At 35.6% G+C, this 69959-nt stretch overlaps 4 protein-coding genes, 2 long non-coding RNA genes and 1 pseudogene across 15 annotated transcripts; 4 read left to right on the top strand and 3 right to left on the bottom strand.

Annotated features, from left to right (window-relative positions):
* Positions 1-14114: 14114 nt before the first annotated feature.
* LOC143304973 (uncharacterized) lies at positions 14115-16394 on the bottom strand. 4 transcript variants are annotated; one of them, XR_013061647.1, is made up of 7 exons: positions 16279-16394; positions 15659-16202; positions 15351-15446; positions 14996-15274; positions 14652-14920; positions 14472-14568; positions 14115-14309 (listed from the first exon to the last, which is right to left on the bottom strand). It is a non-coding gene; the product is annotated as an uncharacterized LOC143304973 (long non-coding RNA). The 4 variants fall into 4 exon arrangements; XR_013061645.1 differs by lacking the exon at positions 16279-16394 and having other exon boundaries at positions 15659-16258; XR_013061644.1 differs by lacking the exons at positions 15659-16202; positions 16279-16394 and having other exon boundaries at positions 15351-15652.
* LOC143304971 (omega-amidase NIT2-A-like) lies at positions 16275-22780 on the top strand. Of its 2 annotated transcripts, XR_013061643.1 has the most exons (5): positions 16275-16405; positions 21020-21204; positions 21597-21765; positions 22040-22273; positions 22425-22780. XR_013061643.1 is itself a non-coding variant. In XM_076627520.1 (4 exons), exons 2-4 carry the CDS (start codon positions 21121-21123, stop codon positions 22171-22173), a joined length of 387 nt encoding a protein of 128 aa, XP_076483635.1. In that variant the 5' UTR covers positions 16275-16405; positions 21020-21120; the 3' UTR covers positions 22174-22780. The 2 variants fall into 2 exon arrangements, 1 of the variants encoding a protein (XP_076483635.1); XM_076627520.1 differs by having other exon boundaries at positions 22040-22780.
* Positions 22781-34013: 11233 nt separating this feature from the next.
* Positions 34014-35891, top strand: LOC143304972 (uncharacterized). The gene is made up of 3 exons (XM_076627521.1): positions 34014-35130; positions 35239-35527; positions 35750-35891. Exons 1-3 carry the CDS (start codon positions 35048-35050, stop codon positions 35753-35755), a joined length of 378 nt encoding a protein of 125 aa, XP_076483636.1. The 5' UTR covers positions 34014-35047; the 3' UTR covers positions 35756-35891.
* Positions 35892-35938: 47 nt separating this feature from the next.
* Positions 35939-38445, top strand: LOC143304974 (katanin p60 ATPase-containing subunit A-like 1 pseudogene; annotated as a pseudogene). The gene is made up of 3 exons (XR_013061648.1): positions 35939-36043; positions 36257-36456; positions 36607-38445. The product of XR_013061648.1 is annotated as a katanin p60 ATPase-containing subunit A-like 1 pseudogene (transcript).
* Positions 38445-43862, bottom strand: LOC117162958 (survival motor neuron protein-like). 4 transcript variants are annotated; one of them, XM_076627514.1, is made up of 7 exons: positions 43781-43862; positions 41507-41587; positions 39747-39929; positions 39507-39621; positions 38820-39117; positions 38620-38699; positions 38445-38551 (listed from the first exon to the last, which is right to left on the bottom strand). In XM_076627514.1, exons 2-7 carry the CDS (start codon positions 41585-41587, stop codon positions 38493-38495), a joined length of 816 nt encoding a protein of 271 aa, XP_076483629.1. In that variant the 5' UTR covers positions 43781-43862; the 3' UTR covers positions 38445-38492. The 4 variants fall into 4 exon arrangements, with proteins under 4 accessions (XP_076483629.1, XP_076483632.1, XP_076483630.1 ...); XM_076627517.1 differs by lacking the exons at positions 41507-41587; positions 43781-43862 and adding an exon at positions 40099-40574; XM_076627515.1 differs by lacking the exons at positions 41507-41587; positions 43781-43862 and adding an exon at positions 40110-40574.
* Positions 41309-42969, top strand: LOC143304975 (uncharacterized). The gene is made up of 4 exons (XR_013061649.1): positions 41309-41446; positions 41577-41767; positions 41862-41974; positions 42639-42969. It is a non-coding gene; the product is annotated as an uncharacterized LOC143304975 (long non-coding RNA).
* Positions 43818-49023, bottom strand: LOC143304970 (uncharacterized). 2 transcript variants are annotated; one of them, XM_076627519.1, is made up of 3 exons: positions 48700-49023; positions 47360-47845; positions 43818-46296 (listed from the first exon to the last, which is right to left on the bottom strand). In XM_076627519.1, the coding sequence occupies exons 2-3, from the start codon at positions 47387-47389 to the stop codon at positions 45760-45762; spliced, it is 567 nt and encodes a 188-aa protein (XP_076483634.1). In that variant the 5' UTR covers positions 47390-47845; positions 48700-49023; the 3' UTR covers positions 43818-45759. The 2 variants fall into 2 exon arrangements, with proteins under 2 accessions (XP_076483634.1, XP_076483633.1); XM_076627518.1 differs by lacking the exons at positions 47360-47845; positions 48700-49023 and adding an exon at positions 46438-46531.
* Positions 49024-69959: the final 20936 nt, after the last annotated feature.

Raw genomic sequence — 69959 nt, 5'->3', positions numbered from 1 at the left:
TATTAGGCTATTAGCGAAAGACTTATTGATTCCTCCAAGATGTATCTTAACTTAAATCTTAAAGATTAACTAAATGATTATATTTGATTAGTATTCGACAGTGTCTATCATATTCAGCCATCTTCTTTTATAATTGATACTGCTCGGATCAATTATTTTATAATAAATTGCAGATTATGCCACGGTATATTATAAGATATTTGTCTATAGCTCTTTTTTTCCAATTCGTTGATTTTATTATTAGTCTCGTTGGTTTTTCCTGTGAGTATCTGCTGTACGTACATTGGAAATACATAATGGATACGTACATTATATATATATTTTAAAATATAAAAATAAAAAATTAACAATACTATTATAAATATTGCTATTATAATTAATTAATAATAATTTAATTAGATAATTAAATTAAAATAATTTATAAATATTTAACGTAATAAAATAAAATTTTTTAATAAAATTGATAAAAATTGAATTATCTTGTATATAAGTATATATTAATATATAATTATTAATTTTAAATATATTAATTTTAAAATCTTTATACATATATTTAATTTTATAAAAAAATTAAAATATAAATATAAATATTTTAACTTTAAATTGAAAAAAATGCATTATATATAATTAAATATTTATATATAAAAATTAATATAAATTATAAATGTTTTATTATCTTGAGATATATAATTAAATTATTATTAATAATAGGTAATATTAATTTATAATTATTTATTTATTTATATATATATATATACGTCGGGTTTACATTAGAATTAGGGTTAGGGGCGTGAAACGAATCTTCGTTTGGGTTACACGTTGTCGCTATGCAATAGAGAAGACATTGACTAGTGCAAATACGATTACCATAGAACCGGACAAGTAACCGTGGTTATTAGATATTCGAGAGACTAATGACAATGATCCTAGGTTCAATAACGAATCCGCGGACAACGGGACGGTAGTCGTACGCACTCGCAAAAAATCTAAGTCGGATTCTGTGTTAATATTCGCTGACCGTAAGGAGTTAATCCTTTTTTGTCGATGAGACCGCAAGAGAGAGAGACTTTCCGACCCAGTGATACCCCAGAGGAAAAATATGACGGGGTGTGTCTAAGGACACGAGATCATCGGATTCGTCGGGGACATCCTACGTTCGGAAAGTAAGGGAAATTGACGTTGCTGCTAATTGGCCAATCTCCATATCGGTAGTTAGAAAAGGATGCTAGCCGCCCTTGAGGGAGGGTTGCTAGTGGGAGACGTCGTTCGTGGAAAAATAGGTCTCTCCTGTCTTCCCGTAACTGGGACAAAGACTGTGTATCTGTTGAAGGATTTTAGGTAACTAGATATTAGTGTTTATGACGGTCCTCGGGCTAGCCGATCACGTACTGTGGAGATGCGTCGACATCTGGTAAACATCCTGCCCGGAGAATAGGATCTGCGTGTGGCGAGCTACGGGACAGAAACCGTTGGAATGTTTACTGCCATGTGCCGCTACAAATCTTTCTTTTAAGGAGAGCTATAGGATTACTTAATGCCTTTGTTAGATGGAGAGTTCGTTCCATTGACCGTGTGACACCAATTACCTCTCAGAGAAAAGACATCGACTCCCGACTGTCGGACGCCAACGCCGCGACGCATCTTAGTCCCCATCAGAGATAAGGCCCCAACCCCGACTTTCGGACTCCTTAGAATCCACACCAAACCCCCCAACATCCCCAAGCCAGGGTGTATATAAGCCGAGACTTCACCCAGCCCGGGGAGTTCTCGTTCTAGTTGCTGTTCTTGTACAACACCCCTTTCTCTGTTCAACGTTATTCTACTGTAAGTGCCAAAATCATAATAAAGTTCGATAAAAGAGAATTAATAGTTGGGCTACGACTCAGCTTTCTTTTCTCTCGCAACCCAAGTATCCATTTTACGTGACATTTTGGCGATCCGTGCCAGGATCCATCAACTTCAAGAAAACGAAATTACGCATTTCGGATGCGATCGACTGCAGATCAGCTCACTTTGCGTGAAAACGACTTCTACGGAAAGCGGACTACGGTCATCACCAAAACTGAAACTGGTCACGAAAAGAAGAGTATTCAGGTAAAGAACTGGATTCTTTTAAATATTATCGTACTCGTCACAATAGTTTCGCTAGTACAGACTCCAACAACAGTACAATAACCACTATGAGCAAAAAATCAGAAGACACATCTTCTGTTAGCCCTATGGCTACTGGTGTGGATCAAGTATTCGGGCCATACTAGACGCTATGCAGAAGCAGAACGAAATCAAGTTAAGAAAACTGTTAAAGGAGACTATTAAAGCAGCGACTAGTCGGAGTTATCAGGGTAGTTTAGTTTCTAATAATTTGAACAAAAGCTTGGAGAAAACAGACGTTACTGTAGGAAATGAAGAAATGGTTTTGAAAGAATTTTCAAAAGAATTGCAGTCTAATGTAGAAAATTCTTATGAAAAGAAAGTATCAATTGACGCCGCTTCACAGGATTATATTTTCATTAAAACAGACTTAATGTTTGATGTCAATAGCTCGACAGAATACCAGAAAGAGTCTGTGAAACGAAGGAAAGAAGATATTGCAGTATTGTATAATGATTTGTCACCATCTTCGTCACAAGATACTCAAAATTTACAAGAATGGTTTGACAAAAAAAGTAAAAGTTTAGGAGAAGCAGAAAAAGATCATAACAAGAAGGATAATATTTCAATGAGAAATATTTTGGACGGCGATACAAATAAAGAAAACCAAATTGAAACGAAGGAATTAGAAGCAGTTAGTAAATCAACTGCTGAAAATGATACAAAATCAATAGACAACGTTGAACAAAATATATCGTTAGAATCCATACAAAAAGCAAGAGATAATGCTTACAATAATGAACATTTGCTTATAGAAGAATACCAAATGATGACAGCGAAAAATGCGTGTGACACTACAGAATCAAAAACTTCAGCAGATCTTATGTCGAGAAATTTAGATGCTAATACACAAGAGAAGTCTTTAGAGAATAAAGATGACAAGAATCCATCTCCATCTATGTTAGATAGTAGTAAACGGAGCAGTCGTTATAATGTTGCTGCAAAGCCTGCTACTTCGCCAAAATTTGAAGAAATTGTTTATAATCAAACCAGACAATCAAACACAAATAAAATTTTGCGAAGCGCTTTAAAGACGAAATTAATCGAAGACAAGTCTGAAATAATTAATAAACAAAAGGCATCGGAAAATGTAGAAAATAAATTTGCCAAAGAAGAAAAGAGAGGTGTTAAACAAAAATCAATTTCAGATAATGAAAACGAAACAACTGATACTCGTCAACGAAGGGAAGTTCTTTTAACGAACACAGCTAGTGATAGCGATAGGTATAAATCTGTAGAAAATGATAATGCAGTAACGGGTGTAATAGCAACTGATGAAGCGAAACATAGAGGCAGACCTAGGAGACCGGATAAAGTCGAAGTTAAAAAAGATGAAGATACAAGGAAGATCCTAGAAAATGAGAAGGGTGGATTAGAAGAACAAAGAAAACTCGAAGAAGATACAAAAGAAGAAACTGCAGAGACAGAAGTCAATTCAAAAGGTATATTAAATAATAAGTGCGATTTACTTGATACCGAAAGAGCTATTGAAATTAATGATACGGTTCAAGATATTAAATTTACTGAAGGTAGAAGCCGCACTCAAAATGATATGGAAGATGTAGTAGAAGATTCACAAGAATTATCTAATAAAACTAAGTTATCAGAAATAAGGATTGCACTTAACAAAATTGAATATACAAAAACTATTTTACGGAATAAAAAGAATTCATTAGAGAGAGAAAGAGGAGTAAGGAAAAAGAAGAAAATGTACAGACAGAAATTATTTCAAAAAATATATCAGATGATAAATGTGATTTGCTTTAGAAAAAAAAAAAGAATATTATCCACAAACTACATTAGGAATTTATCTATTTTAGTGAGGAGAAAGAGAAAGGATAGAGTTGATCAATAGACTGTGGATTTTGAAGCGTTTATGAAAAACTTACAATTTTAATAAAATATTCAATGTAAAGTCTTTGTTATAATATTCAGATAGATAGATGAAAAAAAACTGAATTTGCATAATTACTCATGGCTTATTGATCAATCATGCGACTCGTTCAGAGGTAACTCGAGTTGTAAAGGCGACAATTTATTAAAAATGGTATATCTGACGTACGATGCATTTGCTCATGTTAAACTATTTAAATAAGTATAAAAATCACGCGAAAAAAAATCTACTGAGAATAATGTTGAACTAGTTAATAATAATAAATCATATAGTGAAACACAAACCTTAAATCAAGATTTTAAGTTCAAAAAAAAAAAAAAAAAAGAAAAAAAAGAAGAAAGAAGTTGATAAAATGACAGCAACATGTAGCAGCAGGCGAGAGAAAATAAGCCAAATTTCTAAAAGAAGAAACGATGCTCAAGAACTCGAAATTTCTCGAGTGGATATGCTAAACAACGAATTTAATGAACAGTTGAAAGAACGTGAAACAGCAATAGAAGACTTACATCAAATGTTAAAGCATCAATCGGAAATTCATAAAGTTACCTTAAATGAAGCAAGTTTGAAAATAGGAGAACTCTCTGATAAAATTAAATGTTTTAAAGGAAAAGATAGCCAGATACCGAAACGTAATGAATTACTCGAAGAAGAACAGAATAAATGGAGAAGTTTAGAAAAAATGATTACAGAAAAACTTGAAGAAGAAAAATCCCGTTAGGAAACAGCTGAAGACGAAGTGAGAAAGCTTTCCAAATATAACGAGCAACTTCTAAAAGATTATCAAGAAATCCATAAAAAAAAAAAAGAGAGAAAGGAAATACGCTGAGGTTGTTCATCATAATCACAGGTAAAGAATTAAACATGTACCTCAACTGAAAGATAAAATCAATCGACAGGATTTATATGCGAAGAACATAAGAACACAATATATAGAACAGCACAAGATGATCGAAAAGTTGAGAGCAAAAGGAAAACGTGTGCATAATAAAGGTAAAGAGAACACATAATGTATCTTCACCAGGGGCGCATGATCCAAAATTAAATAATAAAATAAAAGGTTTTGTTACTGAAAAGTTAGAGAGATTTCATGACAACAAAAGCATTGCCTGTGCAGAGTGCAGTGTATCAATGTGCACTAAAAATGCAAGCAACGTGACGATTACTTTTAGAACACCACAAGCACCACGAAAACACAATCAAGACCAAACAAGGTCAAGTTCAAAAGTGAAGTTACGTGAGCTTATTACTGCTAACGACCAAAAATTGAATTACGATCCCGAGCATCAACTCGCTGATCTTCAAGTAGAATGTTCCGACAAAGACAGGACGACACAAGAGTTCGAGAAGCACATAGAGGACATGAAGGAGGAAGTGCAAAAATTAGAATTGCAACTCGACGAGTTACAAAAAAAAAACACACACACACACGCACGTAAAAAGAGTTCAATCTTTTGGAATACAAATTGAAGAACTAACAATAAAATCAGAAGAAATAACATAAGTCACAAATATGAAGTTGACTTGCTGGAACAAAAAAAAAAGGCCAAACTTAATTCATGTGTTAGTAATTCAATGGAGGAACGTGAAGCTGGAGCTAAAGATGCAAAAGAGATAAAATGTAGTTCTTGAACCACAAGGACAAATAATCTGCCCTTCAATGTGAACTAAACGAACTAAAGGGTGAATATGAAAAAGTGGGTGATTTTGGATATAAATATGAAGAAGAAACTAATAAATTGAAACTGGATTTTGAAAAATAAGAAAAATGATCCTTGTCAATGAAAATAAATTTGAAATATTGCGTAGGGTAGAAATTGAAGGTAAAGTAAAAGATATGAACGAACAAAATAATTTTCTTAGAAAAGAACTGGAAAACGTCCGAAAACTTTCCAAAGATGTTAATAATCGCTTACTTGAGGCGAACCAAGAATTAAAAGATTCACATAGAAAACACACTCTTATTTGAAAATTGAAAAAAAAAGAAAAAAAAACATCAGGAAGAATTAGGTGATATAATAAAACTTCATGATGAAGAAAAATATAAACTGATACAGCATTGGTGTTCTGTAGAATGTCAAACTGCCATAAAGGGTTACATTGATGGAAAAGTGCAGTAAATATTTAAATAACAATCCATGACTTCTTAAGTAATTGTAACAATCTTGATGTTTTACTATGGAACAACTAGATGAAGTGCACAGTGACATTAATAAAGTAGAATCATCGATAAAAGTAGATGTATCTTCTTCATTAATATCAGAATCAACGACTGATATTATAAAGAATGTGCATGATATTCCAGAAAATCAAAAAAAAAAAAAAAATAAGTCACAGGAATGTACAGATAATACAATTCAAGATGGTTTAGTAGTAAATAAATGTTATGTAACAGATTTAAATAAAAACAAAAAAAAATTTTTAAAGTAAGGAAAGTAGTGAGACAGAGAGCATAAAGAACGCTGCGATTAATGAAGTAGAACAAAAAATAATAAATAAGGACCCACAAATTGATGATCAATATAAAAAAAAAAAAAGATGAGAAATTTCAAGAAGAGCAAGCAGAGAATACAACTGAGATTGGAGATCATTCAAGATATGCAGGTGACACATCTTTAGATAAAGAAAGTACGAACGATGTTGAAATATTTAATACAAATGAGGGTGAACAAAACATTGAGAAACACAACGTTTGTACAGTGTTAAATATAGATACAGTTAGTGTTACTAATGCTCAGTGTCAAGCATTAATTAAAACACTTGGTGAAAATTTTGATGATAAAGCCCAAACATTGCATGTCACGGATACAGACACAGATTTGTCTAAACTAGTTGATAGTAGTTCAGAAGTAATGGTACTGACTGTAGAAACTATTATATATTAATGATATGAATGAAAGTACAGAAGAAAATATTGTTTTAACTGTACGTGAAAAGGATGCTGTTGTAAATTCCAGTGAAGAAAAAAAAATGTTTCTGCAGAACAAAAAGGAATGAAGAACGCTGAAATTGTAAATGAAGAATTTAATTCGATAGGTTAAGCACGAGAAAGTGATGGAACAATTATAGAAGTAATTTCAACAGAAATTGTGGCCCAAGAAGTTTCTGAAAATTGTAGCCAGAAATACAATTATGACATATTAAATCATACAAAGACAAGAAACGATTCTATAACTCCTATTACCTCAGGAGTAATTAGTGATCTAGAAACTGCAGATGACATTGATATTAAAGAAAAGAATAACAAGAAACAACAAATGGAAATGGCAAGATTGATCTTGTGATAGTTCACATAAAATTAATGTAGAAAAGAAAATTATTCATAATAAAATTGTCGTACTTATACATGTTGCTAATACAGAAGGAAGGAACAAATCTATAAGTGAAGCAGATAAAGTGCGCATAACTAACAAAAGAAGTGTCATTCAGGATATCTTTGATGATTGGGGCATTGAAAATGCAGAAGATGACAGTCAGTTGGTATCCAAAGCTCCAGATACTGTGGAAATTGAATTGAAAAGTTTACTAAATGACACAAAAACACGAACTATAGAGGAAAGCACAGTTGTACTGGTTGAAGAAGAAATTACATGCATGGAAAAAGAACCAGTTGTAGATGCTGAAAAGGCTTTAGAAGTTGCTAAACAAAACAAAGAAATGCAAGTATCAAAGGAACAACTGGATAACAATCAAACTATAAAGAAACAACAAGATAGTATAAAACCATTACTCAAAGACCACTAACTCATTCTATATCACAGGCTGTTAGAAAGTCTACAAAAGATTCAACACGTGATACTGCGGCATTTCGTCAAACTTAGCAAATTATCCCTATTAATCGTAGTCGAAATTTAGCCAGCCAACAACCTTCACAGGTTGAAATAGCAAAAGCATATACCACGACGAAGAAGAACAAGTACAAGTCGAGCCAGTCAGAGTCCAATTCCATCGCTCCATACTGAGGAAACACTAAGATTTTGGAGGACCAAAATCAATCTAAAGAGGGGGGTATGTGACATCAATCACATCTCAACCTACATCAGTGATAATACATCGACGGTCGACTTTCGAACACTTTTGGACACATCACCACCTTATCATCATAGCATACACCAAGACTGTGACGCACCTTAGTCCACATCAGAGATAGGATATGGACCCCCGACCTTTGGACACTTTTGGATACATCACCACCTTATCATCATAGCATACACCAAGGCTGTGATGCACCAAAGTCCACATCAGAGATAGGATATGGACCCCCGACCTTCGGACACTTTTCTACATCATAACCTATACCTATCCCCTCAACATCCTAAAACCAAAACGTATATAAACCGAGACTTCACCCAGCTCGGGCAGTTCTTGTTCCTCTTCTAGTTGCTGTACTCATACAACCCCTATTCTCCGGTTCGGTGTTATTTTGTAAGTGTTTATAATAAAGTTTTATAAAGGAAAATAAGTAGTTGGGTTACGACTCAGCCTTCTTACTACCACCCAAGTACCAACTTTACGTGACAGGAGCCGCCTCGGACCTAAGACTGATAATATAGGACTTGGGTTAAGTAGTAGAAAGGTAGTCGCGATACACTGTGTGGTTTTTAATAGTTCTTACACACGGTGTGTACGCGAACCTTTCCCACCAAACTAGATTAAGAGTGGGGCCGCTCCACTGGGATACGTCGCAAGAGAGGGTAGGAGATCCGACCGGCCTTGGATACAGTGTCCGGCCGTGGGAGGGAGGAATCCGTCTTCAATGTCTCTGCCATGTACATAGCTTTGTTTCCCCCTCCTTCCATTGTGTCTAAGGCATGAGCCTGCTAGGTAAGCCTTACTGATGAGTCCACTAGCAGGCTCTGGACGAAACACACTTTTTTTCTTCTTTTTCTCCGTCTTCCTTCATATATCCGTGATTATTGTAGCCTGCTGGCTGTAGATGTCGCTTGCCGGGGTAGTACTGCTGTATTTCCTTCTTATTTAGATGTCGTGGAAGAAAAATCGGACTTTGGAAAAGTACGAGGCGCCAGGATTTGAACCCGGGATCCGAACGTTTGTACTCTATGGCGCTAACCACTGCGCTGCCGTCGTCCGACACTAGTTGGTTTCGAGTGGTGAGATTTGCGTTCTCGTGTGCCGCCACGAGAGGAAATCTCAGTGTGGGTGTGCTTTCTGAACGAAGAACGCGGATTCGTTGTCCACACTTTTCGTTAGGAAAGTGAGGGTGCCCATTGATTATAGCCAACGTTAATGAATGAAGATAGGAGGAGGAAGCCTCCTACCAACATGGCTCGTGGGTGACATTGTTTATTGGAAAAATAACTACCCGCTTTCTCCGTTATTTGTAAGAGTGTGCAATAAACCTAAGCATTGTTCTAAGGACCATCCATAAACCGAAAACACTTACAGGGTTAGAGATTCCTTCAAGCTATTAAGATTACGTCAAAGGATTCAGTTTATAGGATATAGTATGTAGTAGATCAGTATATAGTATAAAGTTTCAGACGGCGCACGGACCATCGTACGCGCCGTAACAGAGAGAGTTATAAGAATATACATAAAATGTAATTAAACATCGCAAAAGTAACTTAATTAGAAATGACTAGAATATATGATGTATAATATAATGAATTCAAATTGTCTAAAAAATATTACAAATTTATAGAGATTTTACTATAACATGTTTCTAACAGAAGCTGATACAGTTATATAGCATTTTCAAGCATTTACGAACATTAATGTACGAATTTGAAATTAGCAATATTGAAGCGCGGTACTCGGAAAGACGAATGTACATGGATAATTGTATGCACTAATCAACGATACGGTTATAATTGCATGCTTGATAGAAAAATATCATCGTAAAATTGATATGATTTCATGGAAACGCGTCTAACTTGATATCTCGAAAGTATCTTAAGCAAACTAATTAGCGTGCCTGTTATGTCTTTTAAAATGTAAATTAACATGTAACAAAGAAACCTTCATCAATTTGATTCGCTTCAAACTGCGCAAATAAGTAGTATAAATAATATTTGTGATAGATTTGGCATCAATTCCATGTTTCCTTTAATATTTGCCTTTAGAAAGTCCAATTCGTTTCACGAATATACAAATTACTAAAAAAATGTCTATATTAGTAATTTATTTATTTTGCATTAATCGTGACATGTTAGTTGCATTATGTTATATGTAAACTACCACAGAGGAAAAATGATAATCTTTCAGTTATTAGTTTTCTGATTTTAATGTCATTTTATGAGTACTTTAACACGAGGTACTTGTGAATGAAAACAACCAATTAGGTCTAAAAACATAAGCCTGTTACCAAGACTCTTATTAAATTGAACAAGCTTTTCAAAAATCGAACGTGTATATTAACGCGAACTCATTATTTGACTGATTTAACTGATTTGACTGACATCCGAAATTGGTGAGATCATATGAAATTTTGCTTTTCGCGGTTCGGTGTATAAGAACGCGTCACCGATTGCTCAACTTTCGATATAAAAAGCGGATCAAGTCTACCGGATCATCCTACAGACACGCATTAATTCGTAAGAGTTAGTCATCATCTGGATAATAATTATCTGAAGAAACTTTCAACGTGAAAATATAAAATTTTCATTGATTACATATTGCGTTCGCCATAATTGAAAAAATGGTAAACCTTCGATCTCATCTTTCTAATACACATTTTCTTTACCTTGTGATAAATAAATACTTGGAAATTTAGGAAAATTTTCAGTGATCATTTTAAGGAATTTGACAAATTTCCAACGAGACTATGTGACACCGTTAGGTAAAAGTGATTCAAATGTAGTAGCGATATTAAACGAGAAATCTATAAAGGTGTCATTAGAAATTCTAAGAATGTCTCTGCATCTTTCTCTTAGGTATCACGCCAATAGTTTTCATTACCGTGATGTAATATTTATCATGCTTATTTTGTACGTAAAACGAATCGTTGGAATATTCCCGAAGCTAACGAAGCATTTCCCAAAAGTTAAACCGAAGAAATTAACGGGAATAGTTAAGTGAAATTTTTCCATTAACTTGCTGACCAACCGGCAAATAAAAAATCATAAAAATTGTTTCAATGTGTTGAGGTCACGCATAACTTCTTTTTTCATTGACGATTACCAAACAGGTAAAATTTCGAAATTGTACGAAGGCCACGTGACCAGATCGTATTGGAATTTGAAGTGCATGGAAAAAGACAACTCGAAGTACAAACCTTGAGCTGTACTACTCGAAGTACAAACGTGAACTAATGGATGCAGAAAAGCAATTAACGCCAAACATCCGAACAGCATCTTGGAGCCCGTCATTGTTCTGAAATAAAAGAAGTGACGAATTAAAAAGACGCAGGACGAATAATAATAAAGGAAACTTAGTTCGTATTATAAATTGAATTTACATCAGAAAAGAAGCACGATCAAGCGAAACAGATCGTAGAAATGACAAATATCATCGATATACGTTTCAGTGTAATTTCACTTTTGAAAATTATTTAGTTTAATACGATCGTATTCATCGCTCTGAATCTTTCATTGTGCTGCAATTTGTGCTGCGTCTTTTTAATTTCTCTATCTTTCTGTGTTTTCGGAAAAATTACTTGAAAGATTAAGAATTGCTTGCCTTATTTTATTTTCGATTAGTTAGGATTTGATTATTCCAGGTAAGCTTTATTATTTATAACAGGTTTTATCACTTGTTTATTATTTAGGAGTTTGTTATTTTAGGATTAGTACCTTTTAGGATTTCTTATCCTTCGAGTTTCTGTTTCAGATATCTAGGTCTATTTCAAGATGTTTTATTACATTAGGATTATTTATTCGATTAAGATAATTTAAGAGTTTCACAATGTACAAAGAAATAATCGTGTGAAATTTAGATTTATGCTTTAAACGTATTAAACACGCGGTAATTTCAATGTCTATAGCCTCGAACGTGTTCTGATTAGTTGTGTCATTGTCTGTGACATTGAAATCACAAAAATCCATTGCAAGTGTGCTGTCATGCAATGTGGATGTAATTGGGTTTTTTGGGTATTTCCTGTATCATCTGATTTGTACAGTACTATTTTAACGCAAGGACAGGAAACTTATTATATATTTCCCGTCCATTATTTGAATCGTTGTGAAGTGTAACGAATTATATTCGATTCGAGGAGATGTTAATGAATTACCCATTTCATATGTAATTACATGGAAATAAAAATCATTGCAAAAATAATTGATCTAATGACAACGGAATTTCCAATATTTTTTTGTTTCGTCACGTCTTTTTCATAATATATCTTTTATAGGTACGTGATTTATTAATCGTTCGAATGGAAATAATTATTCGTATAATATTCAAATGATTCTAGCCATAAAATAAATTAAAACGATACCTGTAATGCAATCTGCGTATGACGTCAACCTCGATCTATGCTTATACAAGAAATTTTATCAATCAATGACTAGATATACAATAATCAAATATTATAAAATTTCCTGAAAACCTTTAGGTGTTAATATTAAGGTGTGAATATCTTTAATATTTGCAAGTTATTGTTTAGCGCTAATTAGTTAGAATGTAACAAGTGGTGTACCAGAATTGAGATAATTAAGCCACACGAACAATCTTATTTAGATCTTTTTAATTTTTTAATTCTCTTTTGCTCTAATACTTCGTAAAATTAATCTTCATTAGCTACTACACTTCACAGAATAACAAGAGATAATTTTTCTTATATAACGTTTCATTCATAAAATCTATCATTAAAGTATATCTTCATAAAAATATCATTCCATACTAACGGTATATTTGGTGTCATACGAGATAACAGTTACCAGTGATGACATATGTAACTTTATAAAGATATCTCGTTTTATTATATATTAAAAGAATGTACTCATTGCTGCTATATTTCAGATGAAAAAAAGGAGGCAATGATTTTACAGTAAAATCGTTCGTTTACAACTGATTCATTTACATTTCATGATAATACTGTGCATTCTGAATATGCTATGATTTGGTTTAAAATAATAAATAGTCCATTCTTGCATACTATTGCTCCAGCTTTACTTGTATTTTCGATATTGGTATAAATAGAAAGACAATTAATGTCGTTCGAGTCTATTTTCGGATCATTTATATTACGTTTAATCCATATAGTTATTATATGAGACATAGTATCGTAAAATTTGAAAGAATAAAACGTTCGTACAGGAAGTACATTTTATAAGAACTCCAACAAATCTGCGTGTGCACCTAAAATACAAACTGATAGTGATTGTTCATAAGTTTATATACATTATCTAATGTCAATCGAAGGTATCAATTCTTTCTCTCCATAAGAGTACTTTTTCATTTATGTGTGTTCAAAAATACATGTGTTCAACCGTGAAGCATATGTCACCTACAACGAAAAAGAGTTTTCCTATACTTAATATTTCCTTTATATACCTATGAAAGTCTATTCTGCGCGTAGTATGAAATTATGAATAAATCTGGAATATTGTTCAATCTGAAAAGAAAAATAACTTATCATTCATCATCATTGATACGAGATTCAGAATGTTTGTTTTGTCTTGCAGAGAAAGAAGGCAGCCCTTTCTTTTAATGTGAAATAGAAAGCGAAAATTTGAAAACAGATTTTTTGGAAATTTACTTGCAAATATCGTTTTCAATATCGTGATTTTCTTCCCAATGGTACTGTACTTTCAAATTTTCCAGTATCCCTCTAAAAACAAAAAGTCGAACCTCGTTATTATTAACGTAGGCATTACAAGGAAGAGAAGTATTAGAAAGCAGCTCCTTTTTATTATGGATTTCTTTATAATCATGTAAATAAGAAATTCCGGAAATTTTTTCCTCAAGAATTTAATTCTTGTGTTTTGATTGATAATTATTACACTGCATACTAACTTTTCGCATACTGTTCGCGTCTAACAATTTCCTAATAATAACTACTTCAAAATTACATATGTTCTTGCACGAATTCAAAAGTACGTATGATACAATTACAATTGATTCTAAAATAATAATTATTTAAAGATATTAAGATACTAATTAAACGTTTCACTATATTTCAAAATCTGGAACAACAAATTTTTATTTATAAAAAATGAAACTGTGTTTACATATTCTTTGTCATGATGCTATTTCTTATTACCATGTCGACATTTTTTAAAATTCATTTTGTTATCTCTACGCAATATGTAAATTCATATACTGCTTAATATTTTTTACATATTATCCATCCACCGCATGATATCTCCTGAAAAATCAAAATATTAATGTTATATTATTACAATGCTTCTTAAATTTCAATTTTTGACAAATTTGAAATCCAATATATTTTGCACAATTATTATTTATCAAAAAATTCTAAGTTAGTAACTTTCTTTTCAAATGGCAAATAACATATACTTTGACTTACCTGTAACTTTTTGCTCCTAATCATCATTTCCTCTTATAGAACATCATTATTGTTCTTATAATTACTACCAGTGTCATAGATATTGTAGTGGCTACAACTGAATTAATAGAAAATGATAAATAACTGTGTATAACACTAACACATAACTGTGTATAACAATGACACATAACTTTTACTTACATATCAGTCGATAAGGGATTACTGTGATATCCTGTTGATGTTTCTTAAGGCACTTGATTAGGTACGATACGGTATCATTCCTTATGGTATACTGTAGATAAGTATTTTAGAAAATAACAAGAATAAATCTAAATTATTCAGAGGTTCCAGTTTCGGCTTAGACATAAATACAGGACCATTTGCAAAGAAGAAAGGGTGCGTTTCTACAGCCTCGTTATAGTAACCATGAATACCAATCTCTGAATTACTGGTTACTAAACATAAATATCCTATAAAATTTAATATATTTCTTTAATTTTTAATACATACATGAGTTAGTAGTTCTAAATTATGAATCATCCTACCTGTGATATTACACTTTTCCTTATAATATCATCACTCAAGTGAACAACATTAAGATCATGTAAACCATGTCATCCTATCTTACTGTGAAGATACTTAGTTATGTTATCTAACATTATAAAAATATCATCAAATTCAAGTCCTTTTATTCACATCACATGGTCACGACGATCTGGTTCTTCGTTATATAATGTTCTAAAATTTGTCATACATATAGGATGTACAAACCGTGATATCAAGGTATCAGTTCTTCCTTCCCAAGGGACAGTTTCATTAAAATTCTGATAGAATTAAAAATTAATTATTAATATTCTAACAATCATATATGTTAAATACATTATAGTCAACGATATATACCTGAGCGAATGTAGGGGTGATTCCTTGATAATTATAAATGTCATCAGCCCACATCATTGTGCCACTTCTTTGTACTCCAGCCTCTAGATTAACAGCCTAAACAAACATACAAAATTTTATAGAAGCTGTACAAAATATAGTATATACGCGCAATATTGAAGCGTTCAAGGGGATATAAAGGTAATGTACATCACATACACGTGTACTCTCATGCAACAAAATACAATTAGATTTAATAGTATAAGCTCTTTTATTCATCATAATAGATTGGAAATTTAAGTGTCTTACGAGGGTGAGTAAAAAGTTACCCGCTCTGTCGGTGTAGAATTTATTTTAAGCAATTGTCAAAAAAGACATACATCATTTTTTGACATAATCACTCAATTTCTGTATACACTTTGTCCATTTGCTGAAGGACCTTCGTATTTTCTCATTAAAAAATGTTTTGGGCTGAGCTGCGAACCACGAATGCATCGTCGTCTTCACCTTTTCATCAGCTTTCTCGGCATCCATCTCGCACAAACTTTTTAAAACCCAAATCTGTCGTGCACTATTGCATAAGCAGAGCCGTGGCTGATTTGCAAATGATTTGCCACATTATCCAGCGTCACTCGTCTATTCCATAGAGCATAAGTTCATGAGCACGTTCAATGTTGTCATCGTGGATGTGGACGGGCGTCCAGCTGTTTTTTCATAACACTTGTGCGATCTTCTTTGAACTTTTGTGCCCATTCAAACACACTTCGTGACAAAACACTTACTCCATAATGTGCATTAAATCTTTGATAAATATAGGCATCAAACATAACCTCCGACCACAAGAAACGAATCACAGCATCCTGCACTGCTTTCCTGCAAATCACCATTGCAAAGCGCCATTACTCGCGCAACGGTCACAAACGAATTGACGTAACACAATGAAACCTACGCAGCAGCACTGAACAGATATTGACGTCATACGAAGAGTGCAGATGGATCAATACGGTCGACAGAAGTTTTAACTATCTGGAGTGCGGATAAATTTTTACCGAGAGTCGTATAGGAATCTATAATCTGTAAGTACACCTTTGGCTGAATGGAAATTTCTCTTACATATAGTCCAAAATGCAGAAACAGTGTATTGAATTGGAAAGTGATAAAAAATAAGTGAAGTATCGAGGTTGCATGTGATTGCATGAGTACACAGGACGTTTTTAGCGAATAAAAAATAATTTTGAAAGACACGAGACTTATCTTGTATTTTATGTACTCTCTGTGTCCGAATTTCCAGAAGCTCTCTATCTTATGAAGTGTTTTAGATTAGCCGGAAAATTTTGTATGTACATACAAGAAGTATACGATCTAAGTGGAATATTCCATTATTCTCTTGATACAACAGAAACGAAATTTACAGAACTTCTCAGAAAGTTGGTTTATTATTACCAAATTAATAGAATTAATATACGTTTATCATCTTTACATACCTAAGTCCTGGAGGTTTATCGTGCGTAAAAAATTAGTGTCGTTTCAAAGTTACATTTCGTACATTTTAAGCCTATAATTTGTAACGTACAAAACAATGTAAATTTGAGCTGTTTCTTATCTCCACAATAAGAAAATCCAACTTTACGTTTTTTACACAATGATATTTATGGAACAGTAATATCATATTATTGCATCGCTTGGAGAATGAAGTCAAGGTACGATGTGACCCTAGTGTAAACGCTGGGATACCCAGCTGTGCCGCACTTATAAGCATAAGACACAATACCTATTAAATACGAGGTTCATTCATGTTGTATCAGCAGTGGTCCGCCGCGGTCAGCCTGAAAGGATCGTTAAATTTTTAATCAAAGATACTGAAATATATCGATCGAATTGTATTGAAATTATACTTATATACAGTAATAATCTTCTATTGATTTGTGTATTGAAATACTCCAATTTATAATGTACATGTTATATGTATTTTGAGCAAAACTAAGATTAGAAGGAAATTAGATTAAATACCATAATGAGGTGTGAGAAGTGGGCAAGACTATTAAATTGTGTTTATCTATTATTTCTAATGTTTAAGACGTCGATTTGATGTTAATTCGAATTGACGTGTCTTCAGATACCGTATAGTTTGTAGTAACTCTATAACTTAATTACCGTACAAGAATCCTCTCCACCCTGAGCATGTTCGGCGCATATTATACCATCAGTGATATCAGGTGCATTAGGAAATTTGGAATAAGCTATTTTGCATTCGGCGTTCTTAATCACTGGCATTTGTACTTCCATTAATGCATTACGTCGTGGTCGTCCTACGAAGAAAATAAGAAAGATATTTAAGACTGGAACTGTTTAATTTTATTATAAAATTGATATCACTTACTATATCTTAACGCTCCCCATCCAGCAACAAGGGGGTTATAGCCGACGAAGTTGCTCTTTCGTAGGGGCTCTTTCGTACAAATGGGATATACGTACCCTGAAAAATAAAAAAATAAATGAAAATGCAGGAAACGAATGACCAAAAGTATGAGAAAGAATTGTACACGCTTTATGACACAATATATGTGTACAGTAAGAAATTTCAGGATATGATACTTCAGTAATACTCAATAGCATATATATACACACACACACACACACACACAGATATATATATATATATGTCGGAGATGAAAGAACAGCGGAGCCTTTGGAATTTTGGATAATCCCGCAACATTGTAACCTAGAGTCTACTATAGCTGTAATTGAACAATTGTAGTTATTCAACCCGATTGTAATTGTTCGAGAGTCGTGATAATGAGCTTGGGCTCGAGGCGACAGTCAGTCGCCGAACGTAGCCGCGGTCACGGGATGAACGTTTTGCCTAACAAGGTATGGAGTAATTCTATAGCTCTCCTTAAAAGAAATATTCGGGGCGACACGAGACAATAAACATTCCAACGGTTTCTGTCCCGTGGCTCGCCACGTGCAGACCCTATTCTTCGAGTAAGATGATTGCCAGATGTCGATGCGTCTCCGCAGGACATGTTCGGCTAGCCCGAGAGCCCGTTATAAATCTTAAGGTTTAGTTAACTAAAGTCCTTCAAACAGACAAACAGTCTTTGTCCCAACTACGGGAAGATAGGGGAGACATATTTTTCAACTAGTGGCGTCTCCCACTAGCAACTTTCCCTCGAGGGCGGCTAACATCCTTTTCTAACCACCGATATGGAGATTGACCAATTAGCAGCAACGCCAATTTCCCTTACTTTCTGAACGAAGGCTTTTCTCGACGAATCCGATGATCTCGTGTCCTTAGACACACCCCAATATAGTTTTTCTCTGTGGCATCATCGGGACAGGAAAGGCATTCTCGTTCGCGATCTCAATGATGAAAGGAGTAACCCTTTACGACCAGTGAATATCACGCATCCGACTTAGATTTTGTGAGTACGTTCATCTATCATCCCGTCGACCGCGGATTCGTTATTGAACCTAGGATCATTGTCATTAGTTTCTCGAGTGCCTAACTACCACGGTTACTTGCCCGGCTCTATAATAATCGTATTTGCACTAGCCGATGTCTTCTCTATTGCACAACGACAACGTGTAACCCAAACGAAGATTCGTTTCACGCCCCTAACCCTAATTCTAATGTCCGCTCCGACATATATATATATATATATATATATATATATATATATATATATATATATATATATATATATATATATATATATTTGAGGACTTACTCGAAAATGGCACCTCCTCCACCAATCTAAGAATGGCAATATTATGATTGTGTATGTTTTCTATTCCATCCATATGTGCACAATGTGCTGCGGTCAAAACATGCCTAGCCGATATCAGGGAACCTCCGCACTTCCATAGTGGTTTGTCTGGGTTTCGGGGATTACGAAAACCTAATGCAGCGATCCATGGCCAAGCGCCTAAAATGCAATAGTCATAGTTGTGAATATACATAATTTTTTCTCACATAATGAGTAACAACGATTATTACCTATTCGATATTCGATCATACAGCAGACGATAAGTATATACGTACAAATACTCTGAAATAGAGATTTGATAAAGACAGAAATTAAATTTTTATTCCAGTGGAATACAAATTATTAAATAATTCTATATAATTTCTATTTGAACTATACTGAACTATAAAGTTCAAACGTGTAATTTCTGCCCTAACAGTTTTTGATCTCTATCCATATTATTACTCCTATATCAATTTTTTATTTCAAGCAAAAAGATACTCTTCCTAACATGAAGTAAAAGAAAGAAATAATTCAAGTTAATAAGTAAAGTTACTACTGATAGAATCATAGCATTATTATTTAGTCTAATTGAAATGTACATTGATGTGCTGTTTAATGCCTTTAAAGTTCATTCTTTGCAGTAAATGGCTTATTATTAGTCGGAAAGAAAGACATAAAACGTACCAAGTTCAGCTGGTTTACCATCGACCACCCTGGTATGAGAGACGTTGCTAAAACCACAGTATGGTGGTCGCAAAGCCTTATACTTATACACAGTTTTTATTAAAATTTCTCTCTTCTCTTTGTTTGGATTGTTCCGGCAGCAAACGATCGTAACATTGCCCTGGTATCTGCACACTGATCGTCTATAAAAATCGGTGGCTGTACGGTACTGTATCTGCCATATTTCTTGCAGAGGTTTACATTTTCTGTAGTCAAGGCACCTGCCTTCTTGATTGTCCGGTGTGGTACATTCTGGATCAAACAATTTTAAAACATTTATACAGTTCAAAGATGCGTAAGAAAGCGACACCGATTACTCAACTTTCGAAGTAAAAAGCCGATCAAGTCCACCGGATTGCCCTACAGACACGTATTAATCCGTAAGAGTTAGTCATCATGTTGATAATAATTATCTAAAGAAACTCACGTGAAAATATAAAATTTTAATTGTTATATTAATAATTTAATTATAATTTAATAATAATAATTTAATTTAAAATGAGTGAGGGCTAGGAGATCATTTGGATCGGTGGAGATAGGAGTTAGCGGGCGGGAATTGAGGACTGCTTCTATTTCTATGATAAGAATATTACGGTGTTAAGCTCATATGTTTCTGTTTCTCCACTCGCGCTGCGCCATAATATCCTTTGATATTTCCGATCCTCTGGTCGTACGAGGAATTACCGATACATTTTCTCGATGTCGCCAGTGAGTACGTACTGATGAGCGCGGAATCTAATTAATATACAAAATAAATTGTGAATTGATTCGAGAATATAGGATTTCCCCATTTTCATGATTATCGTGATTTTTGTATAAATATATTTTTTAAGATACTAATAATTAGGTACTTATAAATTAGTATTATCAATTATTTTGCATTTATAATTCCGCCTCTAGTATAAGTGTTAATTGAAAACTAACTTTATGTTTCAAAAAGTACTAGCAAAGTCGTTGAGTAACAAGCCACTGATGCTAACACAAATAGCATTGTCGTAATTAAATATTTCTAAATATTCATTTTTCACTTTGAACCTGTAGAAACAATTTATTATATATACTATTAGCTAAGTAACTGCATATTTAATTAAGTCGAAATATAAAACTTAGTTATTTTGATAATTTAGAAAATAAAAAACTGACAAACCTTTCAATTTAATTTATGGTTGGAACAAAAGACAGTTATTTTTCATTAATTGAAATATTGCAATGCAGAGTACTTTCCAAAATACGCTGAGAGTATTCCTGATGGTGAAACGAGCGTTGCTTCATCGAACGCAACTAAAGAAAACAACATCTATGTAGTTGGTGGTACGATGCCTGAAATAGAGGGCGATAAATTGTACAATACCTGTACTATTTGGGGTCCCGATGGAACTTTGATAGCAAAACACCGAAAGGTAAGTAATATATTCCTTTATGGCTTTGAATTTGAAAATATTGGGGTGAAGAAAGTGACTCTATCTAGGAATAATTTAGGAATATACATATGTACATACGTATACTATAACCAATTCTATAATTTACGGTTTATAAAATACGTTATGATACGGTAAACGCCCATTTTTGTTGTAATGTGTTTGTTGTTGTATAAATTTTTCACATACGAAAATACTTATTTTTTCTCCTTTTTAAACATTATTAAATGATAAGATTTTTTAATAAAAGAAAGTGATAAAAACGCTGTCAGTTATTAAATAAAAAATAATTAAAGTTTAGGAGTTGGTAACTTTGATATTAAATTACAAAAGTTGCAGCAATAGAATTAGCGACTACATTTTTATGTTATTAGGTACATCTATTCGACATCGACATTCCTAATAAGATTACTTTTCGAGAGAGTGATTCACTCAGTCCTGGTAACTCCCTAACGACGTTCGATGTGAAGGGCTGCAAAATAGGTATTGGCATTTGCTATGATATTAGTTTCGAGGAAATGGCACGCATTTATCGGAACAAAGGTACAGTAACTTAATCGATCAATACTTAACTAGCAAAAAATTAAATATCTTTCTTAAATATATTCTATATAAAATTAATATAATCTGTAACTCTGTATAAAAAGAAGCTTAATTTAAAAAACCAGTATATTTGCTGAAAATGAAACAAATAAAAGAATTAAAAGCACAATAAGAGGACTGTCCTCGCATATTCAGAAATGATGGAATGTGAACCGTGCAACTACGAAGTTAATTGGTATTCGGTGGCTTCATATTTCCTGCTTCTCTGGGTTAGGTTGCCAAATGCTGATATATCCAGCGGCATTCAATATGACCACTGGACCATTGCACTGGTCATTACTTCAGCGTTCCAGAGCGAATGATAATCAATTATACGTTGCCTGCATATCACCGGCTCGTGTTCCTTAAGCAAGTTACGTCGCATGGGGACATACACAGTTGACCAATCCCTGGGGAAAGATTCTTTACGATTCGGAAACTCAAGAGAATAAGGCAGTCACCGATATCGGTAATTTACAGCTTAAAATTAAAAGCGAGAGATCCATGATGTAATTAATTTTTAGTCTCGTTAATTTATCGATTTAGCCATCTTCCTCTGTATTTGTTGAATTTATTAGTAAGCATTACTTATTACTTCGTATGTTTCTTTTTTCTATCAGATCTAAAAGTTGTTGAGGAAGTAAGGGCTCAGATACCTACAGTTTCTTAGAGACGTACAGATTTGTACGACACTGTCTGTAAGAAGGAGTAACTCTACACTAAAACAGAAAATGTTTTTTTATAATATTTCTACTACCATATTCTTTTTTTGTGGATTATTACTAATTTCTTATCATTTGTACTAAATGAATGACTCAATTAAAAAAACCAAAACGTTATAAATAATAATCTGTATATCTTGTGTATCAACATGTAATTGGATATTATAATAATATAGGAATGCTATAATAATATAGGATAATAATATAGGAAAATAATAATATAGAAAAAAATACATGCTTTTAAACACCTTTAATATCGATCACATAAATTGTTATAATTCACAATGATTACGCATACATAAAAGACCCCTTGATAGTAAAATTTACGATCAAAAGGCAATTACGTATCGTTTAACAACATTTAATTTATAACACCTTTTAAACATTTAGACAGATTAACACATAACACTTCTTATATATAAACATCAATTCGAAGTTATCAGCTTGGAGAAATTGGTCGATTAATACCTGTAGATTGTCTGTCTCGATGAAAGACTTAAAGAGAGCAAAAACATGATAATGCCGCTAATATAATATTCCTTCTTTCTTGTATCTGTCTGCCTCTCAGGTCGTTTTACCAATTACAATAAGTAATTTCGACTTCTTTGCGCTCTCTTTTAACGCATTCGAGACCGAAAGAAATTCATATCAGTCAGTAGGCAAGAGTATAATATACATATTTTATATATAACTTATGTTGTTACGCCGCCTAAAACATCTGCACGCCAGCCCGCGCGACCGGACAACAACCGACCTGCGTAACGTCACTTCGACCCTCAATAAACCTAAGGGCCCACCATAACTTTCATTTTCCTGTATTGTTTCGCCATGTGTCGTCAATCCGTTTGTCCTGAAGAATTTCTTAAGCCTAAAAGTATTTTCGACGCACATCTGGTTTTTTAGAGAGGTCCTTGGGTTTATTAGTCGCACTTAAAACACGGAGAAAGCGGGTATGCACCCATGAGGAAAATCCGAATAGCCCTGTAATAAAACAAGCTAGGTTTTCTCACGCACACAGTCATCTATCCACCACGATGGTAGGAGACTCCCTACTCATCCCTTCGAGCAGTAATGCAGGTCATGACCAATCGACACCTCGGTTCGTTACCCTCACTTTTCCTAACGAAATTGGGAACAACGAATCCGTGTTCTTTAGGCACAGGGGCACACCCACACCGAACTTTTCTTCCGTATTAAAAAAAGAGCGACAGTCAGTCTAAAAACTAACGCCTAACGCGGCAGTCTGCACATAGCGCGAGAGTCGCATACTTCCCGCAAATCTTTGTCGGTTCTCGGTGTGGTCGAACATACATCTTCTCTCCTAAATACATCATAGTGCTAAGTCCATTAATACACTGATTTCCAGTATAAGAGCCCTGCTCTAGCGCACATATCTATCGCATCGTTGTGCGACAAGTTGTTAACTATTTATTTCGGCATCAGTGTAGTCTAAGTGTTGGACATATATAATTTATAACTCTGTGAATCACAGGGTTATACAAACTCAATCGCCCCTTATTATCTCAACGGAAATCAGGGGATCGATCAATTCGTGGTGTCGACTGCTACAGTCGTAACGGGGATTTACGACCCCCGTTGACGTCTCTCCTCGCGATTACGTCTCCCCGCAATTGGTCGAAATTACATATGTAGTAATGTATATATCATGTTAATTTCATATTTTCTTCAATATAGAATTATTATATATATATATATATATATATATATATATATATATATATATATATATAACTGTACATAGTACATTATAGAATAACATAGTATATAATTTTATATTTTAAAAATATGAGGCATACTATTTAAGATTGTCATCGATTTAAAATCAAAGTATGAAAAGGATACCCTGGAGAGAGTAAAACACAGAATCATTCCAACTAAACATTCAGATCGTACCGACACCTAGGTATCGTCTTACAATTAAATCTCGGTCTCGAATGGATTAAAATGAAATACATACTTGCAGCTTCAACATCTTCAATATCGAGGAGATTCAAACTTTACAAATAAATGTAAATTGCGATGTAAAACAAAGCGATGTAGAAAGGGAAAAAGGAGGAAAGAAGGAACAGGGAAGCAAAGAGAAGAAACGAATTTTTCATTTTCTCGAAACTGGATCAAATTTCAATGAGTTAAAAGAGAGCGCAAAGAAGTCGAAATTACTTATTGTAATTAGTAAAACGACCTGAGAGGCAGACAGATACAAGAAAGAAGGAATATTATATTAGCGGCATTTTTGTAGCCATTATATATGGTTTCGATCGCATAATTAATCAGTATCAACTTACCAGTCTTTAACGGAAGGACAAAAAGAAGAGCAGACGGCACACAGACCGCAATCATGATCATTTTCAAGTAGAATCTCAAACTGCCGTACATCTTCGAAAACTTCGTTAGTCGTAAGGGATCAAAGGATGATGTCCGCGCTGCGGAAAATAGATGAGAAGCGGCTATTTCAACAACCACCGTGTAGGTACTGCACTAGCCAGAAGTATCTGCGACAGAAATCAGAATACACTCGTTTTCGCATGGTTGGATCAATTTCGCGTGGGACTAACCTGATTGAACCTAAGGCGGGATAATTGCTCAACTCACGACTTTAACCAGACCGCTTGATTCTCTGTAAATGCTTGAAATTGACGCTTGGATTCTTTCCAGATTAACTAGCTTTGCCCCTCCCTCCCTTTATCTATTTTCTTAGATCGACTTAGACTGCCACAACATATTATCTTTCTTCTTTTCTTTTCTTTTCTTTCCTTTTGATCTTTTAAAGCCCTAAATCGCTGGCTATTTTGTATACTATATATTTTGTACACTCAATTACTCTGTAAGTCATAAGTACATATGTTTTACAACGTTATTTGTCGTATTTCAGTAAACCCCAGAAACGCCAGAAATATATTTTCAGCATGTTTTAACGCGCCCCTGGCAAAGATCTCAAAAACGAGTTGCGGCACAATTTAAAGCGACAAATAGCATCGCGTGTCTCGTTGTGGTAACACACGTTTCGCCAGCTTTTTAAAAGCTTTTTCCTCTCTTCCCTGTCTCTTCGTTTTTCCTTAACAAGCGAAACCATTTTCGCGAGGACGAGAGTACGGAAATGACGTACTGGCAATTTTGTTTTGTGATAATACAAGCAGCTCGGTTTCAGTGAATTAAACTTGGCCCCAAGCTTCTACTTATCCCTACCTTCCTTTCCTTTATTTTCCCTTCTATATCGGTTTTGCGGTTTTCCACATTTCCATCACAATAAACCATGTTTTTTCTCGATTTTACATGTTAGCCAATGATTCACGGCAAAAGCGTCGACTGTAAAAATATTTGTAGTTGCAATAGCAACAAGTATGTTTTCTCAAATAGAAAATATTGGGAGCGTACACGCTGGCAAAACAATTCATGAATAGCTCGTCCTCTGCTTGTTATTTGTTTCGATACTGTTAGCAAACAAATTCATGAAACATACTGGTATAGCGTAAAATGAACATAAAAGTTTTGCGTACACTTGAGAGCTGAACTTTGGTTGTTATACGTATATTATATATATATACGCACACAGTTATGTATATGTATATATATATATAGAAAATTCCTTAGAACTTTGAGCTTAATAACATATTAAAATCATTAACATTAAGGAGGTGAACTTTACTTACCTATTACCAAGGTTTCTTCCGCCAAATAATACATAAAAATTGAAAAAGATAATGTAACTAGTTTTAACTTTTTTTTGTGTTATAATTTGAATCACTCGATTTATCCGACTGAGGATGGTCGATCGCAATCTCAATTTATACGTATTCTCATCGCATGAAATAGATCACATGAGGGATTTTCAAAAGTCGATGGAATATTAATCGCGATTAATTATTTGTAGTTGTATTCTGTGCGGCTAAAGCAGTCACCTAATGAATTATTGAGTGCCAGGAATGCTAGCGGTAAACAGGATTGCGGCTATGAATGATTCTCTAATGTGTATATTAGAGATGAATTTGATAATTTATCCTCATAATATGCAATCCGCTTTTAAGTGTAAATCATAATTAACAATTTCTGTTTGATCAAATATGAAGAGCGGATAAATCGATACGCTTAAATCAATATTAGAATTTCTTAACATTTTTATCAAATATTTTAGCACTGTAAAAGCGTCGTAGTAGAGAAATATTAGGTTGTTCCAAAAGTTTCTTTCGTTTTATAAGAAAGTAATAGATGTACAACATTTTTCGTTTTATATTATTTTATTGAATTACGTGTGGTCCACCTTTTTCCAATTTAATGTAAAATAATATAGAATAACATAAAACAAAATATGTTGTGCATCTGTCATTTCTTTATAAAACGAAAGAAACTTGGGACAACCTAATAGAAATTTACTTTTATTATCCATTATAAAAATGGATTATTAATCCTCTAGGAGATACGAACAATATAATTGCAATTAATAAGGAATAAGTTAGCATAACTTAAACCAGCTTTTGCAGAAGGCTATTAGCTAAAGATGTTTATTAAACAATGACAACATGAATTTTCTTAAGTACCCCATTTGGTACTTAATCTACTTCGTAAGTACTGTGTGTCCTAGCCTTCAAAGGATGCAATTTTAACCAGAATGTTTCACATTACTTACCCGTATTATTTCCTTGTAATATAATTTATATTTACATTATCTACGTTACGTTACATTCTACGCGTTAATGTAATGTGATTTTTATTTCTAATCGAAGTTATTCAAAATTTGTAGTATCTCAATAAAACATTAACAGCCTGCAAAAACTTCACGGAAGCATTAGTATCTTCGAAACTATTGAATTCAAATGGCTAATATTCCTTAACAATATACATTCGACGACGTTTATCGAGAGAAGTATGTGGCGTAATAGTTAAACTTTCAATTCATATACATATATCGTTTATGAAAAAGTAGTCATTCTGCTTTTGTGATCTGTGACACACTATAAATTCTCATAAGCTAACTAACGCCTAATCTTCTGTAACGTATTAATATAATATAGGTATGTATATCTCGACTTTGAGCAACCAATTGGTGCTAAATAAGCTTTAGTACATACTTCTTACACGTAACAAAAGACCAGTTAACATCTCTGCTCTTAAAAGAAAAACGAAAGAAGCTCTGAAAAGCTGCAGAGTTCAGGTCGAATAACACCAGCTCAGATAAATGACCCTCTAACTTACCTTTGTCCTCATCGACGTCAGTGATTTTAAAGCTAGTTATAAAGTGCACTTCTCAGCCAGCGTCCACGGCAGTCAATATTATTTAACGGGCCTTAACGCGATGTAAAAAGGGAAAAAGGAGGAAAGAAGGAACAGGGAAGCAAAGAGAAGAAACGAATTTTTCATTTTCTCGAAACTGGATCAAGTTTCAGGCTGCTCGCCAAAGAGTCTGTAGCTAACGAGACAAGATTAGACAAACCACGCTTTAAAATTCCCACAGAACTATAATAATCCTCGAAATCAATACGATTCGTCGATCCATCGCCTGATTAAAAAATGAGATAGGATGAAGCTCACTAGTCGGCCTTTGAACTTTCAATAGCGCTTACGGCTCGTATACTCTAGTTTGAATGCTACAATGTAAGCCAAGTCAGCTGTAACTAGCGTTCGCGTGATTGTCGCTATCTATTATTCACGCGTTACACGTTCACCAGACAAACGCGTCTACCGGTTGACATTGTTTTCTGTCCTGAGTTTCAAAGCAATTATGTTGCTTCGTGTAATCAAATCTCGCCAAACTAACGATAAGTTCTTGTTTGATCTTACACAGTTATTAAAACTATACAAGTTAAACCAATCTAGCCTAAACAAGTAATGTCGTTATATATTCTTTTTTAAATCTATATATTGTTTAATAAATCGTGGTTAGGATATAGTAGCTGACAAAAATATTCGGACAAATATATTTGTAGAAACATTTTAGGAGTGTATTATGCATAGTGGCATTATTTAATACTGTACTGTGACTATCATGGTCGTGTTGGTATTATTCGAAACTAATCTGAAAATCTGTGTGGAATTTGTAAGATATTTAGTACGAGTACTGTGCATTACTGATATGTACACAACCGAGACGAGATAACGAAGGTACTGCTCTCCATCGTTCATCGCTACGCGTTGCTAATAGCAACGTATAATGCATATATATCTCGCAAAGACCATAAAAGTACCCAATGGAACCACGTTTAATATTTGATAATAATGTCCCAATACAGTTTCGTCATTTTCAATTAATTAAACACGACCCTCTCTTTAAAAATTAGAAGATAAAATACGTAATACAAATCTACTCGAAATCTTTTAAACCTTACGGACGACCTTACGGACCTTACTTATGGTCTTTAAAAGCAGCAGGGATTAGCAGAATATTAACTGCGAATTTTTCTTGGACCGCAGCATGCAATATGAAATATGGTTATTAAAATGTACACTGAAAATTTCATATCCATAAGATACTCGTGCTTGTAGGACCTTGAAAATGAATTCTTAACCCAAATAGTCGACCGAGATACTCGAGAAATTTTGTGAAGCTGACGTCAATACCAATATGTACCGTCGTTGTGCTATTATTTCGTGATAAGCCGTATTGATTGCACTTCCATTTCACGGAATTAATTTTTCCACACAAAAAGTGATAACGATAATCGAAAAAAGAAAAATATACTACCACTTTTCGTATCAGCATACACAAGCGCACTCGATTTTACACGAGTATACAATTTGCAAATTCGACGGAACGATCGGATTTAATTATTTTTTCGATATTTCAGGCATCAAGTTTTATTTACACATCGAACGTTGAAATACGGCGAAATACAAAATGTACAAACCACTCTGGACATTAATTAACTTTAAACGTTATTGATTAATTAAAGAAACCAACCATTGTGTTGATTTTTACATTTTGAAAAATTGTTATCTACTTTTGCTTTGTTTAAAAATTGAAAAAAAAATACTTTTATTGTAAGTCACGAGTATCTCTTTTATTTATTTAAACTTTAGATCAAATATTACAATTTATAAATATATCATTTATTTAGATATACTTGTAATATCTGTTTTATAAGTTTGTACAACCATTTATCTATTTATCTATTTTATTTGCACATAATCTTTATAGACTGATTTTGTAAAGAATAAAAAATTGTGATTCTATTTAAAAACGATCGTGTCAGACTCAAGTGATAAGCGATATATATTTCAGCGATATATATATATATTCAGATTTCACCATCACATAAACGGTGCTATTGGAAACGTTTCACAATAGACGTCTTATAAGCGCCTGCGATGTCCGTCATATGTAAAGCTATACCACTGAATCACGGCCGCCATTTAGTGATTAAGGTCGATCACTTAGAGTTGTTAATCCGACATAATGGCGAGCAATACATCGAAGACATTATTGGAAACACAGTTACAGTTTAATTTCATTGAGCTTATTTGCAAATAAATGTGTACAATATATTTTAGAGGTTTTAAATATTATTGCTGACTAAACTTCGCGTCTGCGCATCATCTTTCTTTAACTTTTTTTGCATTTCCTTATCGACGCATGAAGACGAAATGCGTAAATTTTATTATTTATTTAAACATTACTATATTGTGCTCAAAGTAGCGGAATATCGTTCTATTATCAATATATGAAGAACTAAAAGAATTAAAAAAGAATTTAAAAAATATGTAGTTCAATCAATACTTCGTGTATTTTTCTATCTCCACAAGACAATATCCGGACCAGTTACGCTTACAGTATCAACAAAGATTTGTACAGCCATACGGAATAAGTCGTACTCAGTAGTTTAAAAGTATTAACCGCACGAACTCCAGAAACACTTTTGAAGTAACTTTCGAACCAATAAATCCCCGAACTAAGAACTGTCATATTTCGTCTCTATTTATCGAATATTGTGAGAAAATGCAAAAAAAAGAAGTTAAATAGAAAAAGTACTTGGAAACTTAAAAGAAAAAATCTCGAAAAATCTCTTAATACTTTTTACTGTCATCTTGAGACGCACCATATGTTAAGCTTCTTCGTAGTTACAACTTTTACCGCAGATGTAACGAACTGACAAATGCTTCGAATGGCGCGCGCGCGTCAACGCCTACACTTAAATTTTAAATAAATGTTTTTAAATAAATGTTTAAAATAATACATTAAATGTATTAACTTTCTTGCGCAATTTCATTTAATTTCTTACGATATGGAGGGTTTAATTATGTTTAAGATATCTATTTGAATCTTTTAAATTCGAAGTTTTTTAAAAAATTACCTTAAACTTTATAAAATTAAATCGTTTTTCCACTTTGTTGTATCATAAAACAGTTACTTAAATTCAAACCTTACCGTCGTCTTAAAATATTCTATATTTTCCTCGTCTTAAAAAATCTCCCTACAGAAAGAATAAAGAAGAATAAATTCCCATACGTTAAATTTCGCGTGATTGATGGAATACATAACGATAACGAGAACTAACTAGCGACAACAAGCAACCATTAGCAAGGACAACTGGCGACTATAACTGTCGTCTCTATGATGTATGGTGACTAAGGAGAACAGCCAGCAACTACGGATTACATGTAACAACCAACTGCCCCACTTCTAAAAGGCAACTAACTTGCAAACCCTTTGATGGTTTCTGTAGCGTGATATACCCCTTGAACGTGGTTAAAGAATGTGGTCGTCGCTGGACGGCGGTTTGACAGCAGAGCGATCTCGCCAATTCAAAGCTTGACATTACAAACTACCGAGAATCATTAGGCTCGTTATCGAGCATCTAGCTTTCAGAAGGTGCTTTATCATATGATATGACTTCACGATATTTTTATAGCAAGAAGAATGGCCAACCTCTAACAAAACAAATTTTTACTAAGTGCTGCATGTGAGCTGCAGGCCGGCCTACTAGGGAAATTTGACGAATGAATAAACTAAAATATATACGAATATATTCGTTATATCATAAAATACCCGCATTATGTTCTCTAACACCATAGAGGAAACTAAATTTATATATTAAAAAATTGGAATACCTGTTATAAGAGAGTTAATTAAATTCTAACCTATCGATGACTCCATAAAAACCTTTATTTCCTAAAAATGTATATCTTCCAAATTCTCCTTAGAAAGTATCATAGAGAAAATATGAAACCTGAAAAGTACATCACGCTGATGCCTCGATCAACCCTCGTGCTTCGCAGTCCATGTGTCCGAGCGATGAATTCCTTCCAAACAAGGAAAAACCAAAGGGAGGTCTTCTTCGAAGGACGTGAGAGGGTAAGGGAAGCAACGGGAACGATGATCACGCGATATACTGGCGGCGTACGTATAGAACGGCTGTTGCGAGAGAGTTCGCAAGAAACAAGAAGAAAAAAGGAATCGTAGGCCGACGCGACTATACGCTGTCGACGGACAAACAGCGACTGAGCCTAACTGAAACGAACTCTGTCGCAGTATGAGCACGGGCTACGTTTGCGGGTCGATCGAACACGTTCTGCGTCTCTCCTCGGCACCGGCGTCAAAACCACCCCCGACGAGCGCAACGCACTGGTGCACCTGCAATATTAACCACTGGTCTTTCCTTTTTCGCGCGATATTATATCAGCACCTATGATACCATTTCAAAGACCGCAATCAAAACATTAAATACCGCATTAAAGCCATACAATAATTCGCAATATTCATTCGTAAACGTTATTGTATATGTGCTTAATTAATCGTTATTATGTTTCGAATGATTTACTACCTCGTATTCCATAAGCAGATATATGGTTCATTTTCACCTCAAGTACGATATAATTTGTAACAAATATTTATAATTCACAATGTAAAATATTTATAATTCATTGGAAATATTTTTCTATCACGGTATAGTGGTCAAATTTCACATAAATCACAAACATATGGTAGTCAGAAGCTATACTCACGACATGACAAATCATGAAGATGTCATGAAAAATGGAGTCCGTCCATATATATTCAAACGCAACGAACAAGTTCGAACTTTTCGAGAACAAACGATTTGTTCGATAACATCTGTCGCGAGCTTCTCTTCCTTTAACGATAACAATTGACAACTAAAGCTCGAGAGGCTCGTAAGGATGAACAGCGACGAGTATCTAGAAGCTATGTACTTACCTGGGCAAGGAGACTCCAACACCAAGGACGTTGGAAGTTTCGAAAAGCGAAGATGGAAACTGAAGTAGCACGTCAGGTCAACTCCGGCGAAAACTGCTAAAGAAAGAAAAATCCAACTAATTTGTTTCCAACGATAAAATGAAATTAATTTGTTTCACAAATTATTAACTGGATATTATTAAAAAATTATTCAAAATTCGCTTGATTGATTCACGACCCGGGACATTTGGGTCGTACCATTTTGGTAATGGACGAAAATGGCAGAAGGAAGAACGACCGTTTTTTTCATATTTCTCTTTCCCCGGGAAACGATGGAATGCCCGAGCACCTTGTTTCATTTCTTCTCGACATCAATTTCAATCTTTTTAAACGAAATATAATCTGAACGATGAAAAGTTCATTCAAATAATGCTCCGCGCCAGACACTCACGAAAATTAAGAAGAAACATGGAAAATTCGCGAATAAAACGGATTTCTTTGTCCCAGTGAGATAATAAACCTCGTTCACGTATTGGTTTTTAAAATCAATATATCCACCAATGTGCACTCGTTTAACAAGGGTGATGGAACGTGCCAAAAATCTCTCAAGAGGGTCTTGGCAACGGAAGAGTCGAAAACGTCACAATTATGAATGAAAAATTCGAATAGTTGCTGATTTTACAGTCGAAACCGATAAAGAACTCCAGATATTCCCCCAATTAATTTACAATAAATTCGCGAAAATGATCGATTGCTGACGTCATTGTATTCTAGAAAGATTGTAAAACGATAAGAATTTATTGAAAAAACTTATATTCGATGATAACACTTCTAATAAGAGTACTAAGAGGAGCGATTCTGTACTCACCTTCCTGCCTCGAAGTACCGAACGCAATTAACCGTCCGCCCAGGATGGAACCGTTCGGAACTTTTGTAAGTCACTACACGGCCGCTGCTTATGGTGGAAATGTAATAGATATAAGTACAGAGCGCGTGAGCGAACTAAAAACGCGATAGAGAAGTAGAGAGAGGATGTTCCGTCCTTGTCTAATGACGCGCACTTGTACAGGAAATATGTAACAGGGGTATACGAGCAGCGTCAGTGTCCACTAGTGTGCATGCCTGATTAAACAAGGACAGGAAGTATCTATACATGGTGTTCTCTTTCTATTTCCATGTTGCATCCATCTTACTATACAGTACACACACTCAGCTATTCTATCATTATATTTGTGCGTTGCTTATGTGTGAACCAAACATTTCCATGGCAACAAATCGTTTGTCTCTTGTTTGATGCTCGGTTTTCAACGGAGTTGAAAGAATTTTTTAAGAGAAACGTAATGGACGGGATGTTTTTAAAGTAATAAACGGAAATTCTCGTATCCATTGAGAAACGATAGGCGATTTGAAAGTGTCACTATGAACGGTGATTTATCGATGCAAGGTAGTATGAATAAGATATTTTATAATCTGCGAAAAAAGGTAAGGAATATTCTAGATTTTAGATTTTAGAATTTCCACGTCACAGACGAGTGTGTTTTGTTATTTGATTTGTAATATTGCTGCAGTTCTCTTAATAGCTGTTCGTTTCATGCGATACTCGCACATAGTATCTATGACTTTTGCTTCTAACAATTTTTATAATTAGGCTGTATCAAATATTTTTAACGTTCGTGTTTCATGAAAAATCATGTGTAACTCGTTGAATTCGCAAATGTAACAAAAAATTACATGAAAAAACTTATATTATTGTAATGAAAAAATAATTATATTAGGAGGAGAGTCGTATTTCGGAACGTCATCGGAACATATTATACCTTGTATGTGATTATTTGGAACACAATGGGTGAGTATATTATAATTAAAATATATTCCTAGTTCCAATTCTCTTGAATAGTGTCAGTGACCAATCGAAATAGAAATCAGTGGACATCGTGGAAAGAGAAGGCGAAACCAAATTTGAAAATTCGACATCGGTAATTCAGTAGTTAAGAATAACTCAATCGATAATGTAGATTAACTAGTTATAAACAAATATATGAAATATAAATTCAAATTATTCTTATCCATCTAAAAATTGGAAATTAAAGAGCAGAAGACAAGAAATTATCTTCGAGGATTTATATAGTAAATACATTCTTTTGCCTGTATTACCTAGAGATAAAACAGTTGTTTGATGGTTATCTTATAGTGTTCAGTCATTGCGAAAAATATTTTTAATCGGTTAAAAACTATAATTAATTAAAAACTACATTTCTTTAGGTATATAGACATTAGCGATGTATTATTCCGGGAAGCTCGTCTATCTCCCGAACATCGGGTCTGCGACAACATCGATTTGGAAATTATCGTTGCAGAGTATGAAAATTATTACAAGATGAAATTTCAAAAATATCCCATATTGTGTAAGAAAATAACTGGAAGGGAAATGACGAGGGAAGTGACAAATGCAAGCAAAACGTAAGAATTTAAATTATTTAACGATATTAAACGGTATTCAACGTATCGTATTCAACGTATCGTATTCAACGTATCGTATTCAACGTATCGTATTACAATATGATCCAGTGTTTGTAGAAGTATTGAGACAAAAGCCAAATCTGTTAGTAAACAAGCGAGAAGTGAGCCTGTGAAAGAGACGAATCTACAGCAGAAGATAACTGATGACAATACGAATCATATTAATCTCGGAATGACAGTGACGTCGATATTTCCCAATGAGAGTGATGGACGTTCATCAGAAGAGCTATTTAACGTCCCAATGGAACAATCCATGCAATCGAAGATATTGAAATGCATTGAAAAGCTTTATTCAGATAATCCGGAATTACGAAAGATTGCTGAGGACATCTCATGCGTAAGTTATTTTCGATTAATATACGTATCGTAAAGCTTTTAAACGATAAAATTCCAGTCGATAAACCGTTCAACGTATATCGACGATGACGTGATTTCAGTAACGCTTCAAATACCAAATTACGTAACAATTACTTAATATAGAGAAGACGCCATTTTATCTTTGTATCGTCACAGGAGATCATAGTAAACAAATTAAATGTACATTGGGATGACGTTATAGGCCTAGAAGAATGTAAAACCGCTGTTAAGGAGGCCGTTGTGTATGCCCTTAAGTATCCTATCTTTTTTGATGGCCCGTTTTCCCCCTGGAAAGGTATTTTGCTGTACGGCCCACCTGGTACAGGAAAGATACTCGCATTCTTTTCATTTCTGTACGTGTTTACAAGAAATATACAAAACAGGGAAAACGATGTTAGCGAAGGCAGTCGCGACAGAATGCCATTGCACCTTTTTTAACATAACTGCCAGCTCATTGGTCAGCAAATGGAGAGGCGATTCCGAGAAGTATATACGTGTAAGTTGCTTTGTCTCTGTAAGTTTCTTTGTTCCTTTGTCTATGAAGGAGAGATTCTAGGTATAAAAAGATTTGATTTTATTTTTTGTCATTTATATAGAAATAGAATAGTTGTTTGGAAAACGAAATGATATCATATTCGTGATGAGGCAATGAATTTAAGGAATTTCGAATATAATATTTAATGAATAATACATTTGTTAAACTGAACAGGTTTTATTTGAACTTGCCTATAGTCATTCGCCTACAATTATTTTTATCGACGAGATTGACTGGATCGCCACAAATAAAGGAGACTGTATATTGTCTGAACCTGCAAAGAGATTCAGATCAGAACTTCTTTCTAGATTGGATGGATTAGTGTCTAATGAGAATTCTAATGTAGTTCTTCTGGCTACAACTAATTCCCCTTGGTACGTATATCACGTTATTTCAATGTTTTCTAAGTAGAAAATATCGTAATATTTCTCCAAATTCCAAATATGTTATTGTGTTGTTTGAAGTATTCCTTCATTATTATTAGTATAATAGAACAATAATATTTATTGTAAATATGTTATTAGGGACATTGATGCAGCTTTACTCAGGCGTCTCGAAAAGCAAATATACGTATCATTACCCAATGAAGTTGCTCGACTTGGTATATTCAAATTATACCTTAGCAACCACTTATTAGAAAATACAGACATTGTAAACCACATAGTAAAATGTACTGAAAGATATTCTTGTGCAGATATAAAATTGCTTTGTAAGCAAGCGTGGCTACTAGAAATAAGCCCGATATGGAGGAGACTTGAAAAGAAAGAAACACCTGTTACCACTTTGAAATATGAATTAAAAAGTTATGAAATATTAGCAAAATTGTTTAAAAAAATGTCACCTACAGTTATGCAAATAGATAAATATGATACGTGGAACAAATAAATACGCAATCGTAAGGACAGATATTGAAAAATATAAATAAATGGATTATCGTTCGAGAAATCATTCGCATGTGTGTGCATGTGTGTATGCGCGCATGTGTGTGCGCGCATGTGTGTCATGTGTGTCATGTGTGTCATGTGTGTCATGTGTGTCATGTGTGTGCGTGTGTGTGCGCGCACGCGCTATAGGCTAAGTTTAAAATATTCGGTTGTATTATATCCTTGTATTATATATGTCGGAGATGAAAGGAAAACCGGAGCCTTCCCTTTGCAATTTTGAGGAAGCCTTCTAATGCTTTAGCCTAGATTTTATCATAACTGTAATTAAGCAATTGTCATTTGTAATTGTTTGATATTTGTGAAAGCGAAAGTGGGTTCGAGGTGACAACTGGTCGCCGAACGTAGCCACGGTCACGGGATAAACGTTTTGCCTGACGAAGGTGTGGATCGGTTGTATTGTTCTCCCTAGAAATCACATAGAATTGTACTTTAGAGATGTCGATATAATGGGACACACGTTGTATTAGGAATCAATCTCCAGACAGAAACTGCCTAGTAACGGCGTTTGAATCTTTCTCGATGTTTCCAAAGAGTATACAACAAACTTTTGACAGAAATTGCCTAGCAACAACGATTGGAACCTTCTCGATGTTTCCAGCGAGCATATAACAAACAAATGCAGTCGTATAGCGAAAAAGATTTTCATCAGATATTCATTCGTGTGATCGCCTTGGAAAGTGATACATCGAGCAATTTACCGAGTGTTTCAGCAATTGTATTTTGTGTTTAAAATTATTCTACACATAGTAAAGAGTTATCCCGTTGACCGTGGATTCGTTTGAACCCCGGAACATTGTTAATAGCGTTAATTAAATTCATTATTCGTGAAACCTATCAATCGTTAATCTCATTATACGTTAAATTCATTATTCGTAAGACATATTATTCGTTCCTCTTATTGTTCGTTAAACTTATTAATCTTTAATCTAATTATTAGTTAAACTTATCGTTTGTTAATCTTATTATTTATTAAACTCATTATTCATAATATTTTGTAAAATCTTGTTTATTCGCGTAAATATATTCTGTTTCGTAAAACAATGGCTAATTATTCGTTCCTCTTATTGTTCGTTAAACTTATTAATCTTTAATCTAATTATTAGTTAAACTTATCGTTTGTTAATCTTATTATTTATTAAACTCATTATTCATAATATTTTGTAAAATCTTGTTTATTCGCGTAAATATATTCTCTGTTTCGTAAAACAATGGCTAATTCAAACGAAGGATCATTACGCGCCTTAAATGCTAATGATAACCCGACATATATATGTGAGTGTATTTTATCAAAAATATGTTTTTTATGTTTTCTTATCTTAGTAATTATTTTTAAAAAAGTCTTAAAGTCTTATATGAAAATAAAGCTGTTCTTTATTTCAAATAATTGAAGTAAATAAATACAATGAGTTTTATATTTTATTATATCTTATATTATTGTTATATTGTTATTGAAAAAATTGATATAATCAACAGTTCTTCCTGTTCTCTTGATTGTTTCTTGCTTGTTTCAAACCATGATAATAACCTACAAAAGAAATAACATAGTCCATTGAAAATTTAATATACAATAAAATACTTATATGAAATAATTACCTGTGTAATATACCATATAACCACTAATATACCATGACATCAACATACTTGAAAGTGCGTCTGTATCATTATCTGGTAATCTAGTACATTTTATTAAAATTTCGTATTTTTTTTCCAAATAAAATGTTAAACTTATTCCAAATTACTTATTAATATTAGAAGTATTCAGCATTCCATTAGAATTTTTAAATTGTACTTACTTGGCCATTAATTGTGGTGGTAAAGGAGGTGCAGGTGGCATTATATCAGTCATCGAATTGAAAGATGGTCCCGGTATGAAGTGATGTTTATACGCATTTGCTTCTTCAGAGTCACAATCCATTTTTTCTACATTATATTTTTTCGAATTTACATTTGTAGAAAAATTAGTCTCACAAGTCTCATCGTTCTCTTCGTTGAATTTCTCTTCCAAAGCTTTCTTTCGTTGTGCTATTTGACTTTGCAAACCTTCTGATTCTAAAAGAGAACTCAACTCGACTTTCTCTGTATTACCATAGCCTAAACACAGAGTAAAAAAAATTTTTGTCATTTAATAGAATTACTGAATGCCATTCAGTTACTGTCCTTACAGGCAATGTATTAGAATTTCCCGTGCATAAATGTATATGTATAAATGTTTGCCTTGATATATGTAGTAATAATCACTCGTCTAATGAGGAGAATTATATTCCAAGCAGCTAATAATGAACAATAAGTAACATGCATGTTTATGGTTCATGACCCTATATCCCACGGGTCTCCCCATAGACATTGACAGGTACTCCTGCCCAGTTAAGGACCTGCTGAATGACACTGTGATAGACTATGCGAAAGCCTTTACTTCATATATATATATGTATTTTTAGTACATTTCTTAATTGACATAACCATCATGCTAAAGGTATTACCTACAAATTTTACAACACACGTGCCATTGTTTTCGTAAATTTTTGATATTATAGCTTCATAAATTTCTCCATCCTCTGAGTATATTGCACGATAAGGTGCTCCTATGATCCATTTCTATAGAGAAAAGATGTGTATACAAATAAATATAAGTAAATAGCAAAATAAAATAATTTGCTTCTTAATCAATATATTTAATAATATTCTGTATCAAATTTGTAATATTCTATCAAAATCACAACCTTGTGTAATTTACTTGCGTGTTTAGGCTGCTTAAGATTTTGTAGGTTTTCTTTCGGTTGAGAATTTCCAACATCCATTCCCATTCGCTTGATAACTTCTTCTTTTGCTAAATTTATTGCTTTATCATATGCTTCTATTAATGCACTATCATCCCAAACATTATCATTGGCTGTGTCTGTATCCTTTTGAGATAGCAAATTATACGTTATTAATATTGATACAAGTATTTTATTATCAAACTATTGCAAATTATCATATATGTCATTTTTCAAAAATTGACTAAAAGGTAGTGGATACTGTTAATTACTATTATGCTAAAATCTTGTACTAAAATAATGTTAAAACCATTACGTTTCCATTACCATACATACGTTTCCATTTCCTCGTATAAAAAGAACATTCATATCATCTGCCATTTTAAAATAACATCATTTAAATATTGAATTTGCTTCTGAAATATTAATTTGTCTCATTTCTTTAACTCTAACACATTGTAAACAATGATGACATTATACCAACTATAATACTAAAAATCTATTCCCCATTCATTCGAAAGATTATTTTTTGAAGCAAGGTTAACATTGAATGTTCCCAAACTTCAATAACTGTATTTTACTTTCTTTACAATATCTAACAATATATTAGAATACTATAAAAAAATATTGTATGCACAAGAAACTGTTTATAGCGAAATAGCAAAAGAATTAATCACATATTATAACTAAAACGAGATTGTTAAGTAGATTATATTATACTGCATATGCGTTAGTGTTTCAGCTGGTAAATATAGTTTTTATATCTGAAGATAAATAAGATTTAATTCTATAAAATTGCATAATGAATTATACATCTATCTATTACTATTCGTATTTCCCCTTAGTTGTATGTTGTCAATAGCATCAATCACGACATATAAATAAATATAGAAGAAACCGTTCGGAAATGGAAAGGGAAAAATGAACATGGAAGACAAGAAAGTTTTCTTCAGGTTTAGCGTATGCGTGATACGCTTTGAATGTCTCAGATAAAGATAAAGATACTCTGCTCATTTCTATTTGTTCCGCAGAACGAGAAATTTGTTGTCTTTCATATTGGTTTTTACCATTCAATTTTTGGGCAGTTTTCCCTAGCGAGTGTCGGTCCCTGTTTGATAAAACCAGACCGTAATTTATACAGATATGTATTATAGATATATATTTGTAAAACTGAAATCAGATGAAATAAATGTTGCCTGAGGTTTTAAACGTTTAATAAAAACAATATTTCATTTGGAAAAAATGTAAGATATGTAAAATTACACATTGATCATTTTGTTGGTCTTGTATCATAAAACGTGTGGCCCGAAGAGCACGTGTCCGGTAGGGATACGTCACTTGTGTTAGGAATCGTTTTATAACCTATCACAGTAAAGGAACGTCCCAGTATAGCAGCCGAAGAATGCCGTGAAAGTTTTTGTACAAAGTACAATTGATCTACAATTGATATTTTCCGCAATACTTATCTGGTGTTCGGTCAGGGTGTCCCATACTCATGATATTTATGACAGTGGAATAGCGTTAGTAAATCAATTACAAAAATTTTCGAGATCAATTCTCGGTATTGCATCAAATTATTCAAAATATACAAGCAACACAACGTTGCCCTTTTTGCAGGCAACAAGAGGAATATCGACCACGCAACCACTTTCAGAAAAACAAGAGTAAGTGATACAAATTTTCTTGTGCTTTCCTTCTTTTTTTAATAGAATTTCAGTACTTACCTTCCAATATAAAATTGGTGTCAAAATAATAATGCTAATAATAATGTCTAAGAAATTTTTCTCTTTGTAGGAGTATAACATCTAGAAAAATAACATAGTATTAATAGAATAGTATTAATAAGAACAACATTGACAGTGAACAACTAAAAATATAACACTGTTATAAATATATGATATACGAATTTTATTTATGTATTATTAAGACAAGTATATCTTATTTTTAAATTATTTCTATTATCATAAGTGATACATATAATTAAGGTATAATTAAGAGAAGATTAATTGAAGAAACACAAAAAATAAAGAAAATAATTATATTGAGATAATTTTTATCTTTCATAAATATTATTTTCAGAGTAAATATAACGTTTGTTAAAGCAGGTGGAGAGAGAATCAAAGCAAAAGGGAAAGTTGGAGATACTATATTAGACATAGTAGTAAATGATGAAATTGATTTAGATGGATATGGTATGTTTTAAAGAAGCGTAATTTACTTAATTTAAAATAAATAATTTTGAGGTAGAAAATATTTGAAAATTTTCATTTTTATCAAGTTTAATATTCTTATTATTTTTAACTTTTGATACTTTATTATATAAGTATGTTGTAATCTTAAAATATAATTGATATAGGTGCTTGTGAAGGAACATTAACTTGTAGTACGTGCCATTTAATATTTTCGAAAGAAGTTTATGATGCACTTCCTGACAAACCAACAGATGAAGAATTAGACATGTTGGATTTAGCATATAAATTAACAGATACGTTAGTTCATAATAATCAGTATCAAATCATTCACATTATTAATTCTATTACCTTTTAATATTTTATAAAGTGAATTTTTCTATTTAAATTTATGTAAAAACAGGTTAGTATTGGGTATTTCGAAATCTGCATCTCAATGTAGAATTTCAAATCGCTATCTCTGAATACTACGAAACTGAAATTATAATAAATTTTCATAGTTTTTTATTTATGACCCTATAATCATTACAAATCTATGTTGGAATTAGCATATTTACAATGTTGATTTTCAAATGGATAAATAGAAATCTTATTGTGTATTAGTATTAATTTGTATAGCAATAAATATATTTATTGACATATTCAGTTATATAATATTTAATTTCAGGTCACGGCTAGGCTGTCAAATAGTAATGTCTAAGGAACTAGATGGAATTGAGGTAAGAGTTCCATCAACAATTAATGATGCAAGAGCATAACTGAAATTATCTATAGGTTTTTGAAAATTTGTATACAATGTTATACATCTCTTGTTAAAAAACCCTTGTTATAATTATTAAAATATTGGTATTAAAAAAATATAATAAAGAATCTTGTGTTTAAATGTGAAGCTTATATATATACATATGTTATAGTATAATTGCAATTTTGATATTTGTACATTGCCATTGTAAAAAGCCTATCCAATTATGAAGAAAATATATCTTTTATTTTTAATATACAGGGTGTCAATTTTAAAACGTTCATCTAAATTATTTTCGTTACTATTAAAGATAAGAAGAAATTATTAAGGAAGACTTAAATGGTTTTAAGATGTGTACTTGGTTATGATAAAAAAGACTCTTGTGGAATAAATTTTGCAACTTCTGAAAGATTAGATAAAAGCTTAGAACCTAAAAAATAATTTGAAATTAATTTCGTTTAGATATACTGTTTGATTTCTTAGCTATGGGCAAGTTTAAAAGATCATCAAACTCATGGTCAACAAAACAACAGAAATGTACATGCAATGCTTTTTCGTTTCACAACAAGTTATCTGACACTATCATCATTTTCGTGGCACATGCAACATTATCGATTGAGTATAGTAATGTTTTGGATTAAAACAAATGTCTCGACATTGGAGCAAAATATTTCAACCTTTAAGGACTAAAATTAAAACTTATGAGTTTGTTTATAATTTTAATAGATTTTATTAATATTGTGTTTACTGGTTTATTAATTACAAGAAAGTTTGTAAAAGACTGAAGTTTTACGTAAAAAGTACAAATATTCTTTCAACAAAATTAGTCAAATCACATTATTATTTATACATATTGTATATAAATAAAATATGCGGATATATTACTTTACCCTAGAATTAAAATTCAATAATATTGAAGAATCTTATTTATTCAGATTTTGTACATTATCGCTTCTAACCTCGGATAATAGAACAACAAATTAAATATTTTTAAACAAAAAAACTTTGTTCCTTTGTTTGATTTCCCTTGCTCGCGTTTCTTAACTACTTAGATATAAAATACGTACGTTTTCGAAAATTCATACTTCACAAGCTACTAAACGCTTTATCTGTTCAGAATAATTTATTGTTTTCTTAACTAGGTACATACCAAATACATCTATTAAGTTGGTATTTCTCATAATTACCAGTACATAAAGCTAAAACACTTTTGTACTATGCTTGTTATACATGGATCTAACAAATAATTTAACTTGTGTATTGTCGTTTGTATATTTTGTTACGTGTAAAATATTCTATTTCTACACTACTTACAAATTGGATAAAGTGTACATTACACATCGTGAAATTTACATATTTTCACTTGGTTACCCTGCCCAATTCGAATATAATTCAGAACGTATGTGCTATATTTATATATTCTGCATTTGTTTTGTATATTATGTACACTGATCTGATCTTTGTAAACGCGAGTTTTACGATATTAATGAGAAATTTGCCAATTTAATGGAAGTTGTTAATTTTTTCTGGCACGTTTCACGTTAGCAGACATGTTTCTTAAGTTACAGTCGAAAAGTGTTTTTATGTAAAAGAATAGGAATGATCAAGTTATTTTAAGATGACAAGATATTTCACGTCTTCTATTTAAATATAGCGTTAAATTTTAATTCCGTCAATTCGTATATACTCATACATCGAATTTCCTTTTCTCATGTCATTTCTTTTCTTTCATTTCACATTTAATTACAAAGATAAAGTGTAAGTACGTTCCTCATAAAATTAATATCAAATGTCGCAAAATATACAAAAGTAAACTAAGAAGAGGGGTATATATTATTACACAAACTGTCGTTCATATTGCATATGTACATATGCAGTATAAAAACAATACTTTTTAGTTTTTAATCTCTTGTTTAAATAATCCTAATATCTAAATTTGTATCGGTCATTGATTCGATATAACTGCGTTTATTGGAAGTAATTAAGCTATAGCCTGCGCACAAGAGAAGAAGGAACAAACACGTATAGTATACACGCTTAAATAACAAAATTAAGTCAGTTTACGTTCAATGTGAACTTGATCAAAGTTCCAGTCTCGAATTATAGAGTTTCTTACTATCAGTTTACAAAATTCGATATTACGATTATGTACCGTATTTGAAAAACATAAAATGCTTTGTTCAATTTTAAATAAAACTAATATTTACCAAAGCGAATACGAAAAAAATGTTATCATCAAACTCAATTTTCAATTATCAAACTTAATCCAGCACAAATACAAATGTTATTCGTGCTTTTTTACTTTTACTACTTTTCAACTCTCTATAGTTCGAGATTTGAGTTCCGCTAACTTTCTTTCTACTGCGCATGCGCAACAGGAAAACTTGAATTACACGTAATAGTAAAAAATTCGAAAATCTTATCCTTTCGTGGCAGCGAAAGTAACCTAGGACTAGAGGTTCCATAACATTAATAATAATAAGGCAATAATATTAATATTAATAATAATGTAATCGAGTACTACTAACAATATTAATAATAATAATAATAGTATGGTAATGGCAAGATACACGCGGTATAAATTAATCATTCCTTTCGTAATATCTACGACGTCTTCGGGATATTCTTTAGAAATTACTTTATTTCTGGTCAATATTCATTAACGAGCAACTTTTCTCTCTGTTTCTTATCACGATTTTTTTCACTTCATCACAATTGTACCGTTAGAAATTATTCAAAGCATTGTTAAAATGTCCATGAAATATATGCAATTGCCGTATTGAATAAGCGAGTAATGAAGTTGCTGTTTCACTGAATAAAAGTGAAATCTCCAATACGTGTGCTCAAGTATATAAGTTAAAAAAAGATTGGTACATCAATGCCTATTATTCTTAATCAATATTCATCATTTAACAATTAGGACCGAATTTTTACAAACCAACTCTAAACCACGACCCAATTTACAAATAAAAAGATCGATGTGTAAATTAACTATCAACTATTAATCTCCAATCCTATGTGAAGATATAATGTTCGGACCAAATTTCTAAACTAACGTGGACAATTCATGCGGACTATTGGTGGTTGCTGCGCTACTTAGATCCAATGTGGCAGCCGGAAGACCAGGACTGACGCTGCCGGTTGCTTCCCGTGGCAAATGCTGCGATCTATTTAGCTTATTTCCAGGACTCGGTGGCGATCTATCTGCTGGTATATCCGGTGGCGTAACCACGTTTCTGTGTCCGCTCACGTTCAGATGATTGTGCGTCGCCGCGATCGGAGCTGGCGATGAGAGCAACAAGGGCGGTGGAGACATTGACACGTGTCGATGATGATGATGGTGATGATAGTGTTGGTACTGTGCAGCTCGGCCGTGCGTTGTGTGGCTGGTATTTAGTTGGTTCGTCACGGGCCCGACTTTCGTTGGGCAGCCAGCATGGTGGATGGTTAACGGGCCACGTAGTTGTTGTTGCTGTTGTAGCTGGGGCTGGTTCTGGTGCTGTTGCAGCTGCTGCTGACGCTGCAGCTGTACCGCCGCTTCGCACTGTTCGCGCGCTAACGCCTTCACGGCATTCGTCTTCTCCTACGAAATAAGAATGATAGGTTAGGTTGTATTCAGGGGCCATAACAAATTAAAAAAGTTATAATATAAGAATTTACATTTTAGTTGAAATGATTCTAGTTACGAATAAGTATTAAAGATGATTCAAATCTTTTTCGTTACCGATAACCATGGTGAAAACTCTTTTGGATTACTTTCAGCCATTGTCAATCTTATTGTCAATACTACATGCTTGAAGTAGAAGGAGAGGTACAGAGAAAAAGACTTTTTCTCAGCAAATATAATCGTTACTCAATTATTTTGTTCAACAGTTTTACAAATCTCCCAAAAATAAACGAGAATACGAAAATACACTGAATATCGTGTGTATGGTTATTTATAAAATCCCCTTGAAATAGTTGCGATCGCGGATCACATAAACAAACGAACCTGTCATTCTACAGAGTATCTTTTTCGGTGAAATTATGCAAACGTAAATGTAACTTCGGTAGAACTCCTCGAGAACTTGTAAGCTTATATGACTCTGACCCAACCAGTCCATTCTAAAGTGTATAATTTATAAAAGGGGATTATATTAATACGCGGAGGATGTGGTAGGTGGTAGGTTTTGCATATGAATGTTTGTTGATACAACGAATGGTTAAATGGAGGTTTTCATGAATGTGATAAGGACTAGATCGAATGTTTTAACACTTATAACTAGAATGCGTATTTTTATACAAGTTTGTAGTTTTACGAACATAATCAAAGAAATAAAATTTTAATCGAGATTTGTTTTCTTATATACGTATATTTTAGCGCATTTTATGCATTTTGCGCCATTTGCGTACTTTTCAATTTCGCACGAACGTATAAAGATCAGCAATATAATTATAACGCTTCTTAAAAATGTGAAAAATCCAGGTTTCCTAAAAGCTTGCAATTGATTTCAGAAAAATTTTTATGAACTCTACCAGATAAATTATGGTAACTCTGAAAAACAAAATTTCACGATAAAATGATTTCCGGGTAAAATACACATAAAAGATGATTTAGACGTGTTTGAACGTGTTCGTTTTCTTTTTTAATAGCGATATGTTCTTACCCTCTGCCACACGAAGACGTTATGGACCATTGCGCATCCACAAAACACGATGCCAAGGCCTATGAAAACCGACGTAACGATTGCCGGTGTGACACCAATTACCTCTCAGAGAAAAGACATCGACTCCCGACTGTCGGACGCCAACGCCGCGACGCATCTTAGTCCCCATCAGAGATAAGGCCCCAACCCCGACTTTCGGACTCCTTGGAATCCACACCAAACTCCCCAACATCCCCAAGCCAGGGTGTATATAAGCCGAGACTTCACCCAGCCCGGGGAGTTCTCGTTCTAGTTGCTGTTCTTGTACAACACCCCTTTCTCTGTTCAACGTTATTCTACTGTAAGTGCCAAAGTTATAATAAAGTTCGATAAAAGAGAATTAATAGTTGGGCTACGACTCAGCTTTCTTTTCTCTCGCAACCCAAGTATCCATTTTACGTGACACCGGCGTCGAATGAAACTGGATGAATGTATACAATATCATACCTGAAAGCATTGTTAGAGGATCATTATAACACGTATGCCATAACAAGCGGGACAAAGAATCAGCGCAAATACATATTCTCAATACATATAATTCTCGAAGCGTAAACTATATACATATGCTTTTCATTGAAATTTTCAATACTAGTCGCAAATTATTTTTCAATTAATTTATTATTTAAGTCTTTATATATCAATTCTCGACGAATAAATTACTTAAATTATAGAGAATCTATCTTCAGACAATAGAGAATTCAATATTTTCGGTCGTTAAGTAATTTACAAATTTCTAAAACGATTACGTTCGAAGTTTTGGACAGTATTTGAAGTTTCTAACATGACATTAAAAAAAAATAAATAAATTTTATGATATAATTAAAAAAACATTGTAGTTTATCATAATTTCTATTCCGTCAAATTTATTAAAACGCAGTTTTCTTCTGAACAGAGTCAAAATGTCCGTCTTGAATCGAGTTCAACAGCTTAACGATCGATCGAACGAATGATAGCTGTGTAAACTAGCATGACACAACGTAAACTTTAGATTAGATCTCGATCCATCCACCAGCCGTATTCATGCATGACATGAATATTCTGTTTCAGCTCTTTATAAATTAATCTGTTAAAACTTCCCTAAAAGACGATCATTTTTTATTTTTCTAAGAAAAATAATGACTATTCGGCGTTAAAATTAACTTTATTTCCATTGGATTTCTAAACTGATTTCATACACTCAGAGATAGTTCACAGTATCTTTTAGATTCATGCCTGAATTCAAGAAAAATTAAACGTATAACTTATGTACTAGTATCTTTCAAAAGGTTAAAGTTGACAGAATTGAAGGAATTGGTTCTTACCAGTTAGAAAGACGGGAATGCTAATGAAAAACCCTCCGACAGCACATATCCGGCTGATGGATGATTTTTGCAGGTACTTGTTACTCCTGAAACAGACAAAATTTGAAGTGAAAGTCAGTTTCACGATTCTATGATAATTGAGCGAAATATAAAGGAACCAGTTTTTTGTTTAACAGCCAAGAATCTTTCAAAAATTCTACTGTAATTGATACTTCAAATATATTTAGTCAGACAAAGGATAATCATAATCGCAACGTTAATCTTAACTTTAATTCAAGGATCAAACAGTATCATTATACATATAAAAGTAAACATAAAGTCTATCCACATTATTGTTATTATTATTATTATTATTATTATATGTTATTCTATAATTGATTTTTATTTCTTTATTATCAATATTATTCTATTTTCTATAATGATTCAATTATAGATCTTATTTTTTGTCAATCATATTTCACTGAAAAGATCACTGTGAAAATAATCTAATAGTAAAAAATGAAAACTAATCTTTTTCTACCTTGTCTTCATTTTTTACAAACTCTGTCCACCGCCGTAAACCTATTAAATGCATGAAACGACAAAGCAAAGCTGCTTCACATAATTCCCCGCTCATGCAGTGTCAATCAGCTCACGACCGCAAACGATACTGCTAATTTCCAGCGACCACGAACGATTTCACCGTAATTGCCGGTGTGAAATTTACCAATACGTGCTCGAATTGGTCAATAATGGATAGAGCGCTCTTGCACACATTAATCTACCAACAAATAATATTGACTCAATTGAACAACAGCGCATAGATTAACGGACAAACCGCATGTTCCAAACAGATTTACAATCACGGCAGAAAATACATGCCGTTATAGATGTTTCCTGGTTAAGATTAATTTCCACGCGTTAAGAACATTGTAACCGGAATCTAGGAAGAACTAGCACTTCCTGGAATAATACTATTGTGTCCTCGATGAATGTCTCTCCGCAATGCCCTCGAGTGAGTTGTTTTTGTCTTTGGTCGTACGACGTCCGGGATGAGAATTCGGGGAACGGTTTTGCGCTGCTTTAATACTCGCACAACCATCCATCCATGGGACTGCATCTTTTTAGGAGGACCAGTGATTAATCTTTTCCCACTCATTTTCATCTCTAATTTCTCATGAGGCTAAGATTCCTGCATCTTTTATCATAATAATTTATTAATACTGTTAATAAATTGAGACAATTTTACACGTCGTATTTTGCGTTATAAGATGACTTGTAATTTGTAAAATTTACCTGTAAAATTCCTTTGTTTGTTTTACCGAAGCAATAGTTGGCATTTCTATACAATAATAATTTGTTAATACTAATAATTTGTAAGGTTATCATGTTATCATTCTTCTAATGGATAGTATATTATTGAAACTTTTTTAATATTGAAACGCGATATTTTTTTGGAGAAGAAGTGCATAGTAATAAAGAGTTGAATTCTACGGACGTAAAAAGTGGACATAACATTTTCTGTACATGGAGTCGCCTGGCCTAAACATTTTATGATTTCCGGGCAAAATACAGACGAATCCAGCGCTGATTTTAAAGCAGCTTCATCCAAATAAGCCACAATAAGAAATTCCCACGAAACAGTTGCGTTCATCCCCTTTCGAGGTCGCCGACCTCTTTGAATGCGTTTCAAGAGCGTCGTACCAATGAAACTTCGAGTTCTAAACTAATTTCTCGGCCTTTTGCGTTAAATTTAACCTTCCGCGTTAGTGTATTTCGGACGAGCTCCTATTTTACGCTTTCGTCGACTTCACCAACGTAACACGCAGCATCCGCAAGTAAAACTGTCTCTTAAATTTGATGTGACACCAATACACGACGAGAAGAATCACAATGCCATTTTTATTCCACTTCGTTAATTTTTCGTCGTAAGGTTTAGCTGTAAATAGGATTAAGAAAATTTAGATTAACGAGGAATTTAAAATTGATCTGTTAAATCAACAATTTCCATTAGTTGTCAATAGATTTTATAAGCCTCAGATTACTGAGAAATTATACACATTGCAAAATATTTACCATTGGTTACCCACGCTACACGTAAATTTGATCAATCTACCAATGCACTAACACTGCAATAAATTTCTATTGCAACATTCCACGCTCCTTTGCCGCACCTTAAACTCCTCGCTAGATTTATTCCACCTTAAAGTGTCACATAACTCCTACGACACCGATATCAAATCTTAAACTCCACCAAATTCCAGAGAAACTTGATTTCGTCGAAAGTAAGAGATTAAACTTAAAAAGCAATTTATTTCATCTTTAAACTATCCCAAACTTCTTAAATATAATTTATATATATAAAATATTATACACTTATTGTGTGCATTATATATTTCAAGAACTTTGCAATAAAAAATAAAACTTATTACATTTAAGATATGGTTATATCGCACAGGCTCGAATATGATAAAGAGGTTAAATAAATGTCTCGAATCTCCGCAACAAACTCACACAAACCATCTAAAACACGTATACACAATGTGCATTCACTACGAACTCGACTCCCATTCCCTGTCAAAATCACAGGCATGCAGAGTCAATTTCACTGCTCGAGCTAGTTGAATAGGGAAGAAGGTCGAGAGCTGGAGTGAAGGAGCATAGTTGGTAAAGAATCGCGTGCCGCCGCGCCATTAAGATCAAGCCCACGATCTCAACAATAAATATTAGACGGTTCTCTGACCTGCATTTCGCGTGCGACTCGGAACGATTCAAAAACGCGTAAATTTCCCATGAGTCGAATCAAACGTTCGCGATTTATCGCATTTAGGTTATATCGATATTGTCCACGAGTGGAGGCATTCAAACACAGATTGCTTTGTGTCACTCTATCGTAACTGCCCGTAATACATGATAATTTAATTTCGAATTCTTTCGAATATATGCACGTAACGAAAAATTTGTATTGGTTAGTCAATTGCAGACCAACCAGTTGTTAGCCAGTGAAAATAATGTAGATAATAATAATGAAGAATTAGCTCGAGAAGAGTAAACAAACAAGGCGTCTTAATAAAAGGCACAATGTAGGTCCGCAAAGTGGTGGGATTTCGGCGCATGCGCATTGTTTCGCATCAACTTACAATTAGACATGCACGAAAGCTTCATTTCTGCCGCATACATACTTGGATTCGCGTGCATGAAATTCACAAAGTAGGTTATTGCTTGAAAAACAGCTTTAATCGAGCGAAGCTTTTAACCAGACTGAAATCAAGTCTTGGTTTCTTTAGAAATTCAGATGGAATAAGAGAAACCTATTTTATCTGTGGATAAAGGTTAGGCTGCATCGGTTGGCTTATATGACTTTCCGGTGACTTTGAAGGGTAATACGGCGCCGGCGGTCGAAAAGGTAACTTCTCTATTGAACGAGATCTCATTGATCTCGTCTAAGCAGGAAGAGTCTGTCGGCCCTTTGATTTTATACGAGTCTTTCCATTCACGATCGTGCGAGCTGGCTACAGGCGACGACACGGACCCCCGACAAAACTGTCTGAGTCTATTCAAGGCGACGTCAAATAGTTTCACTCGGAGAGATGAATGGAGATAAGAATCACCGGAGCGTCTCTGCGCTTCGATGACAATGATATTTGGTAAATCCTCTTCTTGTTTCTCGTTTTGAAAGAAGGTTGTAAAGAAGAGTGCTACTAGATCGTCTAGGGAAATCACACGGTATATATTGCGTAATGCTATTGATTTATCAAAAATAACAAGAGGTTAAGGAGCTTTGGGAAGGTTGATTCAATTTTTTATAACCTGACATCTCTTTGAATAAATGTCTTAAGAAACGCTTGAATAAAATGTTAAAAAAATAATAATCTTTTAATGAAATAATCATCTAAAATGAAATCTTTTCCTGTATTTTTAGACAATAAGATTTACTATATCCTACGCCATAATAAGAATCAATTTGCTATGAACTTGTAAGAATTTTGCTAGGAAATTGTAAGAATTCAGAAAATATAAGGAGGCCGGAAGAGGTAAATGAAATCCACAGAAACATTGACCCAACCTCAGCCCAGTTAGCCAAGAAACTAAAATATCTCGTTGCCTTTTCTATATTTACGACCAGAACGTGGTCATTAATTGAGTCTAGCGACTGCACCGTAGACGAGTCACTGACCGATGTTGCTTTAATGGATATGCGGAAAATCACGTGTTCCAGGTTCCAGGGATGTAGTTGTTTTCATTTTCCGGAGAATACGGTCGACTCGCGTGTGTATACCAATCTATCTGAGGATAGGTGTTCGTTAGAATTACTAACTATATTACTTTCAACCTTGTGATTAAAATTTTTAAACGTCACTTAATAGCAATTCAGTCGAGTAAGTACAAACTTTCAAATGTCCTAATTTTCAAATCTTTATATTTTTTAATCTCAAAGATATTTTATTATTTGCCGTAGATCAAGCTTCGTGTTACCGGTACTGTAACATTACAATCCTACGAGAAGCAGAAAATAGTGAAAAAATCTGACCTAATAGATAGTAGTCAATATTCCTTTGACGCGTCTTATGCGAACCGCAGTTAGAGGAAATGCAAATAAGCTCTTGCGAAACGGTTTGCCGCACGACAAGCCTACGAACAACGCCCAATGCAAGTTCGGTGGGAGTTACAGGAAGAGGGACGTCTAAAATCAACTAGGAATCCCTATTCAATCGTGTAATTTTCGATTCCGGCATTGAACTTCCCGAAGAAAATTAAATACAATTCCGACTCGAGATTTAATTTCAGTCTCGTAGCTAATGCAATCTAATCGCGTTTGCAAGGCTACGCTTCCGGTCAGAAGCCACGCGCTTCGATCGCGTACTTTCCGCATCGGAAGCGTACGCTTCGGTACGAACCGCGTCGATTTTCAAAGGAATTATTGGACACCGGAAGAAGAAGAAGGAGGAAGAATAAAAGCACGTAAACCGGCAGGAAGTCAATCGAGACAAAATCGATATCGTTGAAAGCCGAAAAAGACCCGAATTTAGGCTACAGTACATATTCGAATTGAATATATTCAAGGTTTAGATTTTCTTCTTCTGAAAATTATAAACATAAATGAGTCGACAAGCGATCTTGAAAAGCGTCTGTTCCACCTAGATTATGTAAATTGCGTGAATTACCGTTAGCCATAATTCATAATTTATCGAAAAAGCGCGCTTCTTCTCAACCACGCTTTCCCCTACCAGCACCAACATTATCGGCAGATCGATAAGTATCAAAATACCACAAAGATATTAATCTCATCTTTCTTCTAACCGCGAAAAAATGCCGCGCAAATGATAAAACAACAGATCAGCCAGAAACATCGAATTCTCCACGCTTCCGACTGCAATAAGAAAAACAAAGTTATTTGTGTATGATGAAAACGTCTCTGGACGATGCTCTTGTCACAGACGAAATTCGAGCAGCTGTATATAACAAACCGAAATTCCGAACGCCTTATCGCGTGAGACCGTCCGGTCAGCATCCGTTCTCAGTCGCCTGAGTGGCATTCGATCACTCCAGCCGTTCTCCGAATTTTACACTAAGTATAAACAAAACCTTCTCCCACTCCAACGAATGGAAGAATATAAATGCTCCCTTCAAAATCATCCAGTCAGTCTAATAAAAAAATTCTTAACTAATCCAAGTATCGAAAGTGTATCATCGCGAACCGAAAAAATTGTATAAATTGAGTAAAAAATAAAAAGAACTTTATCTCCTTGTCGGAAATTAACAAGTTCCTTATTTTTTACCTTAATTTTACACGACATTTTTGGCGATCCGTGCCAGGATCTATTCACTTCAGTGCAAACGAAATTACGATTTCGGCGTACGCGCATCATTGAAGATCGAAGGATTAACGGACCCAGTGCGAATCTTTGCTACTACGAAGCCCTGCAGCAACTTTCAACGTTCCACTACGGTGAAACTAGACGAGAGGACTACGGTCAGCGCAGAGCAAGCCTACGAATAAGATTCGGAATCTAGAACCAACCAGAGAGGAAACATCCCTGAGACTCCTCAACGGTCATAGCTACTACGGTAAGCTGAAAAATCTGGATTCATTTTCACGATACCGTGTGAGAAAACCCAGTTTCTCAAGCGCTTCGAGTCCAAATAGCAACAGTAGTTCAGACTCAATAAGCTCAATTAGAATCATGCCCACATCACGAAAAGACAAAGTCGAAACTATTGAAACCGTTTCTACAAACGGAGGTACGGACAATTCGATTCGTGCCATACTCGACGTGATACAAAAACAAATTGAAATTCTTGCGCAACGTGTAGAAGAGACACAACGGACGGCCGACAGTGAAAATAAGAAGCGTGCAGCGGAAATAGAACTATTAGGCAAAAATATCTCCAAAATAAAAATAGGACGCGACGCTACTACAGAACTAGGCTCCCTTATTACTATGGACGAATCTGTTGCCGCGAGAGATAGAACTTCCCCACCATGCGTTCCAATTCGAACAGAAGAAGACAACCATCCCTCTTACGAAGACCGTCCACCGCAATTCGCCTCTCCGAGCTTACGGGCCAAAGACGCGATAGTATGTATTCCGCAATTAAACGGCGAAGACAATATCGGAGTAGAAGAATTCATACGCGAAGTACGCGAATTACGAGCCATGTGTAGCGAACCCACGCTACTATTAAAAATGATCAAAATCGGGAAAATCACGGGTAAAGCCGCAATGACCATCTGCAATATACCGATATACGAATACGGACACCTGTACGATGCCCTAAGACGAAACGTAGCCACCCAAGACTCTGTTAGAGAACATCAAGACCAGCTACGCGAAACGAGACAGCGTCACGACGAAAGTGTGCAAAGTTATATCATCAGGTTCCGCAGAGCACTCAATAAGTTACAATACAGTATAACGAACGAATACCGTGACGAAATTACTAGACGAGCTATGAACGACAGGATTTTAAAAGACTCCGTGATCGATTTTATCCGAGGCCTGAAAGGCGAAATAGGACAATTATTACTCGCCAATCCATCATACAATAACCTTGAAGCCGAAAAGAAAGCCACCGACATCGAGCGATTCTTCAGGGAAGATCGAAATCGACGACCAAAACCAATAGAACGATTACGACTCCCTGAGCAGCAACGACTAACAACCAATAATCCTAATCTGATCACTAAAAAACCAACTCCAACACCCAATCCAATGCCAAGAAGCTTCCGACAAACCGAACAAATACCACTTGCCCAAAGGACACAATTAAAATGCTTCAAATGCAACCAGATCGGACATGTCTCCAGTCAATGTAAAAATTTTCGAACACCCAGCCAATTTCCGAGACCACCAGCAGTCCACAATCTCGAGACACACAAGGAAGAAATAGAGAAACCAATAGACCAGACCTACGAATTAACGCCACAACAGGAAGACTACCCACAGTACTTTTACGATCCGACGGACAGCGACATAAATTCCTCATTGACAGCGGAGCAGGAATTAATATACTCAAGCGAAGATGCGTATTACGACCAAGAATAACAAAAGAACGGAAATTCTCGATGGGACACTCTAAATTTAAAACCAACGAACACGCTTTGATAAAACTATTTGGCAAAACTCTAGAATTTTTTGTGGTAGAAGACAACTTTCCAATTATAGAAGACGGCATATTCGGTTTGCCAGCCCTATCTAAATTCAAATTTGAACTCTCGAATCAACAATTAAAACTTGACAATAATATACTTTTATTGCAACAGGAAAACGACGTACCTCCAAAACAAGCAGTGTCAAAAACAGTCTACCTGGAAGGAAAACCGACAGCGAATATCAATGGTGGTGAGTGCCCAGCCAAAATGACTAATTTTATCGAAAATTCAAATACGTACGATCAAGTCTCCACGTTTAAAGATTTAGTTAGACTTTCGCATATAGAGAAAACCCTCCGTGAACCAATCGAAAAGATATTGCTGTTCTACCTCGACGTATTCAATCTAGAGACCAACTTATTACCATGCACTAACCTTGCTAAACACACAATAACGTTAAAAGAAAATAAAAATCATTAACACAAAATCTTACCGACCGCCTGAATGCCATAAAGAAGAAATCAAACGACAAATGGACGAAATGCTACAAAAGAACATTATAGAACCATCTGATTCTCCTTACAATTCACCAGTCTCGGTAGTACCAAAAAAGGCAGACGCCTCAGGGAAACAGAAATGTCGAATTGTAATAGACTTCAGAAAAATAAACGAACTAACTGACCAGGACGCATATCCATTACCTGACATATACGACATACTATCCCAACTAGGCAACGCAAAATTCTTCTCAGCCCTCGATTTATCCTCCGGATTCCACCAAATCCCGATGGACATAGACTCTAAAAAGTACACAGCATTCTCCACACCACAAGGACACTATCATTACAGTAGGATGCCATTCGGTTTAAAGAATGCACCTGCAACATTTCAACGCATGATGGATACCGTGCTAAGAGGACTCATAAATAAACATTGCTTCGTATATGTAGACGACATTATAATATTCGGACAGTCGATTGAAGAGCACAATAGCAACCTCGCGATAGTATTGCAACGCCTACGCGAACTCGGACTCAAAATACAGCCGGACAAGTGCGAATTTCTCAAACCAGAATTAGAATATCTTGGACATATAGTAACCGCCGAAGATGTAAAGCCAAATCCCAAAAAATTAGAAGCCGTTAGCAATTTCAAACAGCCACGTAATCCCACAGACATCAAATCGTTCTTAGGACTAGCAGGTTATTACCGTAAGTTCATCAGAAACTTTTCTAAGATCGCGAAACCATTGACCGAACTTACAAAAAAGGAGACACCATTTCATTGGACAGATAAAACCCAGGAAGCATTCCAGACATTAAAAGACAAACTCTGTTCATCACCCGTACTAAAATTCCCAGACTTTGCGAAACCATTCACATTAACGACTGACGCCAGTAACGAAGGTATAGGTGCAATCTTATCACAGGACGGACATCCATGTTGTTATATCTCGCGAACTCTGAACCCACCGGAACGAAATTATTCCACTACAGAAAAAGAACTTTTAGCAATAGTATGGGCCGTGAAACGCTTCCGACAATATCTGTTAGGACGGAAATTCCTCATCCGAACCGATCACCAAGCACTAAAATGGTTACAGAATTGCAAAGACCCCTCATCACGCCTGATGAGATGGCGATTAAAACTAGAAGAATACGAATACGACATAGAATACACGAAAGGAAAAGATAATACTGCAGCCGACGCACTATCTAGAATACATGTTCTGACCAGACGACGCGAAAATTTGAACATAGAACTCGATAAAAAATATCACGATTGGGAAAAATCTACCTACGCGTTACCCAAAATTCTCAAAATGACTCCGAACCGTAAATCTTTCTATCAATTATCCAAAACAGAGCTAGGAAATTACGACAGAATCGAATGGTTAACCAAATTAAACGAAATTATTCATATAAACGAAAAGATAGGTATAGGCGACGACAGTTTCACAGAGACCGAAAAGAACGCGATCAAACAAATTTTACTATTCCTGAACCACACCGTAAAAGAATTAAATTTTGCATGGGAACCAATTCAAACATATAGCGACGAAGAAATAGACGAATTATTGAAAGAAAATCACGATTTAGTAGGACACCCCGGTATACAAAAGACATACGACCGCATTCGTGAACGGCACAGAGTACCAGATTTGATGAAACGCATACAACAACATATAGAATCATGCGACACCTGCCAAACATCTAAAACTACACGTATCAGACCGCGCGAAGAACCTTGTATCACCGACACACCCCTCGAACCAAACGATAAAATTGCTATGGACTTATTAGGCCCACTGAAAAAGACGAAAAAAGGCAATCAGTACATTCTATTCATACATGACGAATTGACAAAATACTTAATACTCGTACCACTAAAAACTCAGCAAACGGAAACAATTTGGAACGCACTCTTGAATCATTACATTTACATCTTTTCCGCTCCAAAAAAGATATTAACTGACCGCGGACAGAATTTTATATCTAGTTTAATGCAACAGTACGAAGACGCGTTCAAAATCAAACATATCAAACGACAACGTCTGATTCAAGACAAAAAGATACACGGTAATCGTTTAAAACCTTACTTTCCAGGTCGACGCTCCTCTTTGCCGGAATAGTATCCGCGCAAATAAATAATACACCATTAGAAGGAAACTCTGTATTCGTAGAAAACATAGGAAAAGGATATTTATACAGCGACACTGCCAATGTAATAGTAGGATTAGACACTAGCGACATATACGAACAGATAAGCGCAATAGAATCATATAAATTAACAATAGACTCACGTGCAATCAGCAAACAATACGTCGAAGAGTTAGGCGGATTACAAAATCGCATCAATAACCTAAAACAACTCGCAAAACACTTGAAAGCGTTAACACATACCCGGAGCACACGAGGTTTGCTTAACATCATAGGTTCCGTATCGAAAAGTCTGTTCGGGACTCTCGACGATGATGATCTTACGCTCATAAACAAAAATATGGACAAACTATTCGATGATAATAATAAAATCAAGACCATAATAGCTAATCAAACAGCACTTATTAGAAAAATTGTAAACTCAGAAAACCTAAACCACTTAGAGAGATCATATAGTGATATATTAAAATTACAACAGCAGGCAAATATCGATAGATCTATGCTTAAGATGATCATGAAAGTCCACACCGCGATGCAAACTTTACACTTCCAATTAGATGAAATACTTAACGTCATGATATTAGGCAAACAAGGAATAATTAGTCCACAAATACTTGACCCCAATGAATTCATAGAAAATTACGTCAAAGCAATAGGTAGCCAGATGTACAACACCGCGATTTCTGCCAAAACCGAACATTTTCAATTCATACTCGACATCAGTGATCTTAAAATCTTCACAATAGATGACAAAATATTTTTCAAAATCATAGTACCTTTAGTCTCTAACACAGAATGGAACATATTACAAGTATATCCTATCCCGAGTAAAAGAAATGGAGTATTTTTGGCTCCAGTAGTCGAACATCAGATATATTTAACTTCAGGTCTTTCATTTATAAACGCTGATATCGAGTATTTCAACAAACTTTGTAAAAATCGAGCCGGAACCACTATATGCAAACAAACACTACCAATCCATGACAGAAATTCAAGAACCGATTGTCGCAGCGAAATAATAAATTTCAAACCACACACTGAACATTGTCAAATAACTGTACTTAAGATTGAAGACATTAGCTTTATACCGCTCAAAACTAGCAACTGTTACATTGCGATACCAGCAAATTCGATAGAAATAGACACAATTTGCCAAACGAAACATACCTTACAAAAACTTGACAAGCCTTCCATCATAAGAGCCAACACTTCTTGCGATATATTCTACAAAGACGAACACACGCGTAAAGGCGAAACAACAAACGAAGTCAAATACGAAATCAAAACAAAAACCCTAGCGCTCAAAACAAACGACAATTTCACTCATCTATTAGATAAACTCGAGCGAGCACCGAAAATAATAGATAATTTACAAGGCTATAAAACAACGATCGATAAAATAGGCGACGAGATAGAAACTCTTAATTTCGAACACAGAATTAAAAATATACAGTATTGGGGACTAACCACGCTCCAGATATTAGGGTACATAGCATTAGGCATACTAGGTATATATGGATTAAACAAAATAGGGGTATTCAAATGCATCAGGAAATGTATACCGAGCAAATTATGTATCAATTTATTTTGCTGCCGAAATGAAACTGTAATCAACAGCCAAAATGCGACAGCCCCACCAGTACCACTCACCCTGGGCTCAACACCCAACATCTATATTCCAACCAACACATACCACTCAGATGAAGAGGAGGAATCAGCTGTAATTTTCAAGCCACGTCAAGTCCGATTCCACAAAAGTCTTCTGAAGAAAACTTGAGGGATCAAGTTCAATCTAAGAAGGGGGGAATGTCACAGACAAAATTCGAGCAGCTGTATATAACAAACCGAAATTCCGAACGCCTTATCGCGTGTGACCGTCCGGTCAGCATCCGTTCTCAGCCGTCTGAGTGGCATTCGATCACTCCAGCCGTTCTCCGAATTTTACACTAAGTATAAACAAAACCTTCTCCCACTCCAACGAATGGAAGAATATAAATGCTCCCTTCAAAATCATCCAGTCAGTCTAATAAAAAAATTCTTAACTAATCCAAATATCGAAAGTGTATCATCGCGAACCGAAAAAATTGTATAAATTGAGTAAAAAATAAAAAGAACTTTATCTCCTTGTCGGAAATTAACAAGTTCCTTACTTTTTACCTTAATTTTACACGACACTCTTAAGCGGTCGAGTGCGCGCGAGAATAGCATCGCGGATCGGCATTTCCACGGTGAGGATTGTAAAACGGTTACGCAGATGATGGATCATACGCATGGACCGTAGAGACTATCGTGAATGATGGATCAGACACACATACGCGTTCTTCGCTCTTCCGATATTCTTCGTAACAACTGCTGCGATCTCGTCATTGGAAACGATCTCGGGAAATTCAATCGAATATCGAGGAAATTTATAGAAAGCTACAGCTGTGTTCGAGTATTATTCTAGAGAAAAGTGCTTAACTCTATGAGACTAACGATACAATACGTCTCAAGATAACTTTTAGGAAAATGATTGTACCTTTAAAATTCTTTCGACACTTTTCGGTATATTCTTGTCATTGATTCTGAAAGTATTTGATTAATTTGCTGGTTAATAGGAAGTTGGTTAAAACCGAAGTTAGTTAAAGAAATAAGTAAACACGAAACCCGTGGATACTATAGACATATGATTCTACCTGCACGCGACAAAAATATTCATGATCTGAACAAGGAAAGAAGTATTGTTAGATTCGCGTCATGCTGCAAATGAAAGATTTACAGCTCGAACCCAATTATCTGTTACATTACATTCTCGGGCACGTGTAGGCTGAACGTCATGATATATGAACACAAGTATAGAAAGAACAACATGGATATTTCGCGCGAAGAAAACGAAGCTTCACATATACAGTGTATAACCACTCGACAGTATTTGCTCACGAAAAATAAGAGTTGTTAAAGTCCAACAAAAATTACGTATACAGTGGCAAAGAAGAAAACTGTTATGCCGTTTACTCTTATTTCTAATTGACAGAAAGTCGTCAACGAACAAAGAGCGCTTTTTCTTATTCTCTGTACCTTCGCGAAGCAATCACAGAAATTCTCCAAAATGCTTCGTGTCGACTAAACAAAGAAAAAAAAATGGCAGCTGCTAAGAGCAAACTACCTCCGGAATTTTCTTCGTTTCTAAGTGAACCAGGAAGAAAGAAGGGAAGGGTTAATGACGCCGAAACTGAAGGGTGGCCACGGATCGTTTGAAAGGGGCCACGACAACCGTTACGATTCAGTCGCACCTGTTCCTCTTCCTAGGTTACCACGCCGAACCATTGCGCGCATTTACGAGCGTTCCCGCGATAGTTTCCTGGCACTTGCTCGTCCTTTCAACGAAGGGTCGATCGGTTAATTTAAACTCTCGAAGGCTTTGTCCAGTCGGTAACATCGATAAGCTTAAGTCGAAATACGGATTTCTCGTAAATTCAGAATTTTATTGCCACCAGGATGTATATGGAGGCGACAGATGAAGAACACGATGTAAATTAGATTTCTTGCTTTTATAGAGAAGCAATTTTTAAATTGAACACCAGTCGTCGATCGGTTCTGTAGATCGTTTTTAATAACAAAATAAATTTGGTTAGTCCATAAAGGTTTGTTCGTGTGAATCTTCCCATAGATCATCCGTAACGTAAATACCGCTATAACCGGCTGCAGATACATTTTCCTTGAACATGTGGCGGCACTTGACAGTAAACTTCCCAACAGTTTACGTCGCGTGACGCACGACACAAAGACCCTATACCTGCGGACAAGATGATTGCCAGATGTCGATACATTCGTATCGAATATTCCCAGCTAGCCTAAGGACCACTATAAATCTTAGGATTTATTTTAGCTAAGGTCCTCCAAAGAGACAAACAGTCTTTGTTTATCAGTCTCGAAGTCGACCACCTACCACGGGGACACACGAGAAATCTGCTATCTCTCACGTACGACGCTGCCCGCTAGCAACACCCTCTCAAGGGCAGCTAGCGTCCTTTTCCAACGACCAACACGAATTAGCCAATAAACATTAACGTACATTTCCCTCACTTTCCGAACCAAAGCTTTTCTCAACGAATCCGATGCCTTCGCATCCTTAGACACATCCCAACGAGTCTTCCTCCGCAGCAGCATCGCGACAAAAATGTCAGTCTATTACCGCGAGTTACCGCAGTATATCACGATCGTTATACTTACACGGTTCGAGCCGAATAATTATCTAAGCTCTTGACATCTCGTGCAATCATTGTCCGCACTCGCAGCGTATCTCGAATCGTAGCTATCCAAGCTCTATCTTATAACCGCGCATTTGCGAACCGAATACAATCGCGAATCCTGCATCAAGTGTACTCATTGACATTAGAGTGAATAAACATTTATCGTTCAAGAAATCTGAGTTTTCCTTCCGACCCTATCACGACATACCACCTCAAATTGGTGACCCCGACGTGATTATCCCCGAGTGCTCGTGAAACGTAACACAATGAATCTAAATCAGTTCGAAATGACCAATAACGCCCACTCCGCACGTACGAAGGCCGGCGGGGACAACGCAGACTCGATTAGCGCCATTCTCCGCGTGCCACCGTTCTGGTCTGACGACGTCGACTTGTGGTTCAAGATGCTGGAAGTGCATTTCGAAACTGCCCGGATCACTAGTGACCAAGAAAAATACCAGGTCGTCATCGCGAATCTCGACAAGTCGCACGCGAGATTAATTCGAGACGTATTCGACGCCGCACCGGCGACAGAGCGTTACGAGTACGTCAAAAAGGAGCTCATCAAGCGATTGGGAGAGTCGTACGCCAAGAGACTCCGACAGGTAATCGAGAACGAGCAAATGGGGGACAGGAAGCCCTCTCAGTTTTACCGTGATCTCAAAAGCCTAGCCACCAATTCGTTAGCAGACGATGTCATTTTCACCGTCTGGGAAGGTCGACTTCCACAGCGCATACGGAGCATCCTAGCCTCTGTACAGAACAACGATCCGGACTCCCGCATACAAATTGCCGATAACATTTACGAAGCCACCCTGGAATCAGGGCAGATCGCCGCGGCCAGCGCAGGCCGACTACCTGCGATAACCCTCCCACCTGGCCAGAATAGCGGAATAGGCGACGCCATGGCAGCCTTCGCCAACTTGGTCACCGAGCGGGTAGCGCGAATGGACGCCCATATGCGCGAGATGCGAGCGCTAGTAGCCGAGCAAAGAAGCAATGAACACCGTAGGGCACGAGTACAATCACGCTCGCGTACACGATCCCGCCGCCATTCGCGCCCTCGCGATACGCTGCGGCAAGACGGGCTGTGTTACTATCACACACAGTTCCGAGAAAGCGCGAGAAAGTGCACACCCCCTTGCTCCTGGAACTCGGGAAACCGGACCAGCCGTCCGTAAAAGCGGCAAACGACGACGGTTTGGCATCTCGCCGCATATTCATAACGGACAAGAACTCGCGGATCTCCTACCTCATCGACACCGGCGCAGATGTTTGCGTATACCCGCGCAACAAGCTACACGGACACGTGAACAGAAGCGAGTACGAGCTGTTCGCGGCCAACCTGTCCCTACCTAAACCTGTCCCTACGCAGAGCATTTAAGTGGGATTTTACCGTAGCCGACGTCAAAACACCCATCATCGGCATGGATTTTCTAAGCCACTACGGGTTGCTCGTGGACCCGCGAAACAAAAGGCTTATGGATACGATAACACAGACGTCATCAAGGGGATACACCGCCACAACAGACGAAGCGTCCGACAAGACCGTCATCGGCGAATCACCATACCACCAACTCCTGGCAGAATTCCCGGACCTCACCCGCCCACCGATCTTCGGAAAAGAGAGAATTCGACACGGTATGCTACACCACATCGAAACTACACCTGGTCCACCAGTCTACAGCAAACCGCGTCGGCTTGCACCTGATCGACTTAAAGAGGTAAAAGCGGAATTCGAACACATGATCGAGCAAGGCGTGATGCGACCACCGAAAAGCCCGTGGGCATCACCCCTGCACGTAGTGCCGAAAAAGGATGGAAACCTGCGACCATGTGGCGACTACCGTGCGTTGAACGCCCGCACCGTACCCGACAGATACTCACCGCCACATATCGAAGACTTCGCGCAACATCTGCATGGTAAGCGAATCTTTTCAAAAATCGATCTAGTCCGCGCTTACCACCAAATTCCGATTGCGTCCGAGGACATTGAAAAAATCGCGATAACAACGCCTACCGGACTTCTCGAAACAACAAATATGATGTTTGGACTTCGGAACATGTCAGCGGTTCGTCGACGAAATCATACGCGGGCTCGATATCGTCTACGCGTACATCGATGATTTTCTCATAGCCTCGGACGACAAAAACCAACATCGCGAACATCTGAAAATCTTGCTCAACCGTCTCAATAATTACGGCGTTGTGATAAACCCCACGAAATGCGAATTCGGCGTGCACGAAATCACATTCCTCGGATACTCGGTAAACCTCGACGGAATTAAGCCGCCGCCCGAAAATGTCGAAGCGATTGTAAAATTGTCGAAGCCCGTGAACGCCAAGCAACTACGTAGGTACCTCGGTATGATAAACTTCTACCGACGTTTCATACCGGGGGCCGCAAAAACACTTAAGCCGCTCAACGACCTGTTAAAAGGCGCGAAAAAGGGCAACGCGCCCATCGAGTGGTCGGAGCAGTAGGAAAACAGCTTTCGCGAATCGCAACGTGCACTCGTGGACGCCACGATGCTGGCGCATCCGATACCAGGTGCGCCTATCAGCCTCACGGTAGATGCGTCCGACTACGCAATGGGGGCAGTATTACAACAACGCGCAAATAACCAATTACAACCGCTAGGATTCGCAACGAAATCTTTGACCCCCGCTCAGCAAAAATATAGCGCGTACGATCGCGAACTACTCGCGATATACACCGCAGTCAAACATTTTCGACACGCCTTAGAAGGCAGAAACTTCACAATATAGCGACAACCGTTGCCTCGGCCCTCCTCTCTACATAGATAGCTCATTTCGGCGTACCTTCAAAAATAACGACTGATCAAGGACGCCAGTCCGAATCAAACCTATTCAATGAACTATGCCGGTTGCTCGGTATTAAGCATTTACGCACAACAGCCTATCACCCCGCATCCAACGGAATGGTAGAGCGCCTACATCGACAATTAAAAGCAGCAATAAAATGTCACAATACGAGCAACTGGGTAGAAGTCCTACCAATTGTTTTATTAGGCATAAAAACCGCTATCAAGGAGGACCTGAACGCAACGGTAGTCGAAATGGTTTACGGTACTGGCATACGATTGCCGACAGAATTCTTCGTACCAACGAAGCAACAGGCCAACTCGGAATTCGCGAACCGTTTAAAGGAGCGAATAGAGAAAATCAGTCCTCACCCGATTACGCGACAGGGCGAGAAGAAAACCTTCGTGTTCCGCGAGCTCGAAACATCACCATACGTATTTATACGCCATGACGCTCCAAGCTCTATCTTATAACCGCGCATTCGCGAACCGAATACAATCGCGAATCCTGTATCAAGTGTACTCATTGACATTAGAGTGAATAAACATTTATCGTTCAAGAAATCTGAGTTTTCCTTCCGACCCTATCACGACATACCACCTCAAACAAATAAATCAAAATTGTAAAGTATGTTATAAATAAAATCTGACTTCACGAGGTGTTGATCCCTCATAAAAGAAGTCTTTCATATCTCGCAGATGATTCATAACATGACGTCTACTTTAACTTGTTCCTTATACCTCCTTGTCGAAAAAGTTAATAGTTTACAAATTCGAACATTACATATGTGACGGAAGAAAAGAGAGGGAGAGAGCGTTTCGTCCCGGGACTACCGGTGGACTCGTCAGTAAGGCTATGCCCGGTAGTCCCTGCCTTAGACGTAGAGTGAGTTTCGCTAGATGCGGTATTTATATCATCGCTCGTATATTCGACCACTAGCGAGTTAGACAGACAGACTCGTTGTCGTCGTAGCCCTCTAGTGTTGGCGGTTGGTACCCGCGGCTCGACCTGTCGGCGTCCTATTGATACCGATCCGCCACACATATCTACATAACATCGGCTATTATATTTGCCAAACCAAATTTGTTTTCTTGTAACATTCTGTGATTAATTAATGCTACAACAAACTTAATATAGAGTGTCACGTGCAAAATTTGCACGATAAATCAGATGACTACGATACAATCTTCAAATACGATCGTATCTTTCGTATACAAATTGATAGTTTCCACCTAACTGACAGATTTTTATACCCTTGGAAAAATAACGTCTTGACGAACAATTCACGCCAATCAACGCCAAGAATGAATCACGCAAATTCTACTGGAAGTCCTCTATTCACTTTTTCGATTTATCATCAGCTGGAAACATCAAAATTATCGGCTGGTGATTGGGAATTAATCGAAAAATAAATTACAAGCATTGAGACACGAGAGTGCCCGTTTCTTTCTCTATCTTTCTGTCTGCTTGTTGGAATATTAAGGCGCAGTCACGGCCCGTCAAATTTATTCCCGTTCCGTAGTGCCCTGTGTCGGTGAAAAAATTTGAAATGCCGGATTCGAAGGCGTGGAATGCCAACAGCCACGACAGAGAAGCCCTCTTCTCTCTTTCTGGTGGAAAGACGAACGGGTGCACGCGTATGCTCGGACGCTCTGACGCACGAAGAACCGCCCGTGAACAGAAACCAGACACGCGTGTAACGTTAAACCGGGCTGTCGATGAAAAACGAACAAGACTTTCGCGACCGATGGGCGTTTTCAATGATAGATCGAATCGTTCAGTTTCACGGTTCGTTCGGGGTCACAGTAGCGTTCATCTTGGCATAAAAACGCGCTAGAGACGATTTCTCATACATTGGTTAAAGTTGATGTGTGTTTCGGCGAATTGTCGTTTGGAGGAGCGATACACCTAAAGAAACGCACATATTCATAAGAATCTACGTTTCGTATTCTTCGTATCGATTTCTTTATTTTTATTGGTCGTATCATGTTCGATGTAATAGTTGGTTTTTTAGCTAGTGAATTAACAAGATTTAATAAGAAATTTAGTACAAATGCTCCATGCGTCGTGTTTGACACGTCGTTGTTAAACTCTCATTTATAGGAAATTCAAAGCTGTATTTTCTCACCTAGCTTAAACCTTACGAACTCTTTTCACGCGTTTCACCCGTCATTGAACGAAACGATGAAAATGTTCATCCATCCACGTCTCTCCAGTAATAATCCAATTAACCTGTTTCCCCAATAAGTCGAAATCCGCGATCGAAACGTGAGATCGCGAAGAAAAATGCGCGCCTACTTTAGGATCGCGCCATCTAACAACGAAAGAAGAAAACTTCGTGAGCCAGCAACTACTTTGTCCAAAAGTGGCTTTATTCGAAAAGTCTGTTGTTCAGCGTGTTCGCGCCAGCAGCACCAGAGATCCCTTATCACGGACCATTTAAGTAATGAGCCGGCACTTAGCAGCGCCGCTTGTCTTTCATTCTTCTCGTGTCTCTGTGATCGTCGTCGCCGTCGTTGGTGTCGTCGTTGGTGTCGTCGTTGGACCTGTGTCATACTTCGGCTTTTTTTTCTTTCATCCTCGCGTCTCAGACTCGGTAGCGTGGTACGGAAGGAGGGACGGGCACCGAGCTTCGAGTGACAATGAGCAAGTGAAGAGGAACGGCCGTCTACTACTGGGACCCACCATTAAAGTTCGTGCTTCTTTCGGAGCACGTCTGCACACCCCAGGGCTCCTTCTCCTTCGCTAACAATGCCACTTTGCAGACTTCGCAGTTATCTTCAGCCGGACGACCTTCGGCTGAGGCTTCCTAGCTGGCGTGCACCAGAGACACTGACCGAGAACCCTTTTGCTTTTGGTCTTTCGTTGCCAGTTGACTCATTCATAGGGAACACCATTGTCGGAGAATTAGTTTCAGAACGAAGGAGAATTGTTGGTGATCTTTAGTTAATTTAGAGCGGAAGGTTTCGTAATTTGTAATTTGTAGTTTACAACAGAAATTCCTATTGTTTATTAGGGAACTTATGCCGCAGTTCCTTACATTTGAGGGAGGTCTATGGTAGAAATTTTTATGGTAGAAAAATATCGTAGGAGTCAGCCTCCATTATTAATAATACGGATACAGCTGTGCATCTTTTACTTTGTAATTTTAACACGAAAATATCCGGTAATCTTCGGAGTATTTGAAAACATTTTGGAAACAATTAATTTGTTAACTGCGGAGTTTATTTCCTTACATATGGGGGAGAGGTCCATGGTAGAAATTTTTCAGGACCCGGAAAAATATCGTAGGATAATTAATTGTTAATAATACGGATACAGCTGTGTATATTTTACTTTGTTATTAATTTTAACACGAAAATATCCAACGATCTTCGGAGTACTTGAAAACATTTTGGAAACAATTAATTTGTTAACTGCGAAGTTTATTTCCTTACATTTGGGGGAGGTCTATGGTAGACATTTTTATGGTAGAAAAATATCGTAGGAGTCAGCCTCCATTATTAATAATACGGATACAGCTGTGCATATTTTACTTTGTAATTTTAACACGAAAATATCCAGTGATCTTCGGAGTATTTGAAAACATTTTGGAAACAATTAATTTGTTAACTGCGAAGTTTATTTCCTTACATATGGGGGAGGTCTATGGTAGAAATTTTTCAGGAGCGCGAGTAACCCGGAAAATATCGTAGGATAATTAATTATTAATAATACGGATACAGCTGTGTATATTTTACTTTGTTAATAATTTTAACACGAAAATATCCAACGATCTTCGGAGTATTTGAAAACATTTCGGAAACAATTAATTTTTAACTTTTTAAAGTTTAATTTCAAAAATGCCTCTATGGGGTGAGCAGGTAAAATCAAGCAATAACGAATAAACACGTCGAACGTAGTTAAGTGGTTAAGAGCACAAGAAGACAGTTCTTCGCATACCCGTCGACACTCGGACTATTCCTTCTA

The sequence above is a fragment of the Bombus vancouverensis genome, unplaced genomic scaffold, assembly GCF_051014615.1.
Source record: "Bombus vancouverensis nearcticus unplaced genomic scaffold, iyBomVanc1_principal scaffold0069, whole genome shotgun sequence".
Taxonomy (NCBI): domain Eukaryota; kingdom Metazoa; phylum Arthropoda; class Insecta; order Hymenoptera; family Apidae; genus Bombus; species Bombus vancouverensis.
Note: the sequence above shows the minus strand (reverse complement) of the source record. Positions and strands in the feature narration are given on the sequence as shown.

Excerpts from the sequence above, each read along its gene's own strand:
- LOC143304971 (XM_076627520.1), top strand. The coding sequence starts at position 21,121 with ATGCCTGAAATAGAGGGCGATAAATTGTACAATACCTGTACTATTTGG. Across the intron at positions 21,205-21,596 it reads TGATAGCAAAACACCGAAAG|GTACATCTATTCGACATCGA; the intron begins GTAAGTAATATA and ends TTATGTTATTAG. Across the intron at positions 21,766-22,039 it reads ACGCATTTATCGGAACAAAG|GTTGCCAAATGCTGATATAT; the intron begins GTACAGTAACTT and ends TCTCTGGGTTAG.
- LOC143304972 (XM_076627521.1), top strand. The coding sequence starts at position 35,048 with ATGAAATTTCAAAAATATCCCATATTGTGTAAGAAAATAACTGGAAGG. Across the intron at positions 35,131-35,238 it reads GTGACAAATGCAAGCAAAAC|TGTTTGTAGAAGTATTGAGA; the intron begins GTAAGAATTTAA and ends AATATGATCCAG.
- LOC117162958 (XM_076627514.1), bottom strand. The coding sequence starts at position 41,587 with ATGTTATACTCCTACAAAGAGAAAAATTTCTTAGACATTATTATTAGC. Across the intron at positions 39,118-39,506 it reads GTGTGTTGTAAAATTTGTAG|GCTATGGTAATACAGAGAAA; the intron begins GTAATACCTTTA and ends CTCTGTGTTTAG. Across the intron at positions 38,552-38,619 it reads TTATATGGTATATTACACAG|GTTATTATCATGGTTTGAAA; the intron begins GTAATTATTTCA and ends TTTCTTTTGTAG.
- LOC143304970 (XM_076627518.1), bottom strand. The coding sequence starts at position 46,479 with ATGGCTGAAAGTAATCCAAAAGAGTTTTCACCATGGTTATCG. Across the intron at positions 46,297-46,437 it reads AGTTTTCACCATGGTTATCG|GAGAAGACGAATGCCGTGAA; the intron begins GTAACGAAAAAG and ends CTTATTTCGTAG.